The sequence below is a fragment of the Suricata suricatta genome, chromosome 6 (genome assembly GCF_006229205.1).
Source record: "Suricata suricatta isolate VVHF042 chromosome 6, meerkat_22Aug2017_6uvM2_HiC, whole genome shotgun sequence".
NCBI classification, from domain to species: domain Eukaryota; kingdom Metazoa; phylum Chordata; class Mammalia; order Carnivora; family Herpestidae; genus Suricata; species Suricata suricatta.
In genome coordinates this window covers 17,979,178-18,040,125 of record NC_043705.1, presented here as the reverse complement: position 1 = coordinate 18,040,125, position 60,948 = coordinate 17,979,178, and the positions used below count along the sequence as shown (strand labels likewise).

General features: G+C 39.8%; 1 long non-coding RNA gene across 1 annotated transcript; it reads left to right on the top strand.

Annotated features, from left to right (window-relative positions):
* Window positions 1–3,792: 3,792 nt before the first annotated feature.
* On the top strand, window positions 3,793–23,369 carry LOC115294420. The gene is made up of 2 exons (XR_003909885.1): window positions 3,793–4,059; window positions 23,233–23,369. It is a non-coding gene; the product is annotated as an uncharacterized LOC115294420 (long non-coding RNA).
* The last annotated feature ends 37,579 nt before the right edge of the window (window positions 23,370–60,948 follow it).

The following is a 60,948-nucleotide window of genomic DNA, read 5'->3' as shown; positions in this document are numbered from 1 at the left end:
AACTCACCAGTGAAATCATCATCCAGACTAATAAGAAGACTAGTACCCATAGCTGGAAAGCTCCCTCTTTACCCTTCCCCCTTACTGTGCTGTCTTCCCCGGAGGTGAATGTCCTCCCCAGAGGTGAACTTGAATCATAAATTAGTTCGGCCTGATTCCGAATGTCCTCAAAGTGGAACTATGTTATCTATAGGCTGTTATTTCTGGCCTCTGTCGCCCAGTAGTATTTTTGTGGGAGTTATCCTTAATGTTATGTGTAGTTTCACATGGTTTCATTGCTATATAGTATTCTTCTGTGCAAATATGCCACAATTTATCTTTTCTACAGTGGTTGGAAATTTGGCTTGTTTTTCATCTTTTGCTATTAAAAAAATGTGCTCCTATATCCGATCTTTAACTTGTCTCTAGTGCGTATATTTGTGCATTTCTGTTGGATATATACTGTGGAGTAGAAATACTTGGACATAGGTTACATACATATTCTGCTTTAGTAGATCCTGGTAGACAAATTTCCAAAGTAGATAGCTGAACCACGTGTTGCTTTTCTACTTGCTCCACATTCTTATCATAAGAAAAATGCAAATTAGAACCACAATAATAGGTTATTATACTATAAAATTATACTGTACTGTAGTAGTACATATCCAAGATGAAATTAATGATAGTATTTTTCAGCTCCAAAATTTTCACTTAATTTCTTTGATACAGATTTCTTTTCTCAGAGGGAAGTTTCCATCTTACTATTTTTTGAACTCATTATTTTTGGACTTTAAAATAACTTGTCATAGTTATAAATATATAAGTACTTATTTATTATATATAAACATATAGATAGCTATGATACATTATTTTAAAGTCCATGTGAGATAACCCCAAAGTCTAGAGTATCTATGTTTCTATCTTCTGCTCTTTCTCTTGGTCCTATCTCTTGATATGCTTTGTAAATTTTGAATGAAGGCAGGAATTTTTAAGAAAAATTGAGAGGATTTGGAAATAAGAGATTTTCTTTAGCTTCTTACAGAATGTTAGAATGGAGTAGGTTAGCTGTATCCAGTCTTACCTAGAATTGGTTTGGAAATGGATTTTAGCCTTTTTTAAGGATTGATCTATCTAGTTGTTTACATGTCTCAATTGAAGGCTGAACTGTTTATCAGGATCTTTGAACTTCAGTAGACTTTTAGCTCCAATTTTTATCTCTCAGTCCAATGAGACTACTGGTAACTAAGGTTTTCAGCCTCTCAGCAACTGTTTTCTTCTTGGTCCCCCAGACTCTCAGTCTGTTCCATTTACAAATGACAAATGGTTCTGGGGGAAACAGCTTAGAATGTGAGGTTTACCTCTCTGAGCTTCCCTTCTCTTCAAAATTTTGGCCTCCCAACCTTCAGCTGCCTTGCTAGCCCTAAACCTTAAAATTTTACTCCCCAGGTCTATGAGACACTAGACAGCTACATTCAGCTTCCATACCTTTTAGTCAACACTTTCCTCTTGATTTATTAGTATGTCAGGCAACACTGCTTATGAATCAGCAAATGGATTGAGGCAAAAGCATTATGGAATGTTATGTTTACCACAGTGAGTTTCTCTTCTTCCAGACATGTTGACTGATGAAGCACTGGCTGTATTAATATCTCAATCATATTTCAAAGAGAGTACTATTATATTTCGCCCATTGTTTGCAGTTGTTTCTATTATAAGCTTGACGTGCTACAAATCAGTGCACTATCACTGGGTAAATCAGAATTCCTGTCCTTCATTATCTCTTCCACTGTGTGTGAACATTTTCTTCTTTTTCTCAACTTCAGCTGATAATGGCTTCTCTGGAGCCTCATGACTTACATGTTCAAATCGCAACATTGAAGGACATTTTTTGTGTCTGCTCCAAATTTTCAAGATGAAATTTAGTTGGTTAAGTGCTATCACTGATACTGGTGTGTGTCGGGGGTGAGGGGGTGTCACTTAGCCTATTATCTAAATTATAGAGAATTTGAAAAAAAAATCGTTGTGGCTTTTGAAGAAGCAAAAAATACTAGTTAAAAAGAAGCAGAATTAGAGAAGAAAGGCAAATAGACATAACAAATATTTGGCCTGAAATCTCAAGTTGTACAGTCCAAGGTCTATTTTATGAGGGTTTCTTTTTTTCATTTTCTTTTCTTTTTTTTAAACAAAAACTAAATTTATTTATTTGGAGAGAGTGAGAGTGTGTCAACATGAGCAGAGGGTAGGGCAGAGAAAGGAGAGAGAATATCCCAAGCAGTCTCCGTGCTACCACCACAGAGCCCAAGGTGGGGATCAATCCCACAAACTGTGAGATCATGACCTGAGCTGAGATCAAGGGTCTGATGCTTAACTGACTGAGCCACCTGGGCACCATCTTTTTTTTCCTTTCCTTTTCTTCCCTTTTCTTTTCTTTTCTTTTCTTTCTTCGTCTTCTCTTTTCTTTCTTTTTTCTTCTCTGCTCTGCTCTTCTCTTTTCTTTTCAGTGAGAAGCTACCATCGTGTCTTTCCAGGTTATAATAATCAAAAAAAATCTGTGTATGCTTAGTCTAGTTCTAATCGTACTTCTGTGACTCATATTCAAAACATACCTGATCTTCCACCTCTAGGTTGATGAAATTATCTGACACAGTTCAGAGTAAGAAGATAATAAACAGACAATTTTGAATTTCTTGTATTGCTCAGTACTGTTGTACCTCTTCAGTAGGCCCTTGATCTTATCACGCAGCTGTGTGTTAGTTTGTAGTGTTTTGATTTCCTTTGCATTTACAATTGCTAAACATTCACCTTAAGCAATAAAACTCTCTCAGGTGGCCTTCTAGTATTTTCTGAAAATTGTTGGCTTTCTGCCATGTCTATGTCACTCTTTCCTAGCAGTTCTATGTTTGTTTGTAACCTGTGAATTCTGTGCCGTAGTTTCCTGATGCATGTCCTGTGTTCATGTTCGGAAAAAGTAGCGACTTTCAAATCCTGTTTGGCTAAAAGAATCCCTTATTATGTGGCTCCATTTTGCAAACAGAGAGTTCTTCATTGAAAACAGAAAATCTCTATAACACTGTGGTACATTTTACCCCCAAGCAGCTCAGAACCCATTTCTGGCTAATTACATATCTTTCTGTATTGGATAATTCCATAGTTTTTTTCATAGTGAATTAAATCCTTTCTTGAAATAGACCATTCTAAAAAGAGAGTAACTAATTTATAACCCTTATGGAATGCCTTTGTTTATTCACTGCACAAAATATATTGGATAAATCTTAAGTATCAGCCTCACTCGAAGCACTGATGATAGAGCAATAAAAACAACAGATGAGATTCCTGTCCTCAGAAAGTTTACATTCTAGTAGTGGAAAATAAAAAGCAGTGATAAATAAATAAGTAAGCAAATATATTTGAGTAATTATTTCAAATAATAATAAACATGTGAAGAAAATAGCATGGTATAAAAGAAACTGGGGGGAAATGCAAGATATGGTAGGAAAGGGAATATGGTTTAAGGAGGAACATTTGGTCGGATGCTCAAAGGATTAGGTGTTGTTCCTGCAAAGATCTGAAAAAAACAAAAGTGACCCAGGTAGAAGCAGAAGATAAAATCAAAAGCAAACAGCAATATCTTTGTGCTAGTGGGCCTTCGATGATTCCTTTATCTTGATTCTCAATGCCTTTGTATAGTTTCCTGCCAAAATGAGTAGCACTAACTTGTGTAACCAACGTAACAATTCAGAAATAACGCCGTGTGACTTAGGAAACCAGGTCATAAAAGATACTGAGGCTTCCATCTTGCTCCCTTGGAGCGATCATTCTCGGGGAAGCCAGTTGTCAAGTTGTGAGGACACTCACGCGAGCGTGGGTGGGTCGGTGTGGTGAGGAACTAACGGATCCTGCGCAGAGCCAGTCAGTCTGCCAGCAGCCATGTGCGCGAGCCGTGGCGGAAATGAATCGTCTACCACCGGGTTAGCTTCCAGATGACTGGCGCCCAGACCAGTATCCTGACAGCAACTTCATGAACGACCTCAAGCCAGAACTTACCAGCTAAGTCACTCCCAAATTCATGAGCCACATGAGGTAATAATAAGTGTTTTATGTTTTAAACCACTACGTTGGGAATTCTTTGTTACATGGCCATTGATAACTAGTATAGCTAATGAGTTTGGTAATAGAGGTGTAGTGTGCTGTGACAAATACCTAAGTATGCTTTGGAACCAGACAGTGAAAAGATGGGAAGAGAAAAGAAGAGTTCAATACCTTCAACAGACTTCAGGTCGAAGCCTGATGGCTTTTGGAAGGCTGACTATGAGGGCTTAAAGCAGAAGGAAGGAAAAGAGATCCTTGATGTGTATTGGTAGAAAGTTGAGCAGCACGGTTACCCGCAGTTGCATGAAGTAGAAAATGTGGTTAAGGAATCAAGTGATTTAGCTAAGGAGATTTCCAGACATTTTTCTGATTAAAGCCAAATCTAAAGGAAAAATTGTTAAACAAAAAGAGACAGGACTTTAAAATGTATTTACAAATCCTCGGGGCCTCTGGGTGGTTCGGTCGGTTGAGCATGAAGCTTCAGCTCAGGTCATGATCTCATAGTCCATGAGTTCGAGCCCCGCATCAGGCTCTGTGCTGACAGCCTGGAGCCTGGAGCCTGCTTCAGATTCTGTGTCTCCCTCTCTCTGCCCCTCCCCCACTTGGGCTCACTCTCGCTCGCGCTCTCTGTCTCTCTCTCTCTCTGTCAAAAATAAATAAACATTAAAAAATTTTTTTAAATCCTAAACTTCTCCAGTTGGCAAAAATTAAATGCTAAAATTAAGAAATGGTTTCCAGGCAAGGGTAAAACCCAAGATCCTACATGGAAAACATAGTTTAATGATAAAGTCAAGGGGGTGGTGGTAAAGATAATTTTCCAAGACCAGATAAAGAACTAATGTTGTATTTCCTAGAACCTTCAATCAAACAGTAGATTTGCTAAGAAACCTGAGGTATTGTCTCTCAGCAACATCCGGGGAAGGCCAGGGTATCTTAAAGAAGTTTATGGTTGTGGATTTTATCTAAAGGTTTGAATTCCAATGGGATTCACAAGTAAACCACAGAGTTTTAAAAAGTATTATATTGGTAGAAACACTGACAACTTGGACTGAAAAGGATAGAGACATTACACAAATGAAAAGAACACCCCCCCCGAATGCTATTGATGGTAGCAGACTAAGAAAGTTTTGCAGCTGCAAACATAGACCACCTTTTGTGAGAAAGGAAAAATGAGTTAGAGAAAGGAACTAGGAGATCAGAGGTCAGAACCAAGAGCCATACAAATTTATTCCTGGACCGGTGTCAGACTAATCCCTAATAAGGGAACTTCCAGTATTGGTCTGACTGGGTTTCAGTGACTCCTGTGTGCCTCCAGTTTACCTTCCTTTTAAATGGTTACTCTAGGATCCCATTATTGTATGTTGGGCATGTAAGGCGGCAGGTAACGTATTGCTATAGTTCAAAGACCTTCAGATCCGGAGACTGAACTAGAAGAGCTGTATTTAAGCAATTATACCTTAAAAGCCTCATCTGCACTGGGTCCTTTATTTAGATGACACAATTCTTGATTTATTTAAATGTGTATTTATTTATTTTGAGAGAGAGAAAGAGTAGGAGAAGGCAAGAGAGAAAGGGGGAGGGAGAGAGAGAGAGAGACAGAGAGAGAGAGAGAGAGAGAGAGAGAGAGAGAGAGAGAGAATCCCAAGCAGGCTCCACTCGGTCAGTGCAGAGCCCAGTGCAGGACTCGATCTCATGACTGAGATCATGACCTAAGCTGAAATGAAGAGTCGGACACTTAACTGACTGAGCCACCCAACTGCCCCACGCAGGACTTTGAGCAGGTACTGTAACGGAGTGGGACTCTGGGTGGGGGCGGGGCACAGGGAGTATATTTTGCATGTAGAGAATATGTGGTCACTGTAGGACAAAGGGCAGGCTTTGCTGGCAGCCTCCCAGATGGCCCCCAGTGATTTCTGCTTCCTGGTAGTACCTTTCCCACAGTGAGAAGGACTGACTTTTATTATCAGCAGGATATTTTGGAAATGACAGTCTGATTACTAAGGCTGGATTATAAAAGCCATCGGAGTGTCTGTCTTGTCTTTTTCTTTTTCCTCTCTTGCTCTGGGGAAAGGCAGCCCCTGCAGCATGAGGGTACTCAAGATGCTCTCTGAAGAAGGCCATGTGGCAAGGGTGTAGGCCCCTTGCCAACTGCCAGTGTAGACGAAAAGCCTTTTGCCAATAGCTGAGTCAGTGGATCCTCCTGCCCCAGTGGAGCCTTTGAGTGATTGGGATCCCAGTGAGCATCTTAATGGCAATACATTAGAGGTCACAAGCCTCAACACCCCGGTAAACTGCCTCAGATTTCTGATCAATAGAGACTGTGATATAATAAGAATTATTGGTAAGCCACTATTTGGGAGGATTATGTGTTAGGCAGATACATATTCCAATATAATTTAAGGAGAAGCAGGACCAGTATAGTTGAAACACTGTGATTAGAACGGAGAGTGACGGAAGATGAATTTGGAGAGAAGCTTGTGGGTAGATTATACAGGAACTGCAGACGATGGTAAAGAATTAAAGTTTCTTATAAATTCAATTGAATGTCATTGAGAAGTTTGTTATTTTTAAGTTTATTTATTTTGAGAGAGAGCGAGAGAGCAGGGGAGGAGCTGAGAGAGAGAGAAAAAGTCCCAAGCAGGCTCCACACTGTCAGCACAGAGCCCAATGAGGGGCTCGAACTCACGAACCATGAGATCATGACCTGAGCCAAAATCAAGAGTTGGATGCTCAACTGACTGAGCCACCAGGTTCCCAGGCTGAGCCACCCAGGCTTCAAATGTCATTGAAGAGTTTTAAGCATAAGTAACATAGTGAGGAGAGAGAGAAACCAATTTTAATTGTTTATTAATTCATTTCAGAAATAATTATTAAATGCATATTTATAGCAGACATTGAACTAGGTGCTTATGATATAGTAGTGCACAAGGTACAAAAAAATGCCTCCAATATAGGGTTTATGTTTGAGTGTGCATGGCAATAACAAGTAGACAAGCTAAAAGTAAAACCAGGTAATTATAGATTCTGATTCTCTCTCTCTCTCTCTCAAAATAAATCAATAAACTTTAAATGCAGGGGATAACTACCAGGTTTCTGAACTGATAAGTATTAAGATCTGATTTGTACTTTAAGGCAGTCATTCAAAACTATATGAAGAAGAACTTTTAAGACTACTTTATATAAAATATATAAATAATGGATATGAAATCTATTAAGCATTCAAATTTATATTTTGGGGGGAACAGGAGGCAAAACCCGGAAGAGCAGTAGGCAGGTTTTGATCAGCGCTGGCTAGAGAAAATGTGGCCTGGGTTGGGCTTGTGGCAATCTATATAAGGAGAAGATCACGTGGATTCAGGATATATTTTGTAAATAGCTGTTGGAATTGCTGATGGGTGAGGTTGGGAGGGTGGTTTAGTGAATTGCAGAGTGCTTTCTTTGTAATAATTTAATGCCAGATGTAATGTTTTGCCTACATAATATGGCAAATATTTTAAATGCTTTAAAAATTAAAGCAGGGGCACCTGGGTGGCTCAGTCGGTTAAGCCTCCGACTTTGGCTCAGGTCATGATCTCATGTTCGTGAGTTCGAGCCCCGCATCAGGCTCTGTGCTGACAGCTCGGAGCCTGGAGCCTGCTTCTGATTCTGTGTCTCCCCCTCTGTCTGCCTCTCCCCTGCTCATGCTCTGTCTCTCTCTGTCTCAAAAATAAATCAAACATTAACAAAAATTTTAATTAAAAAATTAAAATTAAAGCAAATATAAATTAATTTTGTTTAGAATTGCTAAAGACATTTTATAATACCTCTTGAAATCATTCACAAGAGGAATTACTGATAGTAGGTAATCCTAGTTCTTTGAGCTTACCAAAGGTATCTAAGAAAAAAAGGAGAAAGCATATATGATCATGTGTAATAATAAATCCTACAGATAGAAAATGCTGTCAAGGTGTGATGCAGCAGATATAATGAGAATGCTTTTCTGAGGTGGACCTGTTTTTACTTAGAAATTAGATGTCAGACTTCTTCTTTGGACACCGTGTGTGTCTATATGTATTCATTCATTATGTATGTAGATATTTTATATACTTTGTAGGCACTCATATTTTTAGTATTTTTGCTATTGATCAGAAAGTCTCATTGCTTCCCTGTTTGCCTCTCATAAAATTAATTTTAGTGCTGTATTTTATAAGATCATCAGAGATATTTTCATTTCAAGGAATCCACCTCCCCCCCATTTTTTTCAAGGAAAAGAAAATTATTCAGTTCAGGTGATTTTTATATTTCTTAGATCCATTACAATATTTTCACTGATAATATGTATTTTGTCAGATTGCTGATAAATATCTGAAATATTAGATAGTATACTTTTTTCCAGGCATTTGTGTAAGATCAAGCAATCTTCCTTCTTGGCCGTTCTTCAGGGTGATTTCCACAACTCAGCCATGTGTGCGCACTGGCCGTTTCTCATGTTTCAGGTGAAGCGCATTGTGTTTAGGGAGCCATGGAGGCTGCAGAAGGTGTGTGTCCACTTAAAAGGCAATTGCCTTGTGGTAACACTTTTATCCCAGGCCATTCTTTACAAATGTAAGGCAGGACATGAAAGGAAAACCTCTGTTTGAAAATCTGGAAGCCCCCTGAAACTTGGGGTGTGGTATCACAGCCTCTCTTCTCATTTCCAATAGAAATCTGTTTGTGGGTTTTCTACGCGTAAAATGATGCTAACTTGACTGGTTCCTTGGCTCTTTCCTTTTCTTCCCCCGCCCATCCGCTTGTTGCTGTCAGGAACTCGCAAACTCTGTCTTTTCATGAATTCAGCTACCATCTCCACACCTTTACTTAATCTCATTTTACCCTATTCTTATCCATTCTTTCTGACCTTCAAAGCCCAGCTTGAGTATGGATGTACACCTGGTCACATGTTTATATGTGTACAAAGATACACAGGTGTAAGAATTTTTACGTACTGGTGAGTCTGCGGACAAATTGATTTCTCACACTTCCTTCTATCCCCCTAACCTAAACATTGCCTTCTTCATATTCTTTTTTAATCTCTCCTAGAATGAGGCCACACACCCAGCTTTCTTTACCACTCTTGTTTCTGAATAACAGCTTCTTAGCTTCCAGCCCTGGAGATTTTTATTACCACTTGGGAATAACAGAAGTTACTAGAGACGGATGAGAAGAGGAGGTTTTCTAGCAGCTCTGAGGGAATTGCTGCAGTACAGAACCGTGCCAGGGGCTGGAATATGTTCTCTGTGGATAAGAGCTATTAGTTAGGAGTTTCTTTCCTTTTTTTCCCTTCATGATAAATACACATGCAAAATAATGTGATATATATATATATCTTTATGTGCATATAAATTTGAAGAAAAATAGTTAACTTATTAGTTATGTAACCACAGTCTAGTTTAAGAAATAGAATATTGCTTGTTTCTTAGAAAGAAAGAAAGAACCAAACCCACGTGCCCTATCTCAACACATCCTGCCTTTCCTTCTAGGGTAACCAGCTGCCTGAAATTTGTATTTATAATCTACTCACTTTTCTGTGTAGTTTTATTACCCATACAGCAAATTGGCAAAGGCTCCAAATGTTCCAAAGGGAAAAAGCAGCACAAAATGTCATGTTCCCCTTAATGAGTTTTCCTTCTCCTGAGGACCTTTACCCTTGAAGTTCTTGCTGCCTCGGGAGTTCCTCAGTGCCTTCAAACAGAAGTTTCTTTTGTCTGGTTGGTTTTTATCTAGCCCTTCTAGTTATTCCGGATAGGACAGTGTGCTCCATCTGAGAGAGCCTGTCAACTCCAGAGGCCGAATCCTTCTCCTACTTAACTCCTAATATGAAAAGTACAGTGTGATGTGAAGAGAACTGAGCCCAGGCTGAGAGGTCTCCTGTATGAGCCAGCACTGCAGATGTTTAGAGGTCTGCCGCAGAGAGACGGGGAAGGGCATTTCAGGCAGGTGGAATCAGGCAAAGCAGCGAGGATGTGGCGTGGCAAGAGGTCACTGGGCAACTGCACAGAGCTTCTCCTCTGCTCCTTCCCTCTTTCTTCGGAGTGCTGAGGCTTGCCAGTTCCAAACTGTCCTGAAAACTTGAGTAGTATCCCTTCCTTTGAATTGGAGAATCAAAATCTACATTAAAGAAGGCCAAGGTAGTTAGCATATGAGCATGAGTTTCACTATCAGACTCTTTAAAAAAAAAAAAAAAAACTGCTCTTTCGCCTTGTCTCTCAAGCGTCTTGAGGTGCTGTAAGCCCCTCCCTGACTGGATTAACCTCTGATGTTAGATATGGCGATATCGTGGGTATCTCCAATGGACATACGTCGTGCTCGCCACAGGCCTCACTGTACCAGGGCCATGGTAACTTACTGATGATCTGCTGTGTGCCCATTACTCTGGGCTCAGAGAGCTCACCATCAAGTTATGGAGCCAAGATCTAAGTACATGAAAAGCCGATTCACTTTAACAGTGACTCATTAAGACCTGCTATGTCTGGAATGGCACTAATTCCTGTGAGACAAAAATAAATAGGATTTGAACATGTAGGCCAGGAAAGATGTACTAGAATTGCCTGGATGTAATAACAAACAAATAGAAACAGTAAAAATGGCTGTCGGCAGAAATTGAATAATCTATGATATCAACATCCATTGGGAATGGTACAAATAAGTCAACATTAGTTAATTCAGTTTGAAAGTATTCACATAGGTACATCACAGACACATGTTGCCTGGGAAAAACACATTGTTACCTTTTATATAAATTCAGACCACACATATATGTACACACATTTGTGCTACTGATGATGATCACTAATATTTATTTATAACTTACCATGGGCCCTTAAAAATACTTAGAATGTATTTTATTCTCAAAATAACCATATGAGTTAGACTCTATTATTATGCTCATTTTTTCACATGAGGAAACGGAGACGTTTAATGACTTGTTCAAAGTCACACAATTAAAGAGTCGCAGAGCTGGCTCTAGAGTCTGTCCCCTTCAATGCCGCGCTGCACTGGGGGGACTTTTATTCTTTAAATAGTGCATTATTTCTTAAAAAGAAAGCAGAAGAAAGACCTATAGCAAATTTGATATGATATTAAAATTTGCTTTAACTTAAGTGTCTCATATTAATTTTCTCTATTTTCTGTTATTTAAAATATGAAATGAATTGAAATTTTAAAAAAAGAAATGGAGCTTATCTCTTCTGGTAAAATAGATATCCATGAAATAAAAGCTGTCTTGGCGCAGTGGTATTGTTATAATTACCAAAATAATTAGAACAACTTGAATATTTAAAAGCATTATTACTAGGGCGCCTTGGGTGGCTTAGTCGGTTAAGCATCCAACTCTTGATTTCAGCTCAGGTCGTGATCTCACGGTTTGTGAGACTGAGCCCTGCTGCTCTCTCTCTCTCTCCCTCCTTCCCTCCCTCCCTCTCTCATTCTCTCTCCCTGTAAATAAATAAACTTCATACAAACAAACAAATAAAAGCATTACTACCTGGTACAGACACACTCCTGGAAAGTGCGTAAGACAAATACGTAGTACTTTTCTATATAAACAGACTGAAACAGAGAATTTAAGTAAGCTGCTAAGGCTGTGCAAGGACTAGTTGTTGATAAGCTGCTTTTGTTGCCTTATCAAATGATGATAATAATAGCATTCCTCTCCTTAAGAATAGTCCAGAAATACATTGGGCGTGAGAAAGTGCCTAGAGGGAAAGAAACACAAGGAATGAGCATAGCGTATCCGTTCTTTTATACGCCAAGAAGGATGCTTTTCTTTTTCCTTCTCTTTATCATAAATCATGAATGAAAATGTGGGGAATAACTTCAAGGTCTTTCCTGTCCCGCCACCAGGTCCACCACCACCGCATCACACTAGATGAAGCAATCTAAGACTTCATGTTTTCTTCTCGACCTGTGCTGTTCAGTGTGCTAACCACTAGCCACATGGGGCTACCGAGCACTTAAAATGTGGTTGATATGACTGAGGAATTGAAATAAATTTTGTCTAGTTTAAATTTAGAAATGAACCACAGATGAAATATATTTTTATTAACTGCAACTTTATCATCATGAAGACACTTCACTATGACATTTGCTTCATTTCAGATACTATTGTTGCATCAACGTGTGCATGTCAGACTTGTTTCTACTTTTACACATAAATACATCACCAGTCAAGTCAGATGTAGTCAGATCTAGTCAGTGTCAGTGGATTGATTCAGTGTGAATGGTTTTTGTATGCCCAGATGTAACAATGTGTTGATTTGAATATTTTATGCAAACAGCACAAATTACAGTGATACCGACAATGCACAAGTCATTTAATTCCACATTAATATGGAACTTTACCTACTCCAGTGTAGCTTTGTAAATTTTCTTTCCCGGTCATGTACTTCATGGAATTATTTGTACTTGATCACATCCTGTGTCTTAAATACTTAATTTTTCCCATAACGCTGTCATCCCCTCCCCAAAAAGTTTATTTTGAAAGCTTAATATGAAAAGAATTTAGGGGCCTATCAAAATGAGACCTGGCTCAACAGTCCTTTTCCTCCTCCTTGTTCAGCCATACAAGGTAGCTGGGGTTAGACACACATAACAGGGTTAGAAATTCCCCATGTAGACTCTGGCAAGGGTAAGAAACCAAGTGGCTTTACATACCACAAAAAGGGAAACTAGAAGTTTGGGCGTGACAGGTGTGCGTTCAGAAAGGTGGAGAGAACTCCATGACCCCGGATCTATGGAAGAGAATAGCTTCTTCTTCCTAGGAACTCCTTGTCCTAACTAAGCTGGGAGATGGGCCCTGCTCCCCACCTCTTAGCCGTGATTTAATAAAGATACATAGTAATTTACTTCTGGCTTGTCTTTCACCCCCGTACGTACTCTAGAGCAGTAGAAAGCTCAGAATGTCCAGGGCTGCATGTTTATAGGTGAAGAGCTCTCATCTATGTTTCTCTGGGGCTGTTAACAACTTCCCAGTACCAAATGAAGGTGACTCATGCTCAGTGGCCCTCATCACAGACTATCCTTCACCTTCTGTCTCACCCCCAGAAAGGACACAGACAGCTCTGTGAGTGGCACCTGTGTGTGATTATGTGTGTGGTATCTTGGCCGACTGTTGGACACTATGGACCCAGGGTGGTAGTAGTGGTATAGGCCTTCTCTCTGCTCTCCTTTCCCAGATGGGGAAAGAGTAAGAGAAAAAGGGAACAGAGAAGAGGTTTTAGCAATAATAGAATGGGAAGGAGAACATGCTCTTTACTGGCTTATACTACATCTTCAAGGAGTGTGCAAGTTATTCTCTGGCTACTGGATGGTAACTAGACTGAAAACTAGGGCCATGGTAATTCACCCTTGGCCAAGGCCAGCTCTCATCCCCTCACATCCCAGCTCTAAAGAAAATCATGCACAGATATATTCTCCTAAACACAGAGATTTTTTAGACTTGTAGTAGTGTAAGTAGCTGGTGGCCATAGAATAGGGTAGGCCTTGGTTGGGGTATATGTATGTTGGAGGTTGGGGTGGTAAGGCATTGCTTTGGTGGACATTGAGCCAGCTAGGACAGAGACTAAGAACAAGGTGGATACTGCTTAGAGGTCTGTTGTATCAGCATTTCTGGGAAATAACTGATGAGACAATGATTTCTCCCCATTGGGTGGGTACCTTGAAGTGGGAAGTCTCTCTGCAGAGTCTTTTCATTAGGCCTGCCTTGGTGACATCATTGTGGAGCCCAGGATCCTGTCAGGCATCAAAAGTGAACATGTTAATGGTGAAGACGCACAGTTTCTAGGGGGAGGGTGCAGAGATAGGGCAAACAGTAAGGAAGAGGCTAGGTGTAGAATAAATGGGAAAAGAAGCAAAAGAATGAAAAAAGAAAAGAATGGACCAGGTTGTTGGAAGGAATAGAAATGGTCCCAGCATCCATCATCATCCCTCTTTTCTCTATAGACATACACACCCCTGATTCAAACCCTCTCGCCTTGTGTGTGACCAGGGCACTGTAGAGCACAGTGATGCCATCTTCCCAAAAGTGTTCATGGACTTTTCCTCGAGCACAAAGGAAATGTCTGCCTGGATGTCCTGAAGCATGGCATTGCCCTTCCTGGAGAAGGATACTTTTGTGAATTCTGTTCACCATGCCTGATGATTATGTGAAGATATCATCCTTAATACCAACAGTTAAGTCGTCAGAGTGGGGTACCATATTGGGATCTTCACTGACTAGGCAGCAGATGTCTTTTTTTAAATGTTTATTTATTTTTAAGAAAGAGAGAGAGAGAGAGAGAATGTATAAGTGGGAGAGGGGCAGAGAGAGAGGGAGAAACAGAACCCGAAGCAGGCTCCAGGCTCTGAGCTGTCAGCATGGAGCCTGACACAGGGCTCAAACTCATTGACTGTGAGATCATGACCTGAGCTGAAGTCAGATGCTTTACCGACGAGCCACCCAGGCACCCCAGCAGATGTCTTTCAAGGACACGTACAACTCATGGTCCACAGGTGAATCCTGTACCTTATACAAAGGATTCAGCCCCAACTCAGCCCAGTGAAGCCTAAGTAGTCAATGTCAGCAAATGAGTCCTCATCCTGAACCACTTTTATGTCATCTACTCAAAGCGTTGAAACAGTTGAAGGACAAAGTAGAACAGCTACAGAGAAAGATTTTGAAGAGGTTGCCAGAGGGAGGCAAAGGAGGTGACGGGGTGTAAAGGTCCCCATGAAAGCTGTAGGGAAAAGGAAACACAAAAACCAGTGCTGGTCTCTAGGCCAAGACAGGTAGAGTGCGTAGGGGCAGGGTAGTTCCCCCTGGCTCCATTCCAATTTTTCATCCTGTCCTCTTCATCTTTCTCCTGTCATGGACCTGGTGAAGCAATCTCCAGTTCCTAAACGGAATAGGATAGCCTATGACCCCAGAAGACATTTTTGTGCTCTTAGTAACATACTTAATAATAAGGTACATTCATCAGCTTATTTGGTTCTCTCAACCCGAAGTCCAGAGAAACTGAGTTAGGTCATAAACGGAGAAGACGGAACTAGAGAACAAAAGATGTACTTTCCTGTGAGCTCATGGACCAAGGCTATCTCTGCGAGGGACAAGTGCTGAGTCACATGGCAGGATACACCTGGCTTCTAGGTCTTCCGTTGGGAGACTGGATGTGCACATAGAAGGTGGCTAGAAAGTGACATCCCCGATGAAATGGGGGCCTCGTCTAGGTCTGCCTCTAACAGTGTTCCCCCTTCCCTGACCGATGACCACATGAGACAGCAGAACAGTCCTCAAAAGCAGTAGAGTCCTTTCTTTTCAGTCAGGAAAGTTTTGTCAGATTTTTCAGCCAACACCAAGGTTGCATGATTCCAGACGGCCTCATTCATTCACGTTTTACAAAATGGTGCCCCAAGAGGTGAGCTGACCTAAAATAAGAATGAGGATTCCTAGAGTCAGGTAACCTCAAGTCATAAGCACCTAATACTAGGACAACTATGACGCGTAAATGGTCTGGCACTTTGTTGATGGAGTGAACGCCAAGGCCTTAAAGCCCAACTGATGGGACCACAGATTTCTTTCTCAAACCTGGACTTGTCTAAAGAGGTTTTTAGGGGACACCTCAATCCTGAGATCTTCCATTAAGAATTGAAATCAGGGGCGCCTGGGTGGCTCAGTTAGTTAAGTGTCCAACTTTGACTCAGGTCTTGATTTCACAGTTCATGAGTTCAAGCCCCACATCTGGCTCTGTGCTGATAGCTCAGAGCCTGGAGCCTGCTTTGGATTGTGTTTCTCACTCTCTCTCTCTCTGCCCTTCCCCTGCTCGCTTGCTCTCTCTTTCTCAAAAATAAATAAACATTAAAAACAATCGAAATCAACTTTTCAGACTCAGGACATAGGCCAAGGAGACTTTGCATCTATTTGGTTGCCCAATAGGATAACCACTAGGCACATGTGGTAATTAAAATTTTTAATTAATTATAATAAAGTAAAATAAAAAATTCAGATCCTCACATTGACTATGCACATTTCAGTTTCACAATAGCTACATGTTACTAGTGTCTATCTTATTAGGCAGTGCAAATAGAGCATTTTCTTCCTCACATAAAATTCTGTGAGACAGTGAACTTCTTTTAGTCCTAAAATCCAAATCGCAGTTAGCCTTTTATTTCACTGTGGTCATCACGACAGCTTTGGGTTTCATGAAGAAGGCCAAATGAGCCAGTAGGGAGGAGCAGATCCTTGGCACAGCCCTGCCAGCAGGAGAGGCTGGAGGGGCCAGACTTGAGCAGTCAGTGGCTGAAACTATTAGGACAGAAGAGGGGGAACCCCCTGGAGACGAGCTCTGTGGACAGTCTTTGAGAGGAGGCAGTGATGGATTCCCTAAGTTGCAGAGTTCTCTGTGGAAGTAACTTCTCTATCGAGTCTTCTGCCTTGCACTGTCACTAGAGAAAACGTCCATTTGGGTGAATAGCATCTTTTGATTATCTGGTGAGCACAAAAATGAGCTTATCTGATAGCAAAATTGTGTAGATTGTCAAATTGTCTTTCCCATCCACAGAGAATATGCGAGGAGCGATACCTATCACCTGTTCTGCATGTCAAGAAACAGCGAATAGAGCCACATGAACTGTAGATGCAGTCCATAAATTAAAAGCACTTGACATTTTCTATAACATATCGCAATGATATGAATCATCCACTGTCCAGTAAATGGGGTACTCTGAACATTTGCATTCATTCGCTGAGCTGTCATAAAAGACAGAGTGCTGGAATTGTTACTTCTAGTTCTAATTCTGAGCATTAGACACTTGGGAAGCGGGCAGGCTTTGCTCACGTAGCCCATAGCAGGTCTCTGCATGTGAGCCGCCCTGAGCATCTTTCTACGCTCTTAGTGTGCTTTTCAATGAGTGCTAAAGAAATGCTTTAGGAGCTGGAGAAAGCTGTCAGATCCCCTGCGAGCTTAAACGAACAAGCTCACCAGAACAGAAAGGCAGAAGGAAATCTGTTCATGAAGGGGCACACTTGCTTTGGCTTGCAGCTGTCAGGAAGGGAGGGAGCTCCCGTGCCAGCAGCAAAAATGGGCTCCTCCTTCAGCTGCTTAATGATGATTTTCTTTAAAAAGTGCCGTTTTCTTGGGCATGCCCAGTTAGACACTTGAGAGAGTCTTTCACCAGAAAGAATTTGCTTTGTCTTGAAATTGCTTCTGATAATATGCAGACCCTCCTAAACAAGTAAGGACTTTCTGGAAACTCTCACACCTGACAGTTGCTCCGTTTCCTATTAGGGCAACCTGTGGATGTGTGTATCTCTGTCAGGATGTGATTGTCTCCCGTGCTCTCGGCAGACCAAGACCACCACCTTTAAAACCACCCCCAAATCCCAAAGTACGCTTTCCTTTTTATGCCCAGCAGAGCATAAAAGAGGATGGCAGAAAGTATGATTTTCTTCCCAATAATCAGATTCATACACCTTGTAAATCATGTGTTCCTTCTAGTTACCTCCTTCTCATTCTCTTTTCCTCGCCCCCCTCATCTGCTGTCTGGTAATGTCCGAGTACTCCAGAGACCCGTCCTTGAGCCTCCCTAAGTGATCGCCTCCTTCAGGTGATCTCATCCAGGCCCATGACCTTAGGCCCCTTGTATATGCTGCTGATTCCTATATTCAAATCTCCATCCCCAGACGATACCTGAAATTTAACTTCAGACATCCCCCTCAAGAATGTGGTCCACCCAAAGCATGCCTCATCTCGGTTAATAGCAACTCCGTTCTCCATGTGCTCAGGCCAAAAGCATTAGTCATTTTGAATCAACCACTGAGGTGCTGGTAAATATTTCACAATCTACTCTTAAGGGGAAATAAAAAAAAAAAGTGTGTGTGTGTGTGTGTGTATTCATGTAGATATATATGTGTATATAAATATAAATGTGGGTACGTGTGTAGTTATCTATATTTGTTGAGTTTTCCAATTTCTACTGTGTAAATGTTCTCATCACGGCTGGTTTCAATGTGACCATTGTGACCTCACAAGCGATGGCACAGTCCGCTCTCCTAAACTGCCCTGAGCTGGCTGTAGCACAGCATTGGGCATTTACCTCTTCCTTTCACATCTCACATTTAGCACAGATGTCAATCCAATGGACTCTGTCTGCAAACCACACCCAGACTCCAGCTTGTTCTCAGCCCCTGCGCTGTGCCATTCATGTTCAAGTCCCCATCGTCTCTCCTCTGGAGTTCTGCAGTAGCCCCTGAACTGATCTCTATATAGTTTATTGTGAGCCAGAGGGATCCTTTTGAAAGATAAATCATGTCGTTCCTCTGCTCAGAACCTTCTAGGAGCTTTTATTTCACCAGATGATGTAAAAACTATCAAAAGCTACTCGAACTCCATGTCTATCTTATTTTTTGGTTTTTCCTCATCATCTTTTAATATAGTTATTTTGCTTATTTACCATCTGTTTATCTGCTTTCCCATTCTGGAATGTTAGATGCCTGGAACCACAGATGTTTTTTCCCTTCTCTGAAGTCCCAGCCCCTAGAAGAACAAATAGACGCATAGTAAGCATTTGGTACATAAATTGTCGAATGAAGGGATAGATTGTTAATGAAGCCTACATCTTGACTACTTTGACTTGCTGCTCCTCTTGCTACCCACCCTGGTTCCCCGGCCTTCCCTGCCCTTGACCGTGGTGTTCCTGCCTTAATTCCTGCCTTACTCCCAAACTGGATCACCATGTCTCACTTCTTTAGACCTCACATTTGATGGGTCAAGCCCTGAACCTCTCTAGCCCTCACCCACTTCCAGCTCTGCTAGTTTTGGTGTATCTCATTGTCAGCCACAACCTGGTGTAATACATAGAATGTTCCTTTTCAGCCACCTCCCAGCGTAGTTTAGAAACCTACCCCAAATGAATAATCATATAACCCGTTTGCCCTTCTGTATTTGATACCATGAAGATCACCAAAAAGTAATAACTTAGATGAATGCTTATACTTATGTATTAAGCAAGTATCCATCATTATCCGGTGCAGGTGCATAAAAGGACTGGTAAATGATCAGAGTCATGATAAATAATATTTATGGAGCTCTTACCATATGGGGGACACTTTGCCTTGTCTTTCCACATCTTTTCATTTCTACGTTTGTCGACTTTGCTCAAGAATTTGAAAGTCTGAAGTAGCTTTTCAATCAGAATCCTTGTTGTTACCTCTTTTCTTTTCAATTCTGTTGTTCACACTGTAGTCTTCCTAACTCTTAAAAGTATTTTAAAATATCCCTGAGCCTTATCACCATACTTAATAAAATCCAGACTCATTATCACCATTTAATGATAATATTCAACATCAGTGGGTACTTACTGTGTTCAAGCCTTGTTTGAATGCTTTATGTATAATTATCATATTGAATGCCTTCAACAATCCAGTGTGGTAGAAAAAGAGGCATCAAGAAGTTCAATGTTTTGATCAGTGTCATGCATTTAATAAGTGACACATTTGAGATTCGAACCCAATCACTTAACCACTTTGCTATCCTGTTCACCAAATGAACTAACTGGCCAAAGCTACCACCTCAACCTCATTTCCTACCATACCTTTCACCTAGCAAACTCTGTGCTACTGACATCCAGACTCACCTCCTGCTCCTCCGCAAACACTTGAAACCTCATGTCCTTCTCAGGAAGGCTTCTCCCAACCCCCCAGTCTAAAGAGAAAGCCTCTCTCTCATAGTATCCTGTGCTTTTCCTTATGAACATTTTGCTTGTTTGTTTACATATTCATTCTCTCTGACCACCACATATTTATTTTATTCACACCTGTCTACCTAGAACTCTTCCGTTTCCTAATAGACATCTGTAGAATCCATTCATTAGAATTTAGTGTTCTTCAATCTTCACTACAAACTCTATGGAAGTACAACAGTTCACGGACAGAGATAGTAAATAACTTGCTCAAGATCTCAGAAGTCCTAAGAGGCAGAGTGTAGGTTGGAACCCCATGCTTTTTGGTTGCAGAGAATCAGCCAGCTATGTTGCTCCCAAGGTGCTCAGGATTTAAAGACCCTAAACAAGGAGATTACTAAAGCAGCTGGCAGATGGGCTTGATAATCTCCTCTATAATTATCTGCAAATTTGTAAACCTTGAAGTGAAAACTAAATCCTCCCTACTCAGGTTTCTTTTGAGAGTAATGACTGAATGACCAAATGGAGCCTCATCTCGGGGGCTGCACTGAGCAAATCACGGCGCAAGGAGGCAGCTAATTGCTGAACTTGATTGCAACTGCTAATCACAGTCATAGGGAAAAAAGTGTTGGGAATTAATTAGGCAAGGACCTTCCGAACAGCAGCAGGAAGCCTCCAAGTGACCTTTATTTACAGTCAGTTAAACAGACGTGTGACTAAAAATGCCAGGGAGCAAATCAGATTATTAATATTGATTGCTTAAAGAAAATGAATAATTTAGAAGCCGAGTCAGAATAAATATCCAGTGACAGAGATGAAAGAGCACAGCACACCACATTTCTAACGTTCATCCGTCATGCAGCAGTGTCCCCTGCTCGGAAACGGAGAATTTTCACCCTCACAAAGCACAATTAGTTTCATGACCCAGCATGATTGCCACTAGGAACTATTCTCATTCAGCCAAGCATGGGGGAAATCCAGGGTGTTGAACTAAAGCTTTTGTCAACACTTTGCATGGTAAACTAATTACAAGTTCACAGAAGGTTTGCTTTCTGATTTTTATCAATAAATCAACCCAAAGGAGTTGGGTTGCATTTTCTGTTCTTGCTGAGCAACGCTCACAGGTTTTGCTTCTTGAGGACCATATATCTTTTGTGGTGCATATGTGACAGGTTTTCAACAGTGAGGGCAAAGGTTGCAGATTGCTTATAAGCAAAGATTTTCACAGGCTGTATCCAACTTCTCATAAAAGTGGTCTTTTATATACTGGAATCAGTTTCTCGCCACACTTCCCCAGCACCATGCCTCTGCCCTAACTCCATCTGCTGATAAGACAGATACAGAAAATGTATTTATAGCAAGAGTTTGACTAGGTGCTTTTGAATTACAAGTTTTCTTTAACCAGTGATTGAGATTGTGAAGCGATGCTTAAAGGTTTAAGTTATTCTTCAAGTTATACCCTCCTCTATCTGGAAATACTGATTAATTATCTTAGTTGGGCATCATTCCAATAATTATGTTCTAGGGCAGTAGATATTAATAGTTTTGCCAAAGTAGAAGCATCTCAGAACTACCACAGTAGTGGAGAATCCAGGCATATTTCCTTTGAATAGGGCTCAGAGAAATTAAGCTCTGTTGCTATCAGATTAATGTAGCAAATTAACTAGCCATGTTCTAGGCAGCCACAATTTCTATATGACAGTAAACATAATTTGTAAACCAATCAATAAAGCAAGTCAAATCATTCATTTTCTGTATCCAGCACAGACATTAGTATTCATTTATGCCTATACTAATTTATGTCATCCATGTCATGTACCAACTATAGATATTAGCATTATCTCATACATATATAAGAGAAATAGATGCTGAGATGAAATGTTCTCCATTTGGACACTGTGGACAGAATTGAATTGTCCCCTTTTAAATACACCTGTTCGAAGTACATCCCCTTAGTTCTTGGCCATAAAATATCTAAAATGTATTTCTGGATAAGCTCCCTAGGTGGTCCGTCTCCCTGCAGTGGGGAAGGAGCCATAGCAAGCCTCGGTGAGGACTGAGATCATTTCACATGTGAGTTATTGACAGGCATTCATCTCATTCTCTCGCCTGTTAGACGTTAGCAAATATTGCCCAGGTAATTGATCTGACTGTAGGTGAGACCTAAACCCAGCACACCTGTGTTCTTCTAGTCGCAAAGGATGGCCACTAACGGCAGGAAGATTGCATCCAGCATGGCTGATGTCTTCCAATCAATGTCTGGTTGCCGATTTCAGCACTGATGAGGTGTCTGTCAAACACGAAGGCATTCTCGCTTCTCTGTTAGAGATATGAGTTCACAGTAACAGTGGGCCTACGCTAAAGGAACTAGTTGATTGATTATTTCACAATAACAGGAATTACTACTGCTTTTGACCTGTCCAGGGGAATAATGGGAGGAAGGTCATCCAATCATGCATCCATCCTGTTATATGGACTTTTCTTTCTCATGAGAATTTAAATTAATATAGCACTCCCGGTGGAGGGGGATAAAAAGGTCATGTAAAAACCAGACTCTTCAATCTTCTATGGCCAAACACTCGAATGCCAGCACTGCTGACCGATAATCTTCTGAAGGAAGAATTCTCCTTCACTTGGTGTATTTCAGTGAAATAGAAACCAGTAGAAGAGTTTTCTTTACCTTACACATTTGAAAAATATCATCGATAGGCTATGTTATACCATTTTTTCTAGTATCTTTTCCCTGGATGTTTTCAATTAGCATGTTGTTAAAAAAAAAAAAAAAAAACTTGCAAAGCTGATGCTCCAGGAGATGCAACGGCAACAAAATGCAGAGAGCTTTAATTAAATGCCAGCATAAAGCCTTAATCACGTTCGATGTTAACGTAATAGTTTTTAGTGAGGTGTGCTAACTGGCTCAGGTAGCTGGCAGGTGGGTTACCGCAAGTCATTCGCTTGTGAGGGGATTTTATGGGCTCTAGTTTACATCTAGACGCTAGCACACTGACTGTGGCAACCTCTCCTCCCCAAAGCAATTCTCATTTTTGGAAAAAAAAAAAAAAAGACAAACCGTGCAGAATTATGGCCTCTCATTTAGATTCCAGAAGCCTACCTAAAATGGGACTAGGCTAAGAAGTGGAACACAGCTTTTCTGATTCTTTCTCTTTTTCCAGGCACCAGAATGAATCAGGTTCTTTGGAAAGGCACTAATATGCAAATGCGCATCTTTTAATACATGAAAGTTAACATTAAATACATGACTGTGTGTTATTCACAGACTTCTCCCTTTTGCTACCAGAGGATAGTGATTTTCACATTAATTGTATGTCATTTGTAATGGGAATGCCTGGCTTTACATGCAGATGTGCCCTGTTCCTTCTCACTGTGGGAAGCAAGTACTGTGATTGCAGTAATTCCTGGTACCAGATTATAAAAGCAGCATCTTTAGAACTCGTAAATGTGCTGCTTTTATTTTATCCCTTTGTTTATATACAGATTAAAACATGATCCCCCATGGCTGAAGCCTGCAACTGAATAGAATGTTCTGAGGCTGCCACGGAGCCGTGGAGCAATGCTTGAGTGACTTGGGAACAGAGTCAACACCTGAAGAATAAATTTTCTCCTTGATCTTTCACCATGGCCTGGAATGTTTTTTGGTAAATGTTGAGAAGACACAATAAAAATGAGACTATTTAATGAGCAAAGACATGTATGTAGCTAGACACTATACTGCCTACTGCAGGGAAGAAAGAGATTTCAATATTACTTGCAGGAAGCGGGGGTAGGGGATATTATCCATATAATTAATTTCGTCTTAATTTGCTTAGCTTTCTGTAGAAGATCATCAGATTGAAATTGCAATATGTTTCTTTGTCTTTTTTATCCCCCTGAAGTCTCAGCATAATTCAGAACAAGGGAAGGGCGATTCTTTTGCACTTGGCATGCAAGTCACAGTCTCCTTCTTGGGTTCCAAAGGATTCCTGGTCTCCAAGCTCCAGTACACAGCTGCCGCTGCATATGTTGCTGCTAAAAACTAAAACTTGCTGAAATAATCATTCCCTATGTTTTTAAGAGGCTGTGTTTAAAGTCCTACTTGACACATCTCATTTCTTTAGGGAGCTTGAATTCGTATTCAAAAACGAACGAACGTATAACAGCAGAGCCAATAAAAACCTAAGATTTTTTTTCTTTCAGTTCAATGTTGAATATTCTGAACAACCCTTAGAATCACTAATTATCAGAATGCTTTCAAGCCTGAGGCACTATACATACTTGAGTTTCTAAAATGCAAAATACAAATAGAAATTAACACTGTAGAGTGAATATAAAATATGGATACTTTTCCATATGCAGGATTTAAAACTATAAATGTTCTGCGCCCACACACAAAACTGGTACCACTTAGATTTGAAGCCATTAGAAGCCTTATTCATTTTTTTTCCTTCTATGATCTTGCTCCTGATTATTTCTAGCACCTTTTCAAATAAAAAGCAAAAGTAGAAAAATAAAATTTCAGCTGCTTCTAGCATATAGAATCCACACCATTTACCCTTAGATATGATGGTATGTGAGATCCCTTTAAAAGGTTGAGATACCTCTAAGCCTAGATGTCCATGGACTTCCACTTCTTCTATTATGTGTAAATGAGACCGTAAAAACAGGTGCCTGCAAGGCGCAGTTAGCTAAGCGTCCCAACTCTTCATCTGGGCTAGGCCACGATCTCATGATTCGTGAGTTCAAGCTGTGCATGGGGATCTGGGCTGCTGGTGTGGAGCCTGCTTGGGATTCTGTCTCTCCTTCTCTCTGCCCCTCCCCCACTTGGGTGAGCTCTGCCAATCTCTCTCTCTCTCTCTCTCTCTCTCTCTCTCTCTCAAAAATAAATAAACTTATCAGTAAAAACATAGCTGCCAAGCAATAATTTGTGAAGTTAACATAGAAAAAGAACTGTTTGGACCCAGCCAGCATCTCCATAAATTTTAAAGTTAGGTTGCTGTGAAAGAACATTATTTCTGAAAATAAAAAGCTTTGTTATCAGCATCCCTGAGAGGTGAAACTTAAAATATAAGTTAATGGAAGATAGGCTGGGCAGAATTCACTGATAGCCTGAAGAGCAAATTATCATTTAAGGTTTCCTACCTTTTTCTTCAAAAAAACATTCTTAATAAATAAGGATACCAAGGCAATTTTCTCAAAAGCCTCAAGCATATTTTATGGTGTCGCTTTTTTTTTTTTTTTCCTCCAACTTGGTTTATACACCCCTTTTGGATTTCTGGATTGTCAAATAGAAAGAGGAAGCATTTCTTAATGAAAAAATGTTCTAAATGTGGTTTTAACCCAATAATCATTACCAGCTTGAATTTTGAAGGCTCTAAAGATTTTTGTTTTTATGGTTGGGAGAAAGAGGACGGGAAAGAAGTTGCATTTGAACAGTTCAGTGGTTTTGTAAATAAGATTTATGTTTAAATTTGAATGCAAAGTGTGGGAAATTTAAGGTAGGATGGAATTCAGTAATTACAGAGTCTCCTTTTAGCTAAGTTTTAATCAGCATGGAAGAAGATCTGCCTTTTTGTGGTTTCACTGTATTCAGATGATGTCAGCAGATTCTTAGGCAGGAAAATAGATACATGTTCTTTTGATATTTTCCTTGGGAAAGTTGGCAGTATATCCCACAGGGAGGATATATTTCATCTTGCCTAGTTAGTAGCCCCTAGAGACACAGGAAGTCACCAGAATATCTGTTATTTGATTATTATATAACCATTCAGTTTCTGAATAATTCAATGCTTTAAAGGTTTTCTTTTAGAAAGGTTATGAGTGTGGCAAATATAAAGTAATTTTTAAAAAAAATCTCTTGTTATTAAGTGCTTAAAGGTTAAAAAAAAAAAAGCTCTCTATGACTTGACTCATTTGGCTTTTCATAAATAAAACTTAGACTGACCAGATACTTTTCTACCAACATGTCCCTAACAATTCATGTGGACCATGTTGGCCATGTCATAATCCATTTTATGTCCATGGTTGATTTTCAGTATATTTATCTTCCTTTACCAAACCCACTGAAAAGTAATTTCAATTACTATGGTTAGAAAGTTTATATAGATGAACTTCCTTTAATCTTTTTGTTCAACTATCTTAATAGAAAGTTCTAGTAAAGAATGTGAAATCCAAAAAAAAAAAAAAAAACCTTAGAATACCAGATACAGCCAACAAGCACTAAATGGAATTAAATTTTACATAGAATTAATTATCTTGGATAAAGATTACTGCTCAAAATGCCTACAATTCTCAAAAAGAAATTACAGATTGAGAGCACTATTCATCATTATTTAGCATAGCTAAGAAAAATACTTTATATAATGTTTAATCACCCCTATTGAGGTTATGACAGAACTATTTATAAAACCTTTTACTGATATCATAAGTCGAGAGGAAAAATATGTTTTAAAAATATAGAGCCAGTTGGCTAATTGATGGCTCATGTGGAAGTTTGGATAAGAAATAACACAGAATGGGGTATTAGTCCTGCAGATAATACAAGGAAGACTGTAATGTATAGATCGTGAGGTGACACCACCCATTAGACTTGACTGATCACTTGTGAGAAGCAAGAGACCAGAAACCAACAGTGACTTCAGATTTGCCAGCCCTTAGATTTGGGCTGCCAAAAGGAATGTGGTTATAGGAGTAGAAACAGGGGAAATGGGAATCTTTGGATACTGTAATGAGTTCAGCTTGGAATCTTTAGAGTTTTCCAGGTTAGGATAGCTAGATGAGAGATGGGAACAACTGAAAGCTTAAAGATTTTGAGGCTGGAAATACAGATGTGGGTGTTATCTACATTCCCATCCATATCTACTGCTTAAAAATAAGAAATGAATGTAGATTAAAAGAAAAATTATTTATAATCCTGAAATAACCACATAATAATAGAATAATACATTTCCAGTCTTTACACACGTATGTATGTGTGAATTTGCTTTTCAGCCGCTCACTTGCATGGGTAACTATTCTGTTTAGAAAACTTGTAAGCGGGCAGGCAAGATGTTTTAACATCATCACTGTTCCAAAGCCTTAGAGTTAAAAATTTACTACCTCGTGACCAAATTGAGGTAAGGAAAAATAATAAACGAGGAACACCCATGCAAATTCTAATATGTATTAAGTGCTAGTTAATAAGGGATTTCAGGAAGGGGGTTGGTTTTTGGAGGGTTTTTTTAGTGCTCCTTGTTTCAAAGAGGATTTGAAGGGAAGAAATGCATTTAGAAAACGCCTCTGTATCTTACGTTAATATGCCAAATCAGAATTGTCTTCCGCAAGTTTGCTCCTCTTCAGTGTCTGACATGGTTGTAACCAAGTTAAAGCAAATGCAGATTTGGATGATCAAATAACTGTTCGTCAAATGAAATGTCTTTTCTCAGAGAAGAGAGCTTGCTCTGGGTTGATAGGCATCACGGTTTGGGTGTTCCCCCTTTTGGACCTGTGATGACACCATTAGACATGAGACCCTCACAGCGCTAAGTTTCAGAGGCTTTACACCAAATTGCATTTCTCTCTTAGGTCTTTTTTTAAAAAGGTTTTTTTTTTTAAATGTTTATTATTTATTTTTGAGAGAAAGAGAGACAGAGCACAAGCAGGAGAGGGGCATGGAGAGAGAGGGAGACACAAAATCTGAAGCAGGATCCAGGCTCTGAGCTGTCAGCACAGAGCCTTATGCGGGGCTTGAACTCACAAAACTCAAGATTATGACCTAAGCTGAAGCTGGACGCTTAACCTACTGAGCCACCCAGGTGCCCCCCTGCTAAGGTCTTAATGCAAGTACATGAGAAGGGAAGAAAAATTACTCAGGAAAGAAAATGGTCTGTAAATAGAAGCCATGAAAAAAAAAATTTGCTTTAATCTGTGTTCAAATAACATTGCCTAAAAATACAAAGATCAGTGGGTGTTGGTGCCTCTCGAGTCTGCAGTGAGAAAAACATCCAAAAGTTCACAGAGCTCAATTGTTTTTCCAAAATGCCTGATTAGGAAAATCAATTAACTACGCATAATGGGCCCTTTGAAGAAACTGCTTAATTTCTTTGGAACAGGAAGAGAAAATGTGAAAAAAAAAAAAACCAACTCTAACTGTATTTTCCTCTGTCACTTTACCCCTCCACAAAGGTATCACACACACCCACACACAGGGAACAGACAGGAAGATGCCCAAGGTTTCTTCACCTGGTTGAGCCTCAGCTACCATAGTAAAATCTCAACTTCTTTCTTACAGAATTCTGGTTTTCATGTATAGCTCCTGGGCAGTATATTCCTTCGGGCTACCACCGAACTTACGGTCTTGGTCTCCCAAGAGTAGTTTCCAAATAGGATGTGATCCCCACATTATCCTTTCTTTAGAGAGCTAAACAAACAGACTGAACTTTTCTTTTTTTCAGTTCCAGTTTGCACACTAATGGTGGCAGAAGGTGTAGGCAGCAACAATGGCCAAAATAAACACAATTACAGTGTTTCCAGAAATTTTCCAACTTGCCTTGGTGATTATACCAGAGACCCAGAGACTCACGCCCATATATTTTGCACTAGAGCATGAAGTTAATCAAACTGTTTTCCTTCAGTCCCTGGACCTTCTCTAGATGATAAAGACTGCTTTGTTATTTCAAATCCAGTGAGTTAAACAGAAAGGCCTAAAGAAAAGCCCGTTGGTCTGAGAACAGGTGTGCCTTCATAGGACACTTCTGGAAGCCTGATCTTATGAGGAGCATTGGCGTTTTTAGGGGTTCATCAATTCAGTGTCTCTGCTCTGTAGGTACGGGCCCCAGTAGAGCATTTTCTCACCATGAAAGTTCTGACATCTTGACGCCAAAACTCCTACTTAGAAGCATCAGATATTGCTTGGATTTCAATCCTAGTTCCACCAGATCTTGCATTAGTGAGTTAATCTCTGTCCCTTCATGTCTCATCTGTAAAAAAGAGATCATAGTATCACCTTCCTCTTAGGGAAGCTGTAAGAATTCACTGAGTTCGTAAGTGAAAATGGCCCACAGGTGTGCCTTTTACATTGCAAGCATCGTATAATTACTATTGCTGCCAGGATTCACCTTGCAGTGAAGTTGTGTTCGGACCTGCATTGGTGTTTTGGGCTGAATTGAGTCCTCCACAAAAATCATATATTGAAATCTTAACCCTCAGAACCTCCGAATGTGACTGTATTTGGAGATGGGGTCCTTAAAGAGATAAGTAAGTTAAAATGAAGTCATTAGGGCCTTAATCCAATGTGACTGGCATCCTTTAAGAAGAAGACATAAGTACACAGACACAGAAAGAACAACTATAGGATGAAAACACAGAAGGTGGGCATTTGCAAAATAAGGAAAGGGGCCTCAGAAGAGATCACCTCTGCTGATACCTTGATCTCAGAACCTCTAGCCTTCAGAGTTGTGAAAAAATAGATTCCTGTTTTTAAAACACCAACGTTGATGGTACTTTGTTATGGCAGGTCCTAGCAAACTAATATGACTGGATTTCAAAAATCTGCTGGGCGCCTGGGGGGCTCAGTCGGCTAAGCACCTGGCTTCGGCTCGGGTCATGATCTCACAGTTCGTGGGTTCAAGCCCCCCATCAGGTTCTGAGCTGACAGTTTGGAGCCTGGAGCCTGCTTTGGATTCTGTGTCTCCCTCTCTCTCTGCCCCTCCTCCACTCACTCTCTGTCTCTCAAAAATAAATTAATTAAAAATAAATAAATAAAATAGGAATTTTCTTTTTTTATCTTTTTAATGTTTAATTAATTTTGAGAGAGGGAGAGAGAGAGAGAGAGAGAGAGAGAGACAGAGAGCATGAGCAGGGAAGGGGCAGAGATCCGAAGAGACAGAGGATTGGAAGCAGGCTCTGCTCTGGGACCACAGAACCTGACATGGGGCTTGAACTCACGAACCTGAGCTGAAGTCAAGAGTTGGCCGCTTGACCCACTGAGCCACCCAGACTCCCCCAAAGTAAGAACTTTCTAATAAAAGTTCTGACTAAGGATTTTCTTGAAAGTCAAAATATTTGACAACAGTAAACTCCCCTCAGCTACATGGAAACAATGGAAGGAAGTTGAGCAATGCCTACATTATCTTCAGAGAGGACTGGCTTATCCAGTTGGCCACAGGTCGCCATTTTTCATTTTCTAACTTCCAGTGCACTGGCTCCATTGGTATTGGTGGAATCTGATCTACAGGCCTTGTTCATTCATATTTGGTGATTATTTATATCGGTTCTTATTCTTCCAAACTCAGATAATCCTTGGGGTAAAAAAGGCTTTTCCTGTCCTGCCATCCAGGAAAAACCTACATAGCGATGACAGCACACCGTTTGTGGCCTTGAGGTTGTTCACAAGTGCAATTCCACTGTCTCTGCTACTTAGCATCAGCAGTAAAATAAACATCTTGCAAGTTATGTCGTGTGTGTGTGTGTGTCTGTGTGTGTGCGTTGTGACTCCATGTTTGAGAATTCTTACAACAGAACAGAACACATTTCATTCTTTAAACCCATTTGGATATCATGAGGCCATATACTTCCCTTGCCTGGTTTGGGCTGGCATCTCTCCCACTTTTCCATGTGCAGCGCCTGGAACCTCGTTCTGAAAAGCACCATCATTCTAGGATACGAGTCCAAGGCCCCATCTGACATGGCCAGCCAGAGAGGCTCTGCTGTAATCTCATGCTGAGCACTCTGTAATGAGGACGACTCCTGCTTGGAGGCATTTCTTTTCATGGGCTGCAGCTACCCCTAGAAGAACGGTTCATGTCTGCTGCCGGCTGGTCAAAGAAATACTGTGAGCTTTTCTAATAACAAGCTGTAAGCACTTGCAAGTCAAAGGGAGGGAGGGGGAGAAAAAGCGTGCCCAAAGTTATTTCAATAGGCAAGCTCAAACGCATTCTAAGGTTAATACTGCCTAATTAATGACAGCGCCAAATGGAGCCAAAAGCGTGAAGTCTGCAAATGGCTAATAATGAGGGCTAGATAGATATATCCCACTTTCCATGTATGTTCATAGGGCTGGCTGCAGAATGTAATTGAAATAAATGGGGGTTTCTACTTATTTCTTCTCCTTTAATGCTGAGTGTTTGCTCTTCTCTTTTCTTACCTTAAAGAACCTCTCTTAATTGTAGCAAATCTTACACCTGGTCATGTCACTGCCGGACTGCTTGACACAAAAACCCTTGAAGGACATTGATGGAAGCAGTTGGGGCAGGGGCGGGGCTGGGGGTGGGGACGCAGTCAGAGGCACCCGTTCAGCCTGCATTTCTCTCTGCACAATTCCGGCTGACGGACCTTAACTGCTGGGCTGGGGAGGAGGTGGGGAGATTGTTGTTTTCAACTCCTCGTGCTTGTTAAAGCGGGGTTTTCCCTTCTTACTATTAATACACTCAAATCCAAATCATTTTTTAAGTGCCGTGACCCTTTAATGAAAACAGCCAATAAGACAGGATCTGAAAAAAGACAAATTTTAGGAACAAGGGATTTTCTTTCCTTGTGCTTTGTTTTCTCAGCCTTGAATGAATCACAGCTGTCTTTCTCCAGCAAAGGTTATTTTTGTCTAGCATGCTTGAAATTAAAAAAACAACAACAAAGAGAGCGATCTGATGTTCTTCAAGCTTCCATAACCTTCCCCAGAAAAGAGGGAAGCGTGAGCTCTGTGCAGCTAAGAATCCAGCCTTTAATTATATCTTTCTCGTGTTTACATGAACTTTAGTTTGCATTTCAGAAGCCTTCTGGAAAGATTCCCGCGGCTGACCCTGGAGTCGTGGTGAATTTCTCCATCAAGTGAGTATTGATGAGCTGCAAAGTTCAGTGAACAGGAAAATTCTGCTCCTTTTATTGCCAATGTGACAGGTTACTTTATTACCATGCCTTTCACAGCAATTTAACAGTTACCCTGGTAACGGATTCAGTGAGGTAATGGGATCACAGGCATTAGAGCAGAGGCAGACCCACCGACCGCTCGCGCAGCCATCTGGCGGCGGCTGCTCGAAGGCCCGCTGCCTGGCGGCGCCCTGACCGTCACGGGGCCTGCGTGGCGATGAGGCAGGTGAAACCGCAGGCCTGCCCTAGTTAGCCGTACTCTGGTGATTTGTCTTGCTAATTCTATTGAAATAATAATCGGGATTTGTTTCTGATTAATTAACTAACCTTTTGGTAAAAAGATTAGATAACGAAATTGCTGCCTATTCAGAGATAATGAGATTTTTATTACTCTGTCAAAAGAAAAAAGTACATTTATGTGTCACCAGCCGCTGTGTCAAGAGGAGAAAAAAAAAAGAAGAAAGATTTAAGTCTTTGTCAGATGTGTCTATTCCTCTGCAGACGGAAGGGTGTGCTTCCTTTTGCAGGAACTCCCCAGGCTTCCTGGGAGCCTTTCGGAAGAGCTTTCCAAACAGCAAACAAAGTAATAAACACATTTAGGCCAATAGGCTTTTGGGGAGGGTGCTAATTTGTTTTAAAATGTCTTCTAAGGGAAGAGGAACACTCGGGAGTCTCGGGGACTTGCCTGTACTGTGTGGGTGTATTTATGTAAGTGTGAGGGTGTGAAGAAAGCAGTAAAATCTCCACGCGAGGCTTTAAAATGACATATGTAGACAGGCTGCTTTTCCTCTGCACTACAGATATGTCTCCGGCTTGCAGTACATTTGTCTTCTGGCAGGAGTTGGACTTGGGCACCGGGAAGGGGAAATCATCCGAGCTTAGCAGGCTGGGAGGTCACCTGTGACTGTCACAGGTAGGCTGCGTCAGGAAATGAATTATTCTAGCTGAGTAAAAAGGGAAGCGGCCCTTCTTTCCGTCTCACTCCAAGACACACAGCCAGACGATTTAACCTTTTCTCTTAAGAAGTCACAGCTCAATCCTTTGTTAGGGGGGACTTTCATTTTCTCATTCCTCTGTTGAGATAAAAAAAAAAAAAAAAAAAGAAAAGAAAAAGGAAGAAAGAAACCCAACCCCAGGAAAAGTGCTTCCCTTGGATAAAAAGATGCCAAATGAGCCAGCGGCAGTCAGCGTCGTAGGGAATAAAGGGCAGTGTATTTCCAAATACAATTTCACAGAGCTACAATATTGTTTTAATTACTAAAACCTGAGGAGGAAACACAGTGCGTGTCTCTTCCTGCAATGCAATAAAACCAAGGCGTGGGAGGGAGGGCCAAGTGGTGGGCTGGGACCCAGCTGAGCATTTTGTTAGAGTGAATTTGTGTCACTGCCTTTTCAGACTCAACAAGACACTTCTGTTCCTTGTGACATCCTTTGGCCTTGGCTGCCTCAGTTTGTGTGTGTATGAACATGAAAAGATTTCAAGTGCTAAAAAATGGAAGTTTTCTGTTTTGAATTTCATATGGTTCACAGACAAATTGAAGCAGACACACACACACACACACACACACACACACACACGCACGGGAGGGGGATCAATCCGATGTGAACATTCCAGAGCTTATTTTCCTGTCTTGGGGGTCCCCCTCTGCACCACCACCACCCCCCCTTTATTCTTGAACCCTCTTGCAACAACTGCCTGCTAACAGGCTCATTTCTGATAACAGATGCTTGACAAAGAAAAGAGAAATAAGACGTTGGAAAGGAGAAGGCGGCTGCTGGGGTGGGGATTTCTGATAGTTCATTGCCAATTGCTTTTTCCAGGAACTTGCTCTTGTTGGCTCGGCTCCCAAACCGAAGGGGAAGAACAGGCGGGAGGGGGGGGGGCGGGGGCAGGGAATGTTTGTCTTCAGACTCCCAGTGAAATATAGGGTTAATATTAGCAATTATTATTAAAATTAGCCAAATGTTATTAAATGATCTTTGTGTAGAAGAATAAGTATAGTTTTCCCTTTGGCAGACAATGACATCTGCAGCTCTACATTTTCATGAAATGACTATACTTAACAAAAACATTACTTCATTTTCATGGTATTTCTTTTGTGCCTAGGAGCAACCCTGTAATTGTTCACTTCAATTACAACATTACTATTTTAAACTGAAACCCATTTTATCTGCATGCCAGCTTTTTATTTGTTTTACCAACTATATCTATTTCCATTACTGCAAGGCTGATGGTTTGTCTCAAGAGGAAATCAAATCCATTAATTCAGAAATTTCAAGCCTGACTGGCTCTACCATAAGCAGCATTTCTTATGCTAATAGCAAATGTGCTGAGGCTGACAGAAACTGACATGGCCCTGTTTTTTATCATAACTTAAGCATTTATGTAAGAAGGCAAATCTAATAGTCCTAGGAAACTGTAAGTGTTATTATATATAATTCACTTTCCTGAGATCTGGACAGGGCTCTGGTTTGCATAGCCATGGTTTAAATCAAGCTGCCACAGAACCTTAACTCACCTGACTTTTCCTATTTAGCCAACATACTGCTTCACAACAGATACATCCAGCATGAAAGTAGATTTATGGTTTTGTTGTGCGATTTTTTTTCTTTCTTTTTTTTTTTTTTGTATTCTCAACTTTTCTTCCCCTCTCCCTGAAAGACTTTGGTCAGTGCAGGGGGAAAAATTCATTTGTATTCAGGTGATGCGTGAAACAGAGCCCAGTAACAGCCTCGGCCTGAGATAAGCCCCGCCCCGTACGGCTTCAGTTTTAACGCGCACTGTTTGGGTCTTGTCGCATGGTTTGTGTTCAGTTAGGTAGTTTGACTCCATAAAAATCTGGCTCTGACCCAGAAATAAAGAGAGAGAGAGAGTGAGCAAGTGGAAAGAGAGAGAGAGAGAGAGAGAGAGAGAGAGAGAGAGAGAGAGAGAGAGAGAGACAGACTCCTGATTCCTGCATAAGCTTTTGCAGGCTCTGTGACCTGTTTATGTCACCGGTAAAGTGTACGAGATTCCTATCACAGAACCACATCATCGTTTGGGATCTAAAAAAAAAAAAATTGCAGAAAGCTCTCAAGGACCCTAGCCCTCCTTTGTCACCACAAAGCCCTCCAGTGCTATAAATCAGTCCTCATTGGGAGCTCTTATGTACCAGCCGTCAACGATAAGCTTTGGAGAAGTAGACAAGGCTTTTAGGAATTGCTGAACCATGAAGTTGACCTGCGTAGGGTTTTGTTGTAGGCTATTAAATCCAGGATGGCCGTTTTAAGATGATTCCGCTTTCTTCTTCCCTTGGTCTGGTTAAAGAACTTTACCCCCAGCTCATTATTTGGCTGATTAAAAAAAGAGAGAGAGAATGGAGCAACCTGCTGTTTGAGAAAACTACCTTCACACGCCACTTTAATGAGAGTGACTTATGCTGACGTAGTTTAGGGGCTCAAACATCTTGACACTAATTTTGCAGCTAAGAAAAGACTTACTGACTGTACGTACCACTCTGCTTTTGTTGGCGTGAGTACCACGATTCTTTTCTCCAAAAACGAACTCAAAATCTTTTGTAAACATGCATTATTTGGTTAACACATTGTAAATGGTTCCCAGTTGTGCTACACAAGCGCTCTTCACTATTATGTAAACAATTACTCACTGAAAGGCTTGCTTTAAATTGTAAATGAATATATTTCAGCTGTAATGTTGCTTTCAGACCTGCCCAGTGGTATAAATCTGGTCATTTGTTTTTTGCACTCTGCCTATTACTAACCAGTTAGAAATGTGCTGATTATTTGCACAAGCCTTTCACACTGCGAACGCAGTTAAATTGCTGTTTTATTTTTCCTGTGTTTGATGAGTGTTAACAAGAGCGCCATTTGAGGAAACCCAAACCAAATACAGCTCTTTAATTGGGGTTGGGGGTGTTTGGGAAAAGCCACCCGGTGAGTAATTCCACTGTTTAATGTTTGAGAGTTCGCCCACCCCACCGTAGGACTTACGGCAAGATTAATTAAAGGGGATTGACAAAAATCCACTGCCTCACTCAAGCCACAGGAATGGCTGGAAATATAGTGCATCCAGTTATGGGAGAGCAGATTACTTGGTGAGGTAGCTAATTCCCAGCTCCCTTTTTAAAACTCCTGCCAGTGCCAAAGAGCTCCGCGTTTGGATAAAGCAGTTTTACATTCTGTATCCCTCAAAGGAAGCACAATTTGGGAAAAAAAATGATGTAGCGCTCTCACTGGGCACGTGACTTGCCTTCCCAGAATCTGCCCTGCGCTGCTCAAAGTTCCAGCTGACTCAGAGCTTTGTCTTCTTTTTTTTTCCTAAACAGTTATTCATGGTTTTTTTGTTTGTTTGTTTTGTTTTTTAGTTTTCCCTCCCCTTGCAGTTTAGTGGAGCTTCTGTAATGTGCTGATCTACAAAGCTTTGGAACTAGAAATACTATGACCTCAGATAGTCTTATTGGTCTGAACCAGAAGAAGTGTTGTGGCTTTATCTCGCTCTGTTGATAAAACTGTGAAACTGTGGGTTGCCTTAGATAGCACTGACCTTGGATCAAGCCTAGGATAATGGAAGAAGCCCCAGGTCTAGTCCCGGATTTGTTCCTAACGAGCTCAGTGACTCTGGCCACTCAGTGAACCGCCGTGAGCCTTATCTGTGACATGACAGGGTGAGGCGGGATGACCGATGTTGTTCTTCTGAAGCTAATATTCTGGGATGCATGTGGTGCGTAATTTTAGCCACTTTTTGGTATTTATAAATTAATATAGGATGTTTGGTAGATAAAAGTAGGAAGGTCTTTATGTCCATCTTGAATATTAAGAAGAAAACCTGTACTTTGTTACCCCAGTTCTGTAGGGTTAACGTAGGTTATGTTGACATCCGTCAGTGCCTCTTCTTTGCAGGCATAACCGACTACTATCAGTGAGTAGATCACTTAAGTCATACGCTTTCAACCTAAAATAGTTTGTAATTGTGTTATTTCCAGTTTCGAAAAATATACTCTGTCCTCTAATGATCAGTATTCAAATTGCCTTTTTCTTCCTAATAAGGTATTTATTCAGATGTTCTCTTTTATATTTTAAATTCAGTGTTAGTGAAATAATGAAAAGTAACGGGCACATCAGTGTATACTGGTAGAAATAAAGATAGAAAGCTTCCCCCATCTGAAACTTTCTTTTCTCTTTTTCGTGTTATCACTCATGACAAATTGGTGCTATAATTCTTGAGCACAAAAAGCCCTTTTAAGAACCATTCCTATCAGCTTTATTATAATGACAAATACTGGATTGATTCAGGTTTTTCTGCTGGGCTAAACACAGTGTTCTAAATAAGAAACAGACAAGCTTCTGCAAAATTTCTCCCCCCCACTCTGTATGTTCTATGTTATGTAGAACATACAGAAATATATTTGAATTATATGTATTTTAGTTTAAAAAAAAAACTTAGGAAAAAGTTTTCAGTGTAGTTTTTAGTTTTTACTCCTGAGTCTTGGTACTTGGCTCATTTTATAATTTAGCTCTTAGACCAAATTGAACTATTTAGCAATGCCTCCTTTTATCGCCTTTCCCAACTGCCACGCATTCAGTACTTCCTATAAAATATATATATTACTACTCACTGCTTTACTGTTCTCTCTTTGCCCATCCCTGTCCTGGTTCAGACAGACAACTGTGCTGACATGATTTTACTTTTCACCTCCCCACCTTCTAACAAAGTGTTTAGGAATATTCTGCCTCAAAGAAGGAACCACTTAAGGCTAGACATGTGGAGTATTAATGAAGTCCATTCAGAGCTGGCGTGTGTGCAGAACAGCTCACTGGAGCCGTATTAATATATTGGGGAGGGAAAAAGTTTCTGGTCTCTACCATCAATGATTTAGACAAAGACGGACTTGGTTTCATTTTTTCTCTCAAGCTTTCATGTTTATCCCAACAAATTGTCACAAAATACCTCCAAGAGTTCAATCAAGTTTTCCCATCACTGTGCTGAAAGTGTTGGAAATTGAAATATTCGAACGTGCGGTTCAACTATGCCTCAGTTGAGACTTCCTTGCTGTTGTCAATTAGCCAAACTAATCTAGTTGGAAAATATTCTGTACCATTTTTTTAAGCAAGTGAAACTCCCTTGATGTGACCTGGATCTCAGAGGATGTCTAGCTATTTAAAAGATGTTTAAGATAAAGGTCACACAGCCTTGATTGATCTGTTTCCTTTCAATTACTTAAACTCTAAATCCTCAGAAGGGAGAGAATTTACCTGTGTCTTCCTAATCTGAGATCTAGCACAGTGGCCACATTTAGGAAGTATTCAATAAATGTTTGTTGACCTAAATAATTATGGCATCCTTAATAATATTCATTCTTCCTTCTAAGGTGGTAGACACAAGTCATGTAATCAGCAGTGCATACAATTTACATGTATCTGAAAATGTTCCTTCCTACATACAGAATGTTCTTTTTGTGAATTTCCTTGAACCTAGACACAAGTTCAGAGGCTAAAAAGTCATTCCTATTGCAAAAAATGATGATGTCCCTAAAATATAATTGAAATAATACACCTATTTGGGGTAAAGCAGTATGCTGGTGGGGGGGAAGATTATAAAGTATAAATAAAGAAATGAATCTTGGCATTTAGAAGGGTTTCTATTACTACATACAAAGAATATGATATTCTGCATAAACCTGTATGAGAACATGGAGCTGCATCTTCTGCTTTTATACTTGTTGGTGTGAGGACTTGTAATTTGCCAATCACTCATTTATATACTTTTTAACAGGAAGAGAATGATTTCGTAGGCATTGTCCTATATTACGTTACTCTTTGTAAAGAAGTATGTATTCTTTTTGGTAACAGTAGTAAAGCTTTTTTGAAAAAGGTAACTGGATGTGCCATTCTCTCAAATGCAGTGTGACAGGAAACCCAGGCAGAAGGAATCAGGAAAGGCTACCTACAGATCGATGTTACAGCTATGCCAAGAGCCTTCAAGGATAAGGGAATTTAGCTTGGAGACTGAAAGCAAGATTCATTTCAGAGGGAAGAGCATACGTTGTTCTTTAGCTTTTAGTTTAAATCATACCAGCTTAGAAATGCAGCTCTTCACTATAATACAGTGTCATTTACGATTGAGCATCGAACTTCGGCTCAGAGCATGATCTAACGGTTTGTGAGTTCAAGCCCCTCATTTGGTTCTGCACTGAAAGCATGAAGCCCGCTTCAGATCCTCTGTCTCCCTCTCTCTTTATGCCCCTTGCCCCTCTCAAAAATAAATAAACATTTTTTTAAAAATTAAATACGTTAGGGAAATTCTCTACCTCCTCCTTCAAAAAAGTATTGATCTTTTAAAATGGTAATTTGGGATTTAATAATAAAACAGCTATTAAATAGCTCACTCAATGTGATTTTTATTTTCAACTCTGACAACATTTCATCTCATTTATTTGTTCATCTATTGAACAAAATTGTGCAGAAGCTCTATGAACCATCTCTAAGAACTGTGGGAGCTACTGGGGACACAGGAGTGGAAAACCAGTGTGTCTTCGTGTTCTCATGATGCTTGTACGTGTGTGAGGCCATCTTCTTAATCACCAACAGTGAGCAGGTCTAGAAGTAAATCTCCAAGAAATGGATATGAATGTATTACGTGGTCTTGGGGGGTTTGTTGTTGTTGTTGTTGTTGTTTTGTTTGTTTGCCACACAACAAAATATTTACTATCTCACAGTGTCTTTGCATCAGGAATTTTGGAGTCACTTTGCTGGGTCGCTCTGACTCTAGGTCTCTCAGAAGTTGCCGTCAGATGTTGGCTAGGCCTCTTGTGGAGGCCAAATTGTCTTGCAGGCCCTGCTTCCAAGGTCTCTCAGGCACATGGCTGTTGGTGGGAGGCCTCAGCCCCTCATCACTGGGCTTCTCCACAAGGAGGCTTGAGTGACCCCAAGACGTGGTCCTGGTTTCCACCAGAACAAATGATCCAGTACGTCAAAGCTGTGACTGCTGGGGCGCCTGGGTGGCTCCGTCGGTTAAGCGCCTGACTTCAGCTCAGGTCAGGATGTCCCAGTCCATGGGTCCCAGCCCCACATCAGGCTCTGTGCTGACAGCTTGGAGGCCAGAGTCTGCTTGGGATTCTGTGTCTCCCTCTCCCTCTGCCTCTTCCCCGCTCGCACTCTGGCTCTCCCTCTCCAAAATAAGTAATAAAAATAAAATGAAATAAAAGCTTTGACTCCTTTTACAACCTAGCCTCAGATAACACACATGATCCCATCAATAGTATTGTATTGACAAACCTTAATTAAATGAGGGAGGGAACCACACTCTAGGGAACGAAGAGTAGGCAGTGGACCCAACGGGCCCACGTTGGAAGCTGGCTACTGCAGTTACTAAGTCTTTGGAACATTTCCACATCTCTGAATCTAATTTGTGACATAGTTGTCAGTTCACCCATAAGTTGACTTTAACAGCTCTTTTAGTAAAATAAAGAGTCTGTTAAGTTTAAGGTACAAATTTTCAGGGAGTACTGAGCTTTTTGTTTCTTTGTTTCCAGTTAAATAATCATCCCTAGTGCTTTGAAATCATTGTTCTCCATCAGAGAGCCACTGCCTGGAGTGAGTTTCCTTCCCTCGGTTCTCTGTGAAGCATAAGGGCCCCAAGAAAGTACTAGAGTAGTTACATGAACCATGGTATGGTCTTCCCAAGTAATGAAAATTCTGACTCACCAAGGAATCATTTCTTCCTTCCGTTTTCTATGCTGAACTTATGACAATTTCAAGGTTTCAAAATTTTCTATTGAAAAAAAGACTTCAGGGTATTGATCTATTTCAAAATCTTACCAAATGCCAGGATTCTTTACCCCACATCTTTTAGAGATGGTCACTGGGTAGACAGATGCACCGTGTTGCATGATGGGAGGCCCACTTCTTCATGGGAAACAGTACATTTCTATCCAGAAGAAAGCCACCTTCAGTCTGCTGAAAGTTGGCCCATGGGTCTTACCTGTGCCTTCTGGAGTGTCAGGGGACAAGGAAGTGCTGGACGCCCCCCTTAGCTGCGTGACAGCCTTTCACATAGAGAGCTGTCCTTTCCTGCGCTAATAAACAGGTAGTAAATTGACTATAAGTTGATATTCAAACTGTAAGTCATTATTATTTAAATCCCCTGGGGTCACATTCTATTTACCTACTTTCAAGGCATCACCATTTCTTCAAAGATTTGTTTAAATCAAAATGTATCTTTCTCTTCCTTCGTCCAAATTAGTGAGATTTTACTAAATGCAAAAGCAAATACTTGTGAGATTTCTCAGAGACTGTGAATTTACTTTAATGGCCCTCTAGAAATCTGGAGCTTAACTGAAGCAAATTCCTTTTTTGCCTTCGCAGCTATTTTTGCCACAGAAGGGCTTAAAAGTCAGATTGGAAATCCTAAATGCTGCTGCCTTCTCTCTGGTTGACAGGTATTCCTTGGGTTTGCTTAGAGTCAGAGATGAGATTACCTAATCCCAAGAGTCCTATTTTTCCTTTTGCCTAAAGCCTTCCTGGCATAATTAGGTGCAAGGAGAGGTGTAGAATTAACCCTTTCAGGACTAGCCTTTACCTTCCTTTCATTACATGCTCTGCAGTAATAATGAGGTAATCACACCCTTCATTGTGGAGGGTGCCATATTTTAAAGGAAACCCTAGTGTTATCGGAGAGAGTTTGTAGATCTAATTCTCAGCCAGAGCGCTACCAGGAAAGGACTTGAGATTTCTTGACACTTCGCTCAGTCCCCTTATTCTTGGAAACTAACTCCTTTAGAAAGAAGCCCTTGCTGGTGGAGGCTGGTTTGTTGTCTTTTCTCTGACCTTCCTTGTGGTGCGTGCTTATCTTGTGATAACAGTATTTCCATCTGGCTCTGTGCTCCTTTGACCTGAGGACGCATGGAAGGATTTTTCTCTTTCTTTGTCTTTCTTAACAATCAAGAAGGTTAATTCAGGGTTTCTGGAGAGTTTTATCAATGCCAGTAGCTCGCCTGTGGTTGCACACCAGGACAGCAATTGCTACAGTTTTTAAAGCGCACTGTCATATCAGAGTCTTCAAAATCAGGTTGAAAAAGTAGTCATACAAATAGTGTTTGGGTGGTTTATGCAGGACCAAGAACAAGGTAAACGTGCCTCATCTCCGCATATCTATTCCCTGTTAACCTTCTTCTAGTGTTATCTGGGATCAGACAAAGCTAAAGGAATTGTTCTCTCCAAAGAGGAAAAGAGATGATAGCCTTCCCAAACATCCACGTGAAATCAACTCTCACCTCAAATGTGAATGTTCTGGGCTTGTCCTTTCTTGTTTAAGTCATCCATAAAGAAGGAATTGTTCATCGTTATAAGAAGTCATTGAGTAACATAAACCATTTATTTCCAAGAAAATTAGGGATATTTCTCTGAAAGCCTTTTTTTTTTTTTTTCAAATAGATTTTGAGCAATTTGGGGGCTATTTCTATGTTGGTAGAAATGGATTTCAAGGGAGTAAAGTGAACTTTTTTTTTTTTTACTCTTTTTCAGTTTGTATCAGAAGGGTAGCTAAGGAAATTAAAGAAATAAAATAATACCACTGGATTCCCTATTACCATAAAAATTAACTAAGCTCAAAAATTAGTTTTAAAGATAATATTATTCTACTCAAATGGTGTATTACATCACTGCATCAAGATATTATGATCCTCATGAAGCTATACAAAGTAAGTAAAGAGAAAAAGACCAGGGCGGCGGGAGGCTCAGTCCGCTGAGTGCCCCACTCTTTGGCTCAGGTCACGATCTCACAGGATCTTTGTGAGACAGAGCCCCGCGTCAGGCCCTGGGCTGGCGGGGCAGACGAGTCGGCTTGGGGTTCTCTCTTTCCTCTCTCTCTGCCCCTTCCCCCATGTGCATATGCATGTGCTCTGTATCTCTCTCAAAATAAATAAGTAAACATTTAAAAAAAGAGGAAAACAAAGACAACCTTAAATACTCTAAATGGATTATCAATAAGAAAGTACTTAAAATGCTTAAAGCACTATATAATACTCAAAACGGTCCCATGCTTGTACTGACAAACTCTTAGAGGAATATTACGAGGTTATTAAAATTATGTGTTATCTCTACTTTACAGATGACTAAAGTAAAACAGTCACTTCATGATGGTGATGGATCTAGATTACAAGGCAATTAATGACTCATTTTGTGTACCTCCTGTTTTCCTTTGTGAATCTCTCAGGATTCCATAGTACACTATTACGAATAAGAGTAAGTTCTCTACCTACAATCTTTGTAGTAATATTTTCACTTATATACAGTAGTCAATCGTAGTGAGTCAATCAACCAATCAGGGCAATTATGGGAATGAGAGGGGATGGTGCTAGTGCTTATGCTGGAACCTTATGTGATCACTCGAAATAGGAGTACAGATTGGAAAACTGTTGACCAAAAAAATATTTGTATATATTTTTTTTTTCAATTTTGTGCATTTTGTTTGACCACAAGCATGTGAATCCTTTTCTTATGTGTGGGAGTGTTTTTTGTTTCCTTGCTTTGTTTGTGTGGGTGTTTTTTTGTTCTTGTTTTTGTTTTTGTTTTTGCTAGGGTAAAAGGCAGTTGAGGAGGGTAAGTCTCCCCTTAACCAGGATAGAACATTTGTTCTCTCTTTACTTCTTACTATATCTGATGGCATTATGCCGGTCAGTCAGACATATTTAGGCCAGTGACACAAAATAATAATTACAAGGAAAATGTTTTATCTTAAGAGGTTTTCCAGAATATGTATGCATGCATGTGTGTATTTGCACATATAGTTTTATCTTGTCTTGAGAAGGTAGATGGAAATAATGGAAATGACTGATATTGAATACTACATTTTTCTTTTAATTTTTAATTTTTAAAATTTTTTCTCCCACATAGCTAACATATGCTGTTATATTAGTTTCAGGTGTTCAATATAGTGATTAAATAATTCAGTGTTCATCAAGTTGAGTGGAGTCTTATTCCTTTTCCCCTGTTTCCTCCATCCTCCTCCCTTCCCTCTGGTAACCATCAGTTTGTTCTATAGAGTTGAGTCTGTGTTTCACTTTGTCTCTTTTTTTTTCCTTTGCTCATTTATTTCATTTCTTAAATCCCACATATGAGTGAAATAATATGGTATTTGCCTTTCTCTGACTGGCTTAATTTGCTGAGCATTATACCCTCTAGATCCATTCATGTTGTTGCAAATGGCAAGATTCCATTCATAGAAGTGCCTGAAGAATTTTCCAGTGTATATATATTTACACTTCTTTATCCATCCATCTACTGATGGACACTTGGGCTACTTTCATAATTTAGGTTTTATAAATAATGTTGCAGCAAACCTAGGGGTGCATATATCCCTTTGAATTGGTGTTTTGTATTCTTTGAATAAATACCCAGCAGTACTATTGCTGGATAGGACAGTAGTTCTATTTTTAAGTCGTGGAACACCCGTACTGTCTTCCACAGTGGCCGCACCAATTTACGTTCCCTGCAAGTGAGCACAAAGGTTCTTTTTTCTCCACATCCTCACCAACACTGGTTATTTATTGATTTTTTTTTTAATTTTAGCCATTCTGACAGGTGTGAAGTGATATCTCATTGTGGTTTTGACTCGCTTTTCCCTCAAAATAACTGATGTTGAGCATCTTTTCATTTATCTGTTGGCCATCTGTAGTTCTTTGAAAAAATGTCTGTTCATGTCCTCTGCCCATTTTTAAATTGGATTATTTGTTTTTGGGAGGTGTTGAGTGGTATAAATTGTGTATATTTTGAAACTACACCCTTATCAGACATGTCATTTGCAAATATCTTCTCTAATTCAGTAAGTTGTCTTTTAGTTCAGTTGATTGCTTCCTTTGCTGTGCAGAAGCTTTTTATTTTGATATAGTCTCAATAGTTCATTTTTGCTTTTCTTTCCCTTGCTTCAGGAGGTATCTAGAAAGAAGTTGTTAAGGCTGATGTCAGAGAAATTACTGCCTGTGCTCTCTGCTAGGATTTTTATGGTTTCAGGTCTCATATTTAGGTCCTTAATCCATGTTGGGTTTCTTTTTGTGCCAGTTTAACTCTTTTGCGCATAGCTGTTTAGTTTTCCCAACAGCATTTGTTGAAAAGACTGTCTTTCCCATTGCATAATCTTGCCTCCTCTGCTGAACATTAACTAACCATATAATTGGGGGGTTATTTCTAAGTTTTCTATCCTGTTTCATTGATATGTATGTATTTTTATGCCAATATCATGCTGTTTTGATTACTATAGTTTTGTAACATAACCTGAAGTCTGGGATTATGATACCTCCAGTTTTGTTTTTCTTTTTCAAGATTGCTTTTGCTATTCAGGGTCTTTTGTTATTCCATACAAGTTTTAGGATTCTTTGTTTTAGTTCTGCGAAAAATGTTGTTGGTATTTTGATAGGGATTGCCTTAAATGGATAGATGGCTTTTGGTAGTGTAAGCATTTTAATAATATTTGTTTTTCCAATCCAGGAGCATGGAATGTCTTTCCATTTGTATTGTCTTCAATTTCTTTCATCAGTGTTTTATAGTTTTCAGAGTACAGGCTTTGTACCTCTTAATTTATTCCTAGCTTTTTATTATTTTTTGGTGCAATTATAAATGGGACTGTTTTCTTAATTTCTCTTTCTATTACTTGATTATTAGTATATAGAAATGTAGTAGATTTCTGTACATTGATTTTGTATCCTGAGACCTTACTGGATTCATTTATCCGTTCTAGTACTTTTTTGGTGGAGTTATTAGGGTTCTCTCTATATTACCATGTCTTCTGAAAATATTGAAGGTTTTACTTGTTGCTTACCAGTTGGGATGGCTTTTATTTCTTTTTCTTGTCTTGTTGCTGTGGCTAAGACTTCCACTCCTATGTTGAATAAAAGTGGTAAGAGTGGACGTCCTTGTCATGTTCCTGACCTTAGGGGAGAAGCTCTCAGTTTTTTACCATTGTGTTGGATGTTAGTTGTGGGTTTTCATATAAGGCTTTACTCATCTTGAGGTATGTTCCCTCTACATCTAGATTGTTGAGGATTTTTATCACAAATGGATTTTGTAGTTTGTCAAATGCTTTTTCTGTGTCCATTGAAATGATCAGATGATTGTTGTCTTTTCTCTTATTGATGTGATTGATATATTCTGTTGATTGATTTGCAAATTTTGAACCATGCTTGCATCCCAGGAATAAATCCCACTCTTCTTGGTGAGTGATTTTTTAATGTATTGCTGGATTCGGTTTGCTAATAGTTTTTTGAGAATTTTTGTATCTATCTAGGCCTGTAGTTCTCCCTTTTTTGTAGTGTTTTTATCTGGTTTTGGTATTAAGTTTATGTTGGCCTTGTAGAATCAGTTTGGAAGTTTTCCTTTCTCTTCGATTTTTTTGGAATAGTTTGGAAAGAATAGCAATTAACTCTTCTTTTTAAATGTTTGGTAGAATTTGCCTATAAAAGCTCTCTGGTCCTGAACTTTTGTTTGTTGGGAGGTTTTTTTGTTTGGTTGGTTGATTGGTTGGTTGGGTTTTTTTACTGATTTAATTTATTGCTGTTAAACAGCTTGTTCAAATTTTTTATTTCTTCCTGATTCAGTTTTGGGAGGTTGTATGTTTCTAGGAATTTATCCATTTCTCCTAGGGTATCCAATTCATTGGCATATAATTTTTCATAATGTTCTTTTAGCTTATTTTTATGGTGTCTACTATTATTTCTTCTCTTTCATTTGTGATTTTGTTTGTTTGATTCCTCTCCTTTGTTTTTGTTTTTGTTTTTTGGTAAGTCTCGTTAGAGATTTATCAATTTGTTGATCTTCCAAAGAACCAGCTCCTTGTTTTATTGATCTTTTCTATTTTTGTTGTTGATGCTGTGGTTTTTTTCATTTTTTGTTTGTTTATTTTGTTTTGTTTCTATATAATTTATTTCTGCTCTAATCTTTATTTTTCTTCCTTCTACTGTTTTTGGCTTTTGTTTGTCCTTTTTCAAACTCCTTCAGGTGTTACTTGAGGTTGTTTATTTGATATTTTTCTTGCTCCATAAGGTAGACCTGTATTGCTGTAAACTTCCCTCTTACAACAGCTTCTGCTGCCCCTCATTGTGTTTTCATTTTCATTTGTTTCCATGTACTTTTTGATTTCTCCTTTGATTATTTGGTTGATCCATTCATTGTGTAGTAGCATATTATTGAACCTCCATGTGTTTGTGGTCTTTCTATAGTTTTTCTTGTGATTGACTTCTGGTTTCATAGCATTGTGGTTCAGAAAATTCACATGGTATGACTTTGATCTTTTTGAATTTGTTGAGATTTGTTTTATGGCTTAATATGTAATCTGTTCTGGAGAATGTTCCATGTACATTTGAAAAGAATGTATATTCTCCTGTATTTGGATGGAATGTTTAGCATGTATCTGTTAAATCCATCTGATCCAGTGTATCATTTAAAGCACTGTTTTCTTGTTGATTTTCTATTTGGATAATCTGTTCACCAATGTAAGTAGGGTGTTAAAGTCTCCTACTATTATTGTATTAGTAGCAATGAGTTCCTTTATGTTTGTTAGTAACTTTCTTATGTATTTAGGTGCTCCCATCTTGAGTGAGTAAATTGTTATATCTTCTTTTGGATTGCCCTTTTGATTATTGTGTAGTGTCCTTTTTTGTCTCTTGATACAGTCTTTGTTTTAAAATCGATTTTATCTGATGTAAGTGTTGCTAACCCACCTTTCCTTTACATCCATTTGCATGCTAAGCGCTTGTCCATCCTTCACTTTCAGTCTGCATGTGTCTTTATGTCTGAAATGAATTTCTTTTAGACAGAACATAGATGAGTCTTACTTTGTTGTTGTTTTACAGAGAGAAGGAGAGAGGTCACAAGGCACAAGTAGAGAAGGGGGCGGTGGGGGAGGGAAAGAGAGAGAGAGAGAGAGGGAGAGAGAGAGAATCTCAAGCAGGCGCCATGTTTAACGCAGACCCCCTCACACAAGGCTCAATCACACAAGCACGGGATAATGAGCTGAGCCAAAATCAAGAATCTGATGCTCAACTGATTGAGCCACCCTGCAGCCCTGAGTCCTGTTTTTTAATACATTCCATTACCCTATGTCTTTTAATTGGAGGGTTTAGTACATTTATATGCAAAGTAATTATTGATAGGTATGTATTCACTTCAATTTTGTTACTTGTTTTGTGGTTTTTATAGTTCTTCTCTGATCCTGTCTTTTCCTATTCTCTCACAGTTCGTTAGGTTACTTTAGTGATATACTTGGATTCCTTTCTCTTTATTTTTTTTCATATCTATTACCAGTTTTTGATTTGTGGTTGCCATTAGGTTTGTATATAACTTCTTCTGCATATTAAATTGATGGTCACTTGTTTGAACTTGCTCTTTACTCCCCTCCCCACTACCTTTTAGATATGGTGTCGTAATTTACATCATTTTATTTTGTGAGTCCTCTTACTGATTTTTATAGATATAATTATTTTTATTGCTTTTGTGCTTCCTAATTTTCTCACTATTAGTCATGGTCTTTCCTTTCCACTCAAAGAATTCCCTTTAACATTTCTTGTAGGGCTAGCTTACCTGTCATATAAACTCCTTCAGATTTTGTTTGTCTGGGAAATTCTTAATCTCTCCTTCTGTTCTGAACGAGGGCCTTGTTGGATAGAATATTCTTGGCTGCAGATTTTTTCCTTTCAGCACTTTGAATATATCATGCCACTCCCTTCTGGCCTGTAAATTTTCTGCTGAAAAATCCACTAGTAGGGGCACCTCAGTGGCTCAGTTAATTAAGCATTTGACTCTTGATTTTGGCTCAGGTTATGATCTTACGGTTTGTGGGTTCAAGCTCTGAGTCGGGCTCTGTGCTGACAGTATGGAGCCTGCTTGGGATTATCTCTCGTTCCCTCTCTCTCTTCCCCTCCCCTGCTTGCACTCTCTCTCTCACACAATTAATAAATAAACTTAAGAAAAATCCACTAGTAGTCCTATGGGGTTTTCCTTATATGTAACTGTCTTCTTTTGCTGCTTTTAAAATTCTCTCTTTAATTGCTGCTTTTTGCAATTTTAATTACTATGTATCTTGATGTGAACCTGCTTGATTTTGTTGGGGACATTCTGTGTTTCCTGAATCTGAATATCCATTTTCTTCCTCAGATTAGGAAACTTTTCAGCTGTTATTTCTTGAAATAAATATTCTTCTCCCTTTTCTCTCTTCTCCTTGTGGGATCTCTATAATGGGAATGTTACTATGCTTGATGGAGTTGCTTAGTTCCCTAAGTCTATTCTCATTTAGCATTTTTTAATCTCCCTGGCTCAGTTTGATTATTTTCCATTACTGTTTTCCAGGTTGTGATGTAGTTCTTCTGCTTCTTCTAGTCTACTATTTATTCTCTTGAATGTATTTTTATTTATTGTGTTTTTCATCTCTGATTCGTTCTTTTCTTTCTCTTCGTTAAGAGCCTCATGATGTTTTCCACTCTTTTCCCAAGTCCAGTGAGTATCTTTATGACTTCTACTTTAAAGTCTCTGGCAGGCATATTACTGATTTCTGTTTCATTTAGATCTCTTCCTGTAATGTTGTCCTTTTCTTTCATTTGGAACCTATTCCTCTGTCTCCTCCTTTGTCTAACTCTCTGTGTCTGTTTCTGTGTGTTAGGAAAGTCAGCTCCATTTCCTGCTCTTGGCAGTGACAGCGTTATGAAGAAGAGGTCGGGCAGTGTCCTGCGGTATAGTGTGCCCTGTTCACCTGTGCCTCAGGGATGTCTCCTGTGTGTGTCACCTGCACCCTGCGGTTATGTACTAGCCGCTTTTTCCTTCAGTCCAGTCATCTGTGTGGCATTCTTATCCGTTGTGGACAGTGTTTACCCCTGTGGTGTTAGTGGACCAGTCTGGGGCTGCATGAGGCTTAAGTTTAGTCGGAATTGGTGTGAGGTAGCCCTGAACTACAGCGCACTCTCCCTCTTTTGTGCCTGGAGCTTTCATTGGTGGTGGGGCCTACAGTCAGACCAGTGGTCTGTTCCGACTGCAGTCTGACTGGAGTGTGTAGCCGTCTTCCTCTCTCCGCTGGGCAGGACTTTCTGGGGAGTGGTGCTGGCCCCCATTTTGACTGCTTGCACGCTGCTGGGCTTATGGTTGAGGTTTGAATGGGGTCCGGCAAAGAGCATATTGAAGGGGCGGGGCCTGGAGCTCTCGCAGAATTTGCATGCTAGCAGGAGAGGACTTGCTGCTGCTGCTGAGACCGGGTTCTCAGGGGTGGGGCACGTATTTTTAACAAGGTGTGCACTGGTCTGCTGGGGGAGGGGGCCCACCCTCACCACCCCTGCTGCTGCTGGCACTGAGGCCCCTCACCGTGGGTGGGTCACGGTGTTGGCAAGTTCTGTGCTGGTCCTCTGGAGGAGGGGGCTCCAGACTGAGGCGAGCGGACTGGAAAGGGCAGACCTGCCCAATAGCTGGGTGGGTGGGGCTTGGTGCCAGCTAGGTAGTGAGTGTTGGCACCGTGCACTGGTTCCCACAGGAGCTTGGTGTTCATGCCAGGAAGTGGAGGAGGGAAATGTTGCCTGCCAGCTCCTTTGTTCCTGGCAGAGGCCCCCAGTGATCTCTGTCCCTGCAGTACCTGCTCTGAGATTAGCCAATAACCCTCCCCCCTCTGTATGCGCCAGGTGTTTTTCAAAATGCGGCTTCTATTCCGTATCTGCGTGGGCTGTTTGTCCTGTTGTCTGTCTAAGGGCAGGGACTGTTTCTTACTGCTCTCCAGGCTTTCTTAGAACAGAGCCTGCTGATTTTTAAAATCCCTAGGTTTACGTCCTGCTGGTGGTAAGAACTCATGAAATTTGTCCCTTCTGTTTTTCAAAGGCAAATGTTACAGGGTTTCGTCTTCTCTGTGCAGGTCCCCAGACGTGTTGGTCTATTTCTCTCTCCTGGCCATGCGCTCGCCTCTGGCCTCCAGTGGCCAGACCGACAGTGGCCAGACTCCAGTTTAACTCCCAAATACTCCTCTGCCCTCCCTACCTTTTTTGATGTGACCTCTTCTCTACCTTTATTTGTGAAGTTTGTTCCTCTAGTCTTCAGGTTGTTTGGCGGTTATTTATACCGCTCCAAGTGTTACTTAGTTGTGTCTCTGAGACAGAGTGAACTTGGGGTCTTCCTATTTTGGTGTCTTCCTATTCTGCCGCCTTCCCAGTTTCTGTTGAGTTCTCTCTTAAATACACAAATGATCTATAAATATCTTTACGTGCTTCTTAAAATTTAAGTTGAGAATACTGATAGTTAACAGTCACACACAAAATAATCTTATGGTAGTAGATTTTTGTTTATTTCTGATTAGTAATTTCCCAATCTGAAATTATTTTTAATAAGGGATTTTAATGTATAGGATTATAATTGTTATCAGTAAAATATTTGTATTTATTTATACCATCTTCTATTACATTTTTTTCCATTCTGTTTTCTGTTTCTTACTATATACCTTGTTTATTATTTCTTTTCTTGTTCATTGTTTTTTGATCACATTTTATCTGATCCTAATTTTTTTCAAATAGTGAGGTAATTCTAACTTTATTAATATTTGACCAGAAATTATCACAGGTTAGTAGTAAAAAGATTTTGGATAAGGTTTCCTAACAACATCAAACTCAATTAGTTAATGGTATTAGTCAGCTTTGCTTTGATAACAACTTTCAAACCTCCGTGGTTTACCACAAAAAGCTCATTTCCCTCTTATGTTTCCTGTCTCCTGTGGGAGTTGTAGGGTGCCCGTGGCTCTGTGACATATGTCTTCTTCATTTCAGAGTCTAGGCTGAAGGAGGGGTCCCTTTTCAGGATATGCCATTCTTTTGGCAGACAGAAAAAATTAAAAGGAATAAGACGCTCAAAACTCACAGAACTTCTGATTGGATATGGTATATTTTGTGTCTGTTCACTTTTCAGTGGCCAGAGAATGTCCCATGTCCTTGATATCAAGGGCATGGAGATGCAGGCTCTTTCTAGAAGATGGCACAAGTCACACAGCAACAGAAAAGAGAGAGAGTAAGTGGAAAGGGCGGCGTAGTTTGCCACACTATTTCTAGCTCTTTGCTCTAAGACAATATCAAAATGTACCGAACTCATCTCTATACTGGAAACACCATAAGAAACAAAACTATCCTTATTTTGATGGAATTTATGTCAGGCTATGATTTTCCTACCCTTCTACTCTTCTGGTTTTATACTAAAATTATATGGGACTTCCACTACATTTTCCCACGTCTGACTACCCCTTCTGTCTTGTCAAATCCGTGGGGATATAAACATCTATTTTTAAGTTTTCTCCTACTTCTGGTGTCAACTTTACTTGCTCAAGTAAGAGGTTAGGTATATCTTTATCACTTGTTGGCTTTTCTCATGTTCCTCATGATTGATCTGCGGATACAGTTCAATGTCACTGTTTCCCGGGCAAGGAATGTGGATTCTGTTTGCAGGTCATCTGGTTATACTGGATAATCACTGTTAAGTAACTAAGAGGGGCCTGATGTGTGAGAGCGGTAAACATTTTGTTCAAGTGGCTTTATTTCAAGGTACCTGGGAGCTTATCTTCTGCGTACACATGATTCTTATATATTGTGAAAGTCATTTAGACTCTTGCTCTGTTTCTCTCCCTGACCTCAAAGTTCATTCTAAGTTCCCCACGGAAAAGTTGCCGTATTATTGGAAGACCTCATGTGTGTACTTTATTCTGAGGATGAACCCCAGAGCCAGGCTCTTCAGTACAGGGTCTGGCTAAGCAAGTCACAGCACGTTAGATAATATCCAAGGCTGTCTCAGAGCCCCGGTGCTCTAGGTCACTCGGTGCGGCAAGTTGAATGGGGCTCTTGCCACAGGCTCAAAATTTAAGCAGTAATCAAGATAAATAGTATTTTAGTGCAATACAGAAAGAATTAAAAGGAACATGAAAACCTAGAATGGATAAAATATCAGAACGGTAAATAAAAACAGAATTACTAACAGCCCCATGCTGAGCCAAATTGGCAAAAGGGAAAATCAGTAAAGCGCCATTTTCTAAATCATAGAATTTTTGCACACATTTTTGTTTTTAAGGCATCATCTGTTTTAATTATCAGGGTTTTTTGGCACCTCTTCAAATTTTCTGTTCAAGACAAGTGCCTCACTTCTCATTCACCTCACCCAAGTTGTGACTCTGACTCAGCCCTTCTAGGGGAACCTATCATTTCAACAGTTCTATATTATATCCATATTGTGTGAGCGTTTTTGGCTTTGTTGGGTTAAGTTAAAAAAATCTCATGTATCAACATTAAAGATTTTACAAGTTTTCCAATAGTATTGATCATTGATAGAACTTAATTTTTTTCTATATTGCTGTGGATTTCTTCTTCTTTTTGTTCTGGTATTTTGGTTTCTTTCTTCCCTCCCCAGTAGGATTTTAAGAAAGAGAAAATGAAGTGAGAACTGGTAACAGACATAAAAATCAAAGAAAAGTAATGGGAAAATAAATTAGTTGAATTTAAGGCATGTGGTGGAGGAGGGAATGATTCATAAATGAGATAGGATTTTTTAAATGTCATTGTTTTTGCTTCAAAAATAATAGAAGAATTTGAGGTGAGCGTATTTTACAATTTGGAAATAAAAGGTTTTAGCGGAAGGAAAACAAGCAAGTTAGGTGTTTTCAGTCAAGCTATAAAGAAATAATCTAGAAAAGTAGAGAAAAAAGCTACTCCCATTTCATGTGAAGACTCCAAAACATTATATAGATAGTTTCCTTGGCAGAGAAACATATAACTGAGCAAAAAAAAAAAACTTTTAAAGCATCCCATTATTTTTAAAAAAATATTCAATTTATATTAAAGCAATTTATATTAAAGTATAGACATGCATGTTTTGCTCTTCTAGAGACCTAGCCCAACTGTTGCTGATCTGTTTGGCTCTAGGAAAGCCTTCTCTACTGTTCCATCGGCAGTTTAAGTTAGAACTCTAAATAACCAAATTCTATCTCAAACACTGAGGTGTTAAAATAGAAACATAGTGTCTACCATTTATGAATTGGTTGCTATGTGCCAGAGACTAAAATACTCTCCATTGCACTCTTAAAAAACAAGAAGTAAAGAATTAAAATTTTCTTTATTTTATAAGTAAGAACACAGCTTAGAGAAATCAAATCTTTTGACCACATATAACATGTGGTGAGCTGAGGTCATGCCGGACCTTTGATCCCAAGCCTCTATGCCCAACCACCGTGTTACAGTTGAGCACAGCTGAGGCAGGTTTTATCTACATTGGTCATCGGGTTAATACTCCAGTAAACACACAGCAGTAATTCGAGGACCCCCGTCGTCTCCCTTCTTCACTCATTCCATAAAACCTGTTCATTGCGAGCATGTACCTTCTTTGTACTTTCATTTTCTCATGTATGGAATGAAAAGATGCCTAAGATTTCTACCCACTTCGTCGTAATTCTCTGTTTCTGATTTCTTACCAACAAGCCTAAGTAGAATGTATTTAGAGACCCTGAGGACTTAAAGGCTAAACTAAAAAAGTATGATCTAAGCAGGCAGACTCTAAGGTAACAGAGGATATTAATATCCTTAATTTCATGTAGTTTTGAAAATTCTCATTTTCTCATTTTTCATTCTGAATCACTTATTTATTTTTTTAGCGTACCAAACTTGCCCTTTCTTCATCTTGTAGTGATAGAAAAATAGAATACCATTTGGTTTTCTTTTGCTATTCAGCTTTTCATCACATCACATTTTAAAACCTAGCCACTTTCGAGGAGCAAAAACCCCTGATGTCCTACACCAGGAGAGTCCATGCATCTCCCTTGACAGGTGGCAATGGTGGGCAGAACATCTTCACCCATCCTGTAAGAACCACAGAGAAGGCCTATTGAGTTATACCACAGCCCCAAAAGTTTGTTGAGCTTTATTTTTTGGAGTGTTTTTTTTTAAACCACATTGTCAGGGAATTTCGAATTTAAAAAGTGAGATTCCATTTCACAAGCACCAGACTGAAGTTTTGAAAGTAATGGAGAGGATTTCAGGCAACAGAGTCTGTCATAAATTGCTTGGTGGAGAGGAAGGTAAACTTGTACAACCACTTTAGAAGGCAATTTATCATATCAGAAAATGAAGAAAATATGTGTGTCCTCAGACCTGGCAATTTTACTGTCTTATATGTGCACCCAGATACATCCTAGAAGCGTTCACTGCAGCATCACTAATAATATGGAAAAACTAAATAACATAAGTTTTCATCATCAGAAAAGCAGATACATGGCCAGTGATGTAGGCAAAGGGTGGAATACTATGCATCCATCAAAACGAATGAACCAGATCTACATGTAACCACATAAATATGAAAGCATAGTAATAAGAACAAAAAGAACAAGTTGCAGAAGGCTACACATGATATGAAACCACTTAACAACTTTAAAAACCTGTGAAACAACAGAATATTTAGTTATATATAATTCCAAACTTACAAGTTGAGTCTGTGGGACAGAAAGCTTCGATTTGGTCTGTTGCTCCTAAATCTCAAGAGGATAATGTATATGTGGTTACTTGTTAGGTTATGTTTATACTTTCTGTGCCACTTAAATGTTTTATAATAAAAGTTTCTTTATTTTCCAAATAAGAAACTTCGGGATGGGGGTGGGGAGAGAGGAAAACAAACCATAAGAAACTCTAGACTACAGAGAAAAAACTGAGGGTTCTTGGAGGGGGTGGGGTGGGGGATGGACTCAATGGGTGATGGGTATTGAGGAGGACACTTATATAAAGTACTGGGCGTTATATGTAAGTGATGAATCACTAAATTCTACTCCTGAAACCAGTATTAACACTATATGCTAGCTAACTAGAATTTATGTTTGGGGAAAGAGCGAAATAAAATTATAGCATGAGATTTAGTGTGTTGTTTCACATTAGTCACATTTTTCTCCCTAACACTATATGCCCCCCATGAGAATGAGAATCATTGCTCTGCCAGTGCACACTTAGTTTAATCATCCAGCATAATTGTAAGTGCCAACTATGAGCTGAACCAAGCGCTATCTTATGGTCTTGACCATGATGTCCATTCCCCCTGAACTTTAGGGGAGCCCAGACTTTCTGGGAAATTATAGAAGGCAGGAGAGCAATCTAACTGGCTGCTTGCTGGATTGGTCCAGCCCCACATTGAGTCTGGGCTCAGGGCTGCTGCTGATAAGGAACAACACTGACTTACTCAAAATCAAAGAAGAAGCTTTGGTCAGCAGCCCATGGAACTCTCAAGCACACAGGCTGGAGATAACCCTTGAGTATATCATTCAGAGTCTTTCTCTTCCTGACATATTCCTCGCTGCCACCAAAAGCGAAGCTAGGAAAGCAGTGTGTGGCCCAGCCTCCAATGACTCCCTGCTTAATTTGCTTTTGAGTCTCCTCAGTAAAAGGTCATTAAAATAATGTTTCGTTCCCAGGGCCAAGACAGCAAGAATTATCTTATACATGATTTGGCCTCCCCTGAGACCTTGAGCTCTATTTCCTCAGAAATACTAAAATATCCTTGGCTCCCTCACTCTTGGGGTTGAATGATGTCTATCACCCCACATGGTCTTCAAGTATGCTCAGTTCAAGAATTGCATGTATTTCTTCTCTTGTACTTATTTACTTAACTCCCCTAGTCAACCTTTGCTAGCTGACCACAATACACTTCCCCACCCGCCTTACCTTGGCTACATACTTCATTACAATATCCTAAATGTCGTCTTCACATGAGTGGTCTCTTTATTAGCTTACCTCATGCACCTCTTTTACAATTTATTTACTACATCATCAGTCTCTCACTGCTGATGACCTCTTGTTTACCCTCCATTTCCTGGATGGGCTTCCAGATGCCTTCACTGAAATACTTCCTTTGCAAATACCCTCAAATCCCTGGCCTCTCTCCCTCCATTGCACTCACTTAGCAGATACTGACTCTGGTTAAACCCAGACATCTGTTCTTTCTGTGGCTGGACCCCAGAAACTTAAATATTGCTAGAGGAAGAACTACACAATCTGACTGATGTCACTTTAAATTCAACATGCAAACCTCAAAAAAGAATTCAACACTAACCCTGCTTCTGTCTCATTTTCCTACGAAGTATTCTTTCTTACTGTCCAAGGTGATATTTCATCATTTTTTCAGTGGTCCATAAGCCTCTCATCCTTTCCACATTTCCTTTGTGTTACCTAAAATTTATAACCTTGCCTAAAACTTGAGAAAAGAATATCAATAAATTAAAATTGCCCAGTGGTCCACCAAACCATTCTACAAATTCAATGCATGTCTGTACCCATATGCTTTATCTTTTCTCCTGTTAAAAAGATAGACATATCCTTGTTTCTTTCAATAGCCATGGACTCATGGTGTGGCATACCACTTTCTGATTTGTCTTTTCAAGGACTTTGCTACTGGGATATATTAGTTATCTATTGTTGCATCACAAATTCTCCTGAAAAAAAGCAGCTAAAATCAACAAACACTTAATAGCTCATAGTTTCTGAGGACCAAGAATGCAAGAGCAGTTTAGCTGGGTAAATCTGGGTCAAGGTCTGTCACAATTTTGCTGTGGAGCTCTCTGGGAACAGTCACCACACTGCCTAATTAGGGCTGCAGGATCTACTTCCAAGCTCATTCATGTGGACACTGGTTAGTTTTTCATGGGTTATTAGAGGCTTCCGTTTCCCACCAGTAGGGCCTCTCCTCATAGTTGCTTACAAAATGGCAGCTTGCTCCTCCCAGAGCAAGTGATGTAAGAGACAAAGAGAGACAGACCAAGTAGAAGCCGTAGTCTATTATTAAATAATTCGGAAGGGACCACCCCATTGCTTCTGTTCTATTTTATCTTGGTCACATAGACCAAGTGTAATACAAATTGGATGGGTCTACACAAGGGTGTGAATACCAAGAGGTAGGTCCACTGGCAGTCATTTTGGAGGATGACCAACTCAGGCAGTTACTCTTATTCAGCCTGAATTGCAAATCTCTCTCTTCCTCTTGGAACATCCCCATCAGCACACACAGTGTTGCTTCGATCAAAACAGAAAACTCCTGTGTCCTCACATTCCCCTCCATCTGCCACCTAATCCATGCGCTAAGCCTCACTTCCACTTTCCCAGGACACAGTAACCGCTGGCACCTTGCTAAGCACTTCTATTCATTCTCTAATCCCTTCATCTGTTTCCTGGCCACACCACCCCCCTAGTATCATTCTAAGGAAATCAGCACTGACTTCCCCTTACAAATTCTAATGGACCCTAATCTACCTTTATCACGCCATAACTGCTAGCAGCATTTTGAAAATACTATTCCTGGAGTGTCTCGGTGGCTCAGTCAGTTAAGCATCCCACTTCAGCTCAGGTCATGATCTTGCAGTTTGTGAGTTTGAGCCTGGCATCAGGCTCTGTGCTGACAGCTCGGAGCCTGGGGCCTGCTTTGGATTCTGTGTCTCCCTCTCTCTCTGGCCTTTCCCCACTCATGATCTGTCTCTCTCTGTCTCAAAAATGATTAAATGTTAAAAAAAATTGTTTTAAATAAAAAGTAAATAAAACAAAAATACTGTTCCTTTCTTGGTTTGCATGCAGAAGTGAATTTAGGCTTTGTGAGACTTGATGTTTATGCAATTTTGGACATCCTATTTAGGAAAAAGAGGATGACATCACAATTATAGTATTAGATATGAAGCAAATATTATTTAGAATGAAAAATAAATCGCAACAAAAGGGAAGGGACTAAAAACTCAAAAATGCCACCAACACCAAAGTGGAACAGAGAAGAAAACAACTCTTATATGATTTTAGTTTTCTGGTAGGTTTTGCTGCATACTGTTTTATTACCTCTTTATATAATAACAATCTTGATATATTATTTTCTATAACCATAATAGATAATTTAGCTTCTGTCTTAGAGTTGTTGATCAAAAACTATTTTATTATTTTTAGTCTTTATTTTATTTTTTAAAATTTCTTAAGTATTTTTTATTTATTTTAAGAGAGAGTGTGTGCACGTGAGCGGCAGAGAGAGAGAATCCCAAGCAGGCTCTGTGCTGCCAGTGCAGAGCCCACCGTGGGGCTCTGTCTCACCCCCTGTGATATCACGACCTGAGCTGAGATGAAGACTCAGACGCTGAGTCAGAGCCATCCAGGTGGCCCTCTCTTTTATTATTTTTAGTTTAGAGAATTTGCATTCAGCTTTACAACTCATCAATGATTGTTAGAATTGTCAAATTTGGGATTTTTTTGTCAGATTTATTGCAAATGGGAGATACAAGATTTTGATGAACTTTCCACAGATTAACTTTGACTCCATATACTTCAAACCTTATTTCTCCTCTGCTTCTGGCCTCCTGACAAGCCCTCTGGTTCTTCCCTTTCAGTCATAAACTGTGAGTGAGTTAACATTGTGGGCATCTGGAGCGTTCCTGGAGGCCACTCCCACACTGGCCTGGCCAGCAAAACTTAACAAGAAAGGGGTTTAGAAACTGCCTAAATGTATTCTACTAAATTTAAAATAAATAATTACTCAAGTGTACTATATGCCAATATGTTAAAGTATACAATTTCTATAGATTGTTTTTCTATTGTTGCCTAACAAATGAGCACAACTTCTGTAGCATAAAACAACTCACATTAATATCTCACAGTTTCCATAGATCAGGAGTCTGGGCCCAGCCTCGCTGGGCTCCTTGTTTAGAGTCTCACAAGGCTGAACTCAGTGCCACCCAGGATGAGGTCTTATCAGAACTCAACTTGGGAAAGATCCACTTCTAAGAACCCTAACGTTGCAGGCAAAATTCATGTTCATGCAGCTGTGGGATTCCTGGTAGCCAGCTTCTTCAAAGCCAGCAACAGAGAGTAACTAGTAAGACAGATGCACACTCAGATGTAATCTTATACATACAATGAGTCATTCCATCCCCTTGGCAGCATTCCACTGGTTAGAAACAAGTCACAGGCCCTGCCCATAAGGAAGATGAGGGGATTACCCAAAGGTATGAATAGCAGGAGGTGGAAATTATGGAGCCATCTTAAAATCTGCCACCCACAGTCCATCTTAAAGAACAAGTAAAGAGGGGTACATGGGTGGCTTAGTTGGTTGAGCATCTGACTCTTGATTTCCACGCAGGTCATGATCCCAGGGTTGTGGGACCAAGCTCTGCATCAGGGCTCTACAATGATCATGGATGCTGCTGGGGATTCTCTCTCTCCCTCTGCCTTTCCTTCCTCTCTCTGTCTCAAATTAAAAATATATATATTAAAAAAAGAATAAAGAAAAAGTATAAAATAGTGCTCACTATATAAAATAAGAGTTTCATGAATGTAAAATAATTTGCATGTATCACTGAGTCTCAACATGTCTATGAGGTAATATGTGTGCTTTCCACATAGGAAAGGAGAATTTTGACTTTTTCAGATTTCAGAGTCACATAATCAAGCTAGAACTCAGATATCTCAAGTTTCAACATTTAATTGATAGTAACTTCCTCTAGAAATACTGTAGAGTTAAAACTTTGGTTCTTCGAGATGGCTTTTAAGTACCAGAATCACTCAGCACACACCTTTTAAGCAAAAACAAATTACTGAGAATTAATTAAGCCCATGGATTCCACTTGCATGCATTGAAATACATATTCACCTGGACATATCAAGCTTCAGATTTATAAGCCCAAAGATTTTGTGGACTTTGCTTTATTTTTCTTTTGCAGGTACTCGAAGGTATCCTTATCATTTAGTACACATTTTATTTTCTAAAAACTCATACAGAGATGTTCACCACTATTTTAATTTTTTTAATGTTTACTATTTATTTTAAGAGAAAGAACAGAGAGGGGTAAAGAGAGAGGGAGAGGCAGAATCCCAAGCAGATTCCATTCTGTCAGCACAGACCCCAAGGCAGGGCTTGATCTCATGAACCATGAGATGATGACCTGAACCAAAACCCAGTGTCAGATGCTTCACTGACTGAGCCACCCAGTTTCCCCATCTATCTTTAATTTTACCAAAAAGGGGAGCAAGAATACTTCTCCATGACTTTAAGAGTGAGTTTACATTGGCATTAGTGGCAAAGTACAATTTGTTTGATTTCAATGGCCCCATGGCCCCGTGTCCTTTTTCTTTGCTATTACTTTTAACTAGGTACCATAATATAAACATTCCTTGTTATTACAGTCTTTATCCTCCACACAGATAAGCCCTGGGATTAAAAGGCCATGTTCTCAAAGCAGAGAAAATACAGATGTTTCCACTCACTCATTACTGCACACAGCAGTGATATTAGCCGTTTAGCAGTATACACCACATTAGCAATCTGAGTGTTTTTTGAATCAAAGCTGAAATTTGTAGTGCCTCTAATGTGTAATGAAGTTGCATATTTTTACCA